Source organism: Rhinolophus sinicus, chromosome 16, assembly GCF_057876585.1.
Source record: "Rhinolophus sinicus isolate RSI-liver-muscle chromosome 16, RSI-T2T, whole genome shotgun sequence".
In the NCBI taxonomy this organism is placed as follows: Eukaryota; Metazoa; Chordata; class Mammalia; order Chiroptera; family Rhinolophidae; genus Rhinolophus; species Rhinolophus sinicus.
The window spans coordinates 182011635-182083723 of record NC_142516.1 but is presented as its reverse complement, the minus strand read 5'-3'; positions in this window follow the sequence as shown (position 1 = coordinate 182083723).

The window sequence follows — 72089 nt, the reverse complement described above, 5'->3', positions numbered from 1 at the left end:
ACAGATAGGAAGCTTGCCAGAGTCTTACTTGATCTGTGTAGTCGACTAAAATTTGAATTTATCTGTATAAACAGAAAAATTCTAGGTCAAGTGAACCAAAATCTCATCTGAATCATAGCATCAGAGCAGAGTATAAGGACAAATAACATTGTTGCTAACGATGCAGTTTGACCAAAGCCAAAAGGATGTATACAAATGCAAAAGGAAAGTACGATGCTGATCAACACATACAATCAGAAACACTAATACACATGAACCAAGGTAAACTGGAAATTGTAAAACAACAAACGGAATGTCTGACCATTACGGTGCTTGCGTTAGTGAACTAAAATGACTGAAATAGGACGGTTCCAGTCAAGCAACTACAAAGTGTTCTACTCTGGATATGACAAACTCAGAAGAAAGAGAGTGGCTTTAATACTGAGGCAGAGTGTAGCTCCGGCAGTTAGGGACTACAACGCAAGTTCTGACCAAATAATATTGATCATAATTTTAGGAAAACTTATTACTATAACCATCATCCAGGTCTATTCTCAGAGAGGCTGAAGAAAACGAAATTAAAAGCTTTTGAGCAAGTATCCAAGAAGAAATTGATCACGCACCAAAACAGACATAATAATAATTATAGGTGACTGGAATACAAAAAGTAGGAAAGACAGCAGAATCAAATATCATTGGAAAATTTGGACTATGGGTCAGAATGATGCAGGAGATTCGCTCATGGATTTCTGTGACGTCAACAACTTGTCTCTGGCAAACACATGCTTCAAAAAAGCAAACAGACGACTGTACACACAGCCATCACCAGATGGCTATCATAGAAATCAAATAGACTGTGTAGTTGGAAGCAAGAGATGGAGAAGCTGTGTTTTCTCTACCAAAACAAGACCAGGAGAAAACTGTGGTACTGACCACAACCATTAATATCAAACATTGTAGTAAAGCTAAAGAAGACTATTAAAAGAATTGTAATGCCAAAATATAACATAGGTAGCATTTCTGATGGAATTAAAGTCCATATAAAAGACAGATTTTGCACTGTTAAACTTAATTGACCGAGAACCAGAAGAACTGTGGGCTAAAATTAGAAATATTATTACGGAAGAACATAACAAAAACAATGTCAAAAGTAGAAATGAAAGAAAAAGCAAGATGGATGACAGAAGAAACATTGAAATTGTTTGATACAGTCGAGAGGCAAAAACAAAGTTGACAAATGCAGGGTTAGAATCCTGAGCATAGGTTTTCAATGAATATTACATAGAGATAAAAAGAACTATTAAAATAGTCAGTGTAAGAAGATAAAAGAGAACAACACACAAAAAGGGAGAGAAAAAAAAAATGAGTTCTCTACCATGAGATTCAAGAAATAAAATGGAATTAAAACCAAGACTAAGAATGTTGAATGACCAGAAAGGAAGCACACATTATGTGACTCAAAGAATATAAAGCGAAGGTGGAAACATACTGAAAACCTACAAAGAAGAGACAAAACGATGACAGCTATCTTTGAATAGGATTCCTATGAAGAAAAACCTGTAATTCTTGAAAGAGACAAAAAAGCTGCTCTGAAAGTATTGGGCAGAAATAAATCACCAGGGGTAGATGGGGCACTGATATAATTATTTCAAGCCACAGAGACTGAATCTGGCAAAATCCTAACAAGAATATGTCAATCAATATGGAAAACAGAACAATGGTCTACAGATTGGCAGTGTTCAATATACATTCCAATATTCAAGAAAGGAGATGCCAAGATGTGCAATAACTATGAGACCATTGCATTTCTCATGCAAATGAAATGATGCTCAAGGTGATACCACCAAGTCATCTACCTTATATGGAGCAAGAAATGCCACATGTTCAAGTTGGATTCAGAAAAGGAAGATGCACTTGTGATCTAATTGTGAGCATTCATTGGATGCTGGAGTGCTGCAAAGAATTTCACAGGAAGGTTAGTCTATGTCTTATAGACTATAATAAAGCTTTTAACTGTCAATCGTGAAAAGCTATGGGTTGCTCTGAAAGAAATGTTTACCCTGATGCATAATCTGTATGGAAGCCATTGTCAGGACAGAACATGGAGAGAAAGACTGATTTCCTATAGACAAAGGTGTTAGACAAGGGTGCATTTTATCTCCCTATTTATTTAATATGCAAAATTGGACTAGATTCAGAGGAAGGAGGAGTGAAAATTGGTGGAAGGAATATCAATAGCAAGATATGCCGATGACACCATCTTACTGGCAGAAAGTAGCAGTGATTTGGAACGACTTCTGATGAGCGTAAAAGAAGAAAGTGACAAAGCAGGACTGCATGTGAACATCAAGAAAACAAAAATCATGACTGCAGAAGAAATGCACAATTTTAACATAGACAATTGAAATTGTTAAAAGTTTTCTTACCTTGGTTTGGTCATCAATTCAAATGGAAACTGCAGCCGAGAAATCAAGAGAAGGCTAAGACTCAAAAGGGCAGCAGTAGAAGAATTAGGAAAGATCTCCAAGAACAAAGATATGTCATTAGAGGCCAAGGCTAAGATCATCCACACCCTCACATTCCCAACATTGAACAGATGTACAATGTTGACAATGAAGAAGGCAGAAAAGAGGGGAAAAAAAGATTCATTTGAATATGGTGTTGGAGGAGAACTCTATGGACACCCTGGGCCCCCAGAAAGAGAAGCAAGTGGGTCTAGGGGATATTTAGTCTGAAACATTTTTGCTGGAGGCAAAAATGACAAAACTGAAGCTGTGCTACTTCAAGCACATCACAAGGCAGGTTCTTTAGAAAACACAGTAAGTCTGGGAAACATAGAGGGCAGCAGGAAAAAAGGAAGTCCGAATGTGAGATGGATTGACACAATAAAAGAAGCCAGATTCAGATATAAAAGTTCTTCACGACCAAAATGACAGTGATGAAAAAGGAGACAGAGAGGACAAATGATAGATGAGAAGTAAAAAAAAAAAAAAGGTATTATTAAAACTGTTTTTTATTTATTATCACCATCTGTATTTTCAAAGACATGGGTCATTTCATATTCTCTGAGTAATTGTGAACATATTTATTCTTCTTCATTGCTGTTACATTATATTTAATACATCTGTTAATGAACTTAACAGGATGTTGGAACACTACAAAACTGGCACTGCTGAAAAAAATCAACGCCGACCCACGTCTAAGAGTCACAGTGATCTCATGCCACTGGGCTGGAATGCCTGTATTTCACTATTAAAGCTAGTGACTTCCACTCTTGTTTTATTTCTTTTAATTTAGGCAAGAACGATTTTTATGCCTATATTTATAGTCATTGTTCTAGTTTCAATTTTTTTCTCCGCCTTAATTAGTAAAGCGACAAAATAACTCTTTCAATTTAGATTGGTCCTATTGCGAATGAGTTATCGAAGACATAAATGTGTCACTGAGAGATCTGACTGGTGTTGACATTAGGAAAAGAGGAGTACCAGGAGGCACTTTAAACATATTAGCTGTGACTGAATCATGGTACTTCCACACTACACAAATAAACCCTTTACACTGCTTGGCTGAGTGGATTATTGCCTTTATGTCTTTTGCCCAAAAGAGAGAGCAAACTTTTTTTCCCTGTATGTTTTATTGCATTTAATTTTAGTTTCTTTGTATTTGGTGGTGGTGGTGGTGGTGGTGGTGGTGATGATGGTGCGTGTGTTTTCCCTTTATGAAAGTTAGTAGAGAGACATGGCATAGGTCCTGATGATATTCATAACCGAATTGTCAAGATAACGATGTTAATGTGGAACGGCTGAAACTGCCATTTGGATGATTTTGTATTCAGTCCAAAGTATTGCTATAGTAATTTTTCAGATAGGCTTAGACTTTCAAAAATGTAACTCCATTTGCTCAAAGCAACCACACTCTTGGTAATAAGACAACAGTGTCAAAACTTAGGCCTCAAATCATTAGCTAGAAATGTCCATGCAAAATTTTCAAACTATACTTAACATTGCATTATGCAATAGTTAATTACTATTGAATTAAATTATTTTTTATTGAGGTAAAGTTGATAGATAGCATTGTATTAGTTTCAGGTGTACAACATAATAATTCAATCTTTGTTTATACTACAAGGTAATCACCACAATAAATCTAGTTATCACCCATCAGCATACAATTGATCCCCTTCTCCCATTTTTCCCAATATTGAGTTAAATTATTAGTGTGTTTTCATTATATTAATAGAATGGAAAAATAATAAACATGTATTGAAATAATATTAATAGAATGGCAAAGTAATAAACATATATTGAAATAATAAACATTGATATGTTAATAACTTTGTATACTCTAATATATCATTTACATGGCTTATAATTACGGACTGAGAATCGCATTTTACAGGTGAATAAACTGATGATCAGAAAGCTTAGGCAGCAGGTTAAAAGTGCAATAAATCTTTCTCTCTAGTGATAAGGGAATTTAAACCAGCTTTCCCACTACACCATAATGCCTTCTGATATTTGAGTATTGTTTACCTCCCAGGTCTGTAGAATGGCAGGAAGCCAATTTGAAATCTCAACTATTACACAACAAAGTTTATGAAATTAGCTTTCTGGTTTGTGCATTTCACAATTGTCACATTCAACCTACTTTATTGTTTTGCAGTCCACTAAGGACTATGTTATGAAGCACAAGTCCCATTGTTCAACTTTCTAGAAAACCTGAGGACTAAATATGACTCTCTTCCTTTAGTAATATTCTAAAATATTAAAAGGGCCAGTCATATGTGAGTCCTTATTATTTTTCATCCATTAGTGTAATAATAAGCATCCCTTTTTAGAAATAAAACATGTGGCAAGGATGAATGACCATTTCTCTCTCTGAACATTTCATTAGAATGCAAAATTAATCCAGGATTAAAACTCCCTTTTAAAACTTAAGATGAGGTTTTTTTTTTTTTTTTTTTTTTTTTTTTTTTTTATGTTCATTGAAGTTTTATTAGTAATAGCAAAAAGGAAAGCTGTCCAAATGTCCATCCATAGGAAAAGGAATAAATAAATTAGTAGTATATTCTCACAATAGTACACTAACTCCTTTGCACTAAAAAGGTGTGAGCTGCTGATACTTGGAACAATAAGGTTTAATCTCAAATACAGGATGCTGAATGAAAGACACCAGACAGGAAAGAGCACATTTATGTGAAGTTCAAGAACAGGAAGAATTAATCTATGAGGAATCAAATTAATAGTTTTTCAACATTTTTCAAGCACATTTTTCTCAACATTTCTTTACAGATATTGTCACACATATAAAGAAGTTGAGAATGTTACAATAAACACTCATAGTTTTGGTTTATAGATTGCTATACGTTGTTTAATATACTTTGGAAAATTCTGTCATTATGGGTATATATGATATTTTCGGGAGGTGATATAGAACTTTCACATAAATTTTAAAGGAATCCATGACCTAAAATAGTTCAAGAACAACTCTTCTATATCCTCTTGCATTTCCATCTATCCCAGCCTAAAAATCTGAGGGATTTCTAATGCATCCCTTTAATATTATTTCTGAAAATCCTTTCTTTTATATTTACTATTATTAGTTTATATATTCCAATATCATTTGATTATTAAATTTTTATTTTATATTGTGTATATTATTAATGTTGAAAAACCTTTCTTTTTTTTTTTCCCCTGTCGGGGTTGTTAAATAGAAGATATACTAAACAGAATTGAACAAGTAGGGAAGACTTTATTCAAGTCTATTACAATAGAGGAGAGAGACTGAATTCAAGTCTCTTGAAATAAAAGCGGGAGAGTTCTTAAGTGCTGGGATGAGCTAGTGGAAAAGTGCTGTATGTAGGCTGTTAGGGGTGGAAGTCTATTCAACATAATTAGGACATTTGCATTTGCTCCTTGTATTTGCCTGAAGTTAACCGCCTATATTCCCACAGAGACTGGAAGATAGAGAGGCCATCTCCTCTGTGATTACATTTCTAAGGATGGCTCCCACATCCTTGAGAAAGATATTCCTGGGTTGTAAAACTGACTGGGAGAACATTTCCATTTCAAAGTGGTAAGAAAGAATTTACAATTGAAAATTTTGTAAAATAGATGCTCTAAGAAAAGAGAGGTTAGGGGCCAGAAAGAAGTCTCTCTAAAATTTACTCAAGCTGAAGAGAATTTAAGGTCTTCTTGGACAAAGTGTCCAAGTTTCCAGAAAACCAAGTTCTTTTAGGCGTCAGAGGCATGGCTATGGTTTCACTCTCCATATTATTAAGTTGGTGCAAAAATAATTGCTGTATTTGCAATTATTTTTAACCTTTTAAACTGCAATTACTTTTGCAACAACCTAATAGTTACAGTCTGGTAGCAACCATCCTACCACTGGCAGAAACCCCAATTTGTGACATGTGGAGGGCACCCTGCTTTTGGCTTCTAGAGTGGTTTCAGGCTTTTGCCTAGTTTTATGTTCCACTGCTGCTTCCAAGGGAGATGTGGCAGCCAAAGGATTAGCCAATCATGCTGTCATTTCATTTGGTAGAATCACAAGAATTTACATGATGGTTGGGAAACACCTAGGATAACCCTCTTATTTTATAAATGGTGAAATTGAAAACTAGCGAACATAGCAGATTGCCTGAGATTACCGAAGTCCATTAGGAAAGGAGCTAGCGTGTTAATTTTGTCTTCTAATACCTTTTATTACAATAGTTTACTTCTATTGCTGCCTTTTTTAATGCTTAATGTTAGCTCTTCAACTGATTTCCTCTCTCATTTTCTTCCCTTCCTGAAGTGTATTGTGATATTTGATTATTTTCTTAAATTGAAATAAAATGCTATGAAAAATCATCCTTATTGAATTTTAGCTCTTTTAAGTACAATACATAATTGAACTACTTGTTTTGCTATGGACATGTGCTCTTTTTCTTTTTTTTTTGGCCTGGGAAAAAATAATTAGGAGAAATTTTAGATGATTTGGAAAATGGGTGGCTTAACAAAGAATGTCGAATTTGTACATATTATAATAATTTTATCATGGTGTTATTAGTAGCAAAATCCTTGTAATTTTCTTTGAAAATGTATTTCAGAGGAGCAGCTTAATAACGTGCCATTTTTTAAAGCAACTACATTATACATGCATATTGTACCACTGCTTTCACAAGATTTAGTGACTCATGCTATTATAATAGATATAACAGTATAAAATTATATGTATACATATATATATATATATATAATGTTATTAGGTATTTTATCAAACATAGTGAGATTTCTAGAACAAGAAAGAATATCATAAAATATTTACTTAGACTTTTAAAAATGCCAGCACTTATCACAAGTTATACATGGAATTACTTTTAAAATAAAAACAACCTATGTCAATAAATACTTCAGAGTATATATTTGTTTAAAAAGGTATGAAGATACTTTCTGATTCTTTACTAGATTATAGAAAAACAAGCAGCTTGGAACTAATTGCAGATTCCTTGTGCTGCTGGGGCTATAAACTTCTTTTATCCCTGCTTCTCTAGCCCTGCCTTCAATTTGTGATGAGCCATGAAATGGCAGATGGGTATTACTGACAGTGAAGTTTTATAAGAGTTGTGATCAATGAACTCATGCGTGTTAACATTATTATTATTTTTGCCCTATTTTTAATAGGGTAAATATTAACTCCATCATTCAAGTGTTAGAGGTCTGAGATTGAAAAAAATAAGATTGAATGGACTATTCATTTTCATCTAAGAAAACACTACCCTGAATTAGTTCTTAGTGTGGAGATGCTCTTAAAGTTTAGAAAGTATGGTGTGAAACGTGGATTTTGTATGTGGTTTCATATCACCAAGAAACTATGGAAGGCATTAGAGTCAAAGGCAATGAGACATATTTTATATGAAAGAAAAATTGAAATCGATTTTCAAACTTTACCCGGATTACAAAAAGCAGCAGAAAGCTTTCTCTGTGGGGAACACCACACCAGCAAAATTAAGTAAATTCAAATAATTTAAATATTCAGGAAAAACAATGTATATGTGTCACATTAATAAAATAGTGTAAATGTTATATAAACTGACATCTTACAAGATGTATATACATATATGCATATGTGTGTATATATACCTTTATGAACATATGCATGCATATTTTCTTTATGTATGTGCATATTTACTTATTCTCTTAAATTTTTACATGTTATAACATGTTCTTAAGGATTTCTGATTATTTTAATACAATCAACTATAATTAAATGTTTTTTGACTACGAAGTCAAAATCAAGAATGAATTGAAAGATAATCTTTACTTATGCCATTGATGACTTAAACCACTATTTTAATCAAATAATTTAAATGACATTAGTCATCTTTTCTTAGAGACTTGTTTTCATCGTACAATTTTAAATAGAAAATAGTGAGCTTACATTATAGATAAAAATTATTAATTAAGATTCTAACAAAGGATGATTAAAACATGAATAAGCTAACTTTGTTTATTAAATATACTGTGTACTGAATATTCAATTTCTGTGATTTTTTTCTCATTTCCCCATTAAACCATGGTTTTATATTTAATTAAACATGTTTTACTTTTTATGCGTATCCCAACACTATTTGAAAACATTTTATTGATAACAAATTCTATAATGAATAAATTGAGAAATATTTCTGGGGAAATCAGAGAGATGCAAACATAAATTTTTATTAAAATAATAAAATGTATTCAATGTATTCTACCCTTTAAACATATGAGTGTCAACATATAGCATATATTCATTTTGCTGTAAAGAATAAAATATTTAAAATTTAAAAATGGTTTTTGATATTAATACATAAAATTCTCTGTTATAAAAATTATTAAATGTTCACCTATGGAAGTGTGTTCATCTTACCAATACTTTAGAAACACTCCCCTTATAATTTCAATCAAATATTTCTGAAATATTTCAAATTGAATTGTGGTTATTGGTAATTCAACAAAGTGTATATCTAGCAAATTATTTTTCATAGTAACTGTTATAGATAATGCATTTTGTCTGCTAAAATACTTTGAATGACTGTATGTAGTAGCGATAATCTTGCAATGAAAAGTGACAGTTTGATGATTTACACAAACTCATTTTAAGAACTAAGCATTAAATTAAAATCTATTGTATATTTATGTTTTTATAAAAAAGATAAGGATTGATAAAATAAATTGCATTGCTTATTTTGGCATCTGTTATGTTTAGAATTTAACACCACTTTATACTTACATTAACTGCCTACTAGCTCATTATTTATTTCTATTAGAAAATTTATCTAATCTAGAAGATTAACACATTAAAGCATAAGCACATATATTCATTTTCTTCATTATTATCTAAGCATCAGTCATCAGATAGCTTAATTTGAAATCATTCATTATGGATTTAGTTTATTTATTACAATGGTATGAAAATGTAATCTTTATTATCCTTCATCATCTTTATGTCTTACTGACATATTTCTTACCAACAAAAGTTTCATTGATTGGACAACATGAAAAAAGGGGCTAATATCCAAAATACATTAAGAACTCATACAACTCAACAACAAAAAAACATACACTACAATTAAAAAATGGGTACAGGACCTGAACAAATACTTCTCCCAAGATGGCATACAAACGGCCAACAGATATGTGAAAAAATGCTCAACTCCACTAGCTATTAGGGAAATGCAAATCAAAGCCACAATGAGATACCACCTCACCCCAGTTAGAATGGCTATCATCAACAACACAAATAATAACAAGTGTTGGAGAGGCTGTGGAAAAAAAGGAATGCTCATACACTATTTATGGGAATTTAAATTGGTACAGACGCTATGGAAAACAATATGAAGGTTCTCAAAAAAATTAAGAATAAAATTAACATATGACCTAGCAATCCCTCTCTTGGGTATCCACCCCAAAAATTTGAAAACATTTATTTGTAAAGATATATGTATCCTAAAATTTACTACAGCATTATTTATGTTGGCTAAGACATAGAAACAACCCAACTGTCCTTCAATAGATGATTGGATAAAGAAGATGTGATATATATGCATATATATATATATATATATATATATATATATATATATATATATATATACACACACAATGGAATAAGAAAAAGATGAAATAGTGCCGTTTATGACAACATGGATGGATCTTGAGATTATTATGCTAAGCAAAATAGGTCAGACCGAAAAAGTCAAGAAACATATGACCTCACTCATATGTGGGATTTAAAATGGAAAGCAAAAAACGAACAAGTCAAACAGAGAAACAAAAACTCATGGATGGACGACAGTTTAGTGGTTACCAGAGGGTAAGTGGGGAGGGGGAAATGGTAGAAGAGGGAAAAGGGGGTCAAATATATGGTGATGGAAGGAGAACTGACTCTGGGCGTTGAACACACAATGCACTATATAGACGATGTATTATAGAAATGAACACTTGAAGCCTATATAATTTCACTAACCAATGTCACTGCAATAAATTTAATTAATAAAGAAGCCATTTCGGTGTCAAAAAAAAAGATTACTATTCTTCATATTCTCATTCTTCCTACAGACATAATTCTATGTTGATATTTTTTATTTTGGATTTCCCTCAAAATCATTATCTCCCAAAATGAAGACTGTCCTTTTCTTTTCCTATTACTGGAACAAAAAATGCACATAGCCATGCTCCAAATAAGATGCTTCAAATCTATTATTGATGTTTTTATTAAATCATTCCTTCATTCTCTCTCTACTTGTCCAAAGTTTATCCTCCTTATTTTAAAAATCTACTCACTTCTTTCTTACAACCAACTTCAGCTTCCAAAACCTTGCTTTGTTCAAAGTTTCCTGCATCATCTTGCAATATTTTTTCTCACATTTTATTTTTTAACATTTTGTTTTGAAGAAAAAAATATAGAATCACAGGAGGTTGCAAAGAAATACACAGGGAAGTCTCATGCACCATGCTCTCATCCTCCCAAAATGTTAATTCTTATACAGTTATAATACAATATGAAAACAAATAAATTTACATTGTTGCAATCTGTGGAGCTTATTTAGATTTCACCAGTTATATATGCACTCGTGTGTGTGTGTGTGTGTGTGTGTGTGCATGTGTGCGTGCATGCATGCATGTGTGTGTAGCTCTATGTAATTTTAGCTTACGTCTAGCCTTGCGTTACCACTACTGCAGTCAAGATCATACTTACAATCAGATCACTTTTTTGTGTCAACCCTTTATAACCACATCCATCACTTTCACCTCCCCACCAAATCCTGGCACCCTTTAACCTATTATGCCATTGGCTTTTTTTTTTTTTTCCACTCAAGAGTCATGCAAGTTGTTGCATGTATCACTAGTTTATTCCTTTTTATTGTTGAACATAGTCCATTGCATGGATGTATAGCAGTTTATTTAACCATTTATCTACTGGAGCTGCTATGAACTAGACTAACTGTGAGAATAGCAGCTAGAGTGATTGTATTAGTTTACATTTCCACCAGCAATGTATGAGTGGTCCATTTTCTCCACGTCACTGCCTGCATTTGGTATTATTTTTTACTTTAGCCGTTGTGATAGTTTGGTGATATCTCATGATGGTTTTAATTTGGATTTCTCTAAGGGTTAATAATGGTGAGAATTTTTTCATGTGTTTATTTGTCATTTGTTTGACTCCTTTGTTGAAATATCTGTGCATGTTTTTTTAAACCGATTTTCTAAATTGATTTGTTGAGTTTTGAGAAGTATTCATATATTCTGTGTATAAGGACTGTCAGCTATATGATTTGTACATGTTTTATGTCAATTTATCATTTGTCTATTCACCCTTTTAAGAGGACTTTTCAGAGCAAAAATATTTCATTTTGATGAAGTCCAATTTATCAGTTCTTAATTTTAAGAATTGGGCTTTTCGTGTCAACTCTTGGCTTAGTCCTAGATCCCAAAGATATTATTTTACATTCTTTTCTAGAAGTTTTATAGTTTAATGTTTTATATTTAAGTCTATGATCCATTTTGAGTTAATTTTTATATAAGGTATGAGGTTAAGAAAGGGTTTATTTATTTGCTGGTGGATCCTCAGTGTTTCAACAGTATTTGTTGAAAATATTTTTCCCCTCTGTTGAATTACATTTGCTCCATTTTCAAAAATGAATTGGACATATTTGTTGGGATTTATTTTTTGGTTCCTGTATTATGTCCCATTCATTTATACACCTATCCCTCTGCCAATAGCACATTGTCTTGGTCCGTATAGCTGTCTACGAGGCCTCAGTCTAAGGAAGAATGATTCTTCTCATTCCATTATTCTTCAAAATTGTTTTGGCTAGGATCTTTCCCTTTACTCTCCCTTTTTAAAATCTTCTCTAAAACATTTCTAACACTCATCGTTTCCCTACATTGTTAGGTCTTTTGACTTCCATATTCATTATACTTTGAATAACAACTGTTGTGGAGTCAATATTATCACTTAAAATTGGGTTTACTTTCCTCACACAAAGTCAAATACTTTTCTCCATTGTCATATAAGTTCTCGTTTTTCAAACAATTTTTATCCTTCTTTCTCACCAATTTACTTTTGCATTCTCATTATGTTGCTAAAGATTTAAACACTTAACATTTACTCAATCCATCATTTCCTATTGCAATTTTCACTTGCCTCCATGCCAAATTTCAACTCATGGTTAGCCACTTCAGGAAACTCACAATCTAGAATGTGTCATCAAACCAGAATTTTATTTTTCTTCTCTAATTCCTGATTTTCAGGAATATCCACTTCCCATTTTATCCTCTTTTATTACAGCTGCTGAGCATCCCAGAAAAGAATCATACATTCCCTGATCCTCTACAATTCTTCTATTCATCATGTATTGATTTCTTAACTTATTCATTTCAGAGTTTTCAAACTGTTTCCTCCATTTTTCTTAAAATCCCCATCGCTACTCTCTAAGTTCCCCCACTTCCTATTTTTTTCTCTGACCAAAGTTGCCAGTATAATTTCCCTCAGTTCCTTTCTCTCTATCTCAAAAATATTTTCTCTGTTTTCACTCCCCTGTTTCTGCTTCCTCCACTTCTATATTTAAAAGAGAAATATTCACTTCATTCCTTCTCAAACTAAACTCTTCTATTGTGGATTTCGCATTTGGATACCAAGAATATCAAATATAAGTAGTGGATTACTTTCTCATTAAAATATGCATACACACATTTTCAATCCTTTAATTAAAAAATGATAAATTCCAGTGTACTCCAAATTAAGAAAAAGTGATTTGCACATTTTTATTTTATGGATTTGTGACTATGTATAATATATATGTATATGATGACCATATTTCTTTTCTTTTTTGTGTGAGTGTGACTGCTACCATAGAAGATTAAGGAACAGCTTTTCATAATATAATTCTAAAAAAGCACTAGCATAATACTGAAAATTACTTGTTACACAAAAATTGGGTAAATCTCATTTGATTGAGAATAGACAATCAAAAGGCATTAAAACTGAGAAAATTTATTTGTGGAATGATCTAATTAGACAAAGTACTGTGTATAATTATTTTATTTGTTTATTTACTATTTATCCTATTTTATTTTTACTTTATTGAATCTTATATTGTGGCCACACATAGTCTGTCCTGGAGAATGTTACTTGTGCACTTCAGAAGGATGTCTGGTTTTCTGTTTGGGGGTGAATTGCTCTTTATATGTTATGTCTAAATGTTTTATAGCATTATTCAAATCTTTTATTTCTTTGTTAATCTTCTACAATGTTTCCCCAAAAATAAGACCTACCCTGAAAATAAGCCCCAGTTAAGATCGTCCACCAGACGGATGCATTTAGTACATTATGACGATGTTCCAGAAGAAGATGATATGACTGTATTTGAGTAAATGTAGATTGTTTTACATGAAAAAATAAGACATCCCCTGAAAATATGCCCCAATGCTTCTTTTGGAGCAAAATTTTATATAAGACTCGGTCTTATTTTCAGGAAAATATGGTATAAGACCCGTCTGATTATCGGGGAAACACGGTATGTAGTCTTTGTATTAGGAATAGAAAGGAATTAAAATCATCAACTATTTTGGTAAGATCATCAAATTTCTGCTTCAATATTGTTAACTTTTGCTGTATATGTTATGGGGTTCAGTTCTTATACTCATATATGTATATATTTATAATTGTGATAACTTCCTGATGGATTGACTCTCTTATCAATGTATAATATTCTTCTTTATCTTTATAACAATTTTGACATTAAATCTATTTTGTCTGATATTTTTGTCACCACCCTCTCTCAGTGTTGGTTATTATTTGCAAGAAATATGCTTTTGTGCTCTTTTATTTTCAACCTATTTTTGTCTATGGATGTAAATCAAACCTTTTATAAGCAGTATAGAGTTTAATGAGCATGTTTTTCTTAAATGTTTCTGCATAACTCATTGAAGTGTTGAAATCATATGATTTTATCTCCTTGAGCTCTCTCTAATTTTATACTGGACTTAATTGTCTTTCTTAAACGTCTCTCTTTGACTTCCATGAATTTCATGTATTTCCATTTTTTTCGACGTGCAACATTTTTTCTCTGTAACTTTTAGTAATTTATTTTCCTCTCCATATTTCCTATAAATATGATTTTTACCCAAAGTTCTGTTCTTAGGTTTACTCTTTTTTCTCAAAAAAAAATGTTTTACTTGTGTGTTTTATTCATTTCCATAACATCATATCATTTTTTTTTTTTTTTTAGATAAAATTAATGCTAAATCTTACTGACCTCTCTCACACCATTCTGCTACACATTTTCATCAGCCTTTTTGAACATCTACCATTTGGATGACTGCCCAGTGTCTAAAATCTACTCTCATAACTCTTGCTCAATTTGTGTCTAGAAATTTTCCATTATGAGCATCTTTAATTCTTGTTGTATATAAGATTAGTAAAATAGCTTCCTTTATCATCCATCTTTTCCAATCTAAATCTCCCTTTTACATATCCTAACTGGTAAATCATATCATATTTCTTCTTATATCACTTACTTACCCCAAAATTCATCAACAATTTCTCATTGTCTAGTAACATAATTTAAAACTTTTCATTTTGTGACTCAAGGTCATTGAGGACTTTTCCCCCTTAGCTATTCCCCTACAAGAACTAAAGAATAGAGGGAAAGAAAAGAAAAAAAAAAAAAGATTAATTTCACTGGTCTCTGGAATCAAATTGTTTAATGTTTCAATATCTGTTCTACCACTTGTTCTAAACAAATTACCTATGATTATACGTCTCAGTTTCTTCATTTGGAAGATGAGGGAAATAACAGTATTTGCCATGTAGAGTTACTGAAAGGTTTAATGGGAAAAGGTCTTAGCCCAGTCTTTGGCACACAGTAGACAATAAGCAATGTAAGCTATTATTTCTGATTTCAAGGCTGCTATAACACTAGAAGGGCTCAAGGGTGTTTATTCTTGCATATGTCCAGATATTGTCAGAATATTATAAAGTGTACACAAAGAAAAGGACTGTTTTACTTAATACATTTTAAAGGAGAATTAGGAACATAAGGTAGGGAATGTGATGTAGTATTACTTGTTATTGCTGCTAATATTTTCTATTCTGAGACACCAAGATTCATGATATTGTGTCCTTCTTTATTTCCTTTTTACTTTTATTACTATAGTATAAATTATTGTAAGGGTACATAATTTGCCACTTTGCCATATTGATTAGTTTGAATTAAAGCTTCTTGAGAAAAAACTGGTGCAAGAAAAACACTGTGACCCTCCTCTCTGTCTCCCTGAAAACAAGAAATACATTTCCCAAAAGAAAGTAACCTTTATGCACCAGGGCGTAAAGACACATCCTGACCACCAAAGATAGAAAATCCAGGGCTGAAAGACCTTGTAAACAAACTGCTTAATTTCTTTACTAATTAGTACCCAAGCCTAAGTTTGTTTGTCTTGTTATTTCTTCACAAATTTATGTTTCTTTGTGTGAAAAGGAAAAAAAAAAAAATCTTCCGACTTTGGTCATTTCTTTAGGTCCCATATCTATGAGACCTAAATTAAACTTAATTTTTTTCTGTTGATAGTATTTATGTCAATTTTATATTTAAACCAACCTAAAGATCCTAAAAGGGTTGAAGGAAATCTTTTTCCTCCATGACAGTATATATAGGTCGATCTTTTATTTTTTTAAGCTATTTTTTTTCGTTTTACATATTAAGAATATATGGCCAGGCACTGATATCAAGTCATTGATTTATGAACCTCTTCTTTAGCTTTTATTTTTTATCCAAAATATCAGTAAAGCTCAACTGTTCTTTCTGTTCATTATCTACCATTAAATTAATATAAACTCAATATCCACATGGTTGATGATTTTGTCATATGCCTTGTAGTATAAAGATCTATTTGATGGCCTTTATTCTAGAATCATATTCTATTTTTCCATATAATTTGCACCAATTAAAATAGTTTCACCACTATTCTCGGATGAATTTAGTCTTTTAAATCAAACATATTCTGAGGGTATTTCCATAGTTTCAAAGACTACCTTGAGGATTTCTTCATTAAACTGAACGAGCAAATATTACTGCATTTTCTAGCTTTGTTCATTTTGACACATATATTCTCTGTCTCTCTCAATCTCTATTACACACATATATGTCTGTGTGTGTAATACATATGTGTGTTATATATGTGTATGATATATTGGTAGAATTGTATATCTATATCTATATCTATATCTATATCTATATCTATATCTATATCTATATATCTATATACACACACAAGGTCAATATCAAATATGATCTACATATGATGAAAGGCTTACAGCCCTTCACCTAGACAGCAACAGCAAATGAATGAGCCACCTGCATAAGGCAAACTCAGACACAGGACTAATTTAAGCCTTTATAAAATATCAGGATCAAAGGTCCCTTATCATATACCTAAGTCCAAGTCCTCAGCCACTCCATTTACAGTTTGTTCCATAAAGTTCACTTTCCATATCTATTTCCTGAGGCACACAGATCAATGCAACAAATATGTGTTTAAAGTGCCCAATTAATACCATCTTGTTTTTCTATATGAGTTATTGTCAAATTGAGAAATTTCATAAGTAATTAAAACGTCTTGGGGCAAAGACATGACTTTTATCATTGATGAACTCGGTATTGAGAATATGTTTTTTTCTGCATAAGAAAGGACTTCATAATACTGAGCTCCAGGATTACATTCCCTGCTCTGTGGTCAGCAAACTCTTACGCAAAAGGAAAAGAATGAAGGACCAGGTTGCAGAAGCCTAAGTTTCTCCTCCCAAAGTCACGACTCAGGCAGTTAGCCCTCCCACCCCAACCTTCATCTCCAGAGAGAGAGCATGTGATGCAGAAGGCAGACGTTTGATTAATAAAGGTCCCTTTATACTACACCCAGTGTGGAAACATCATGGTATGCGACAGCTATCCTTTCCACAGAAATTATAAGATGTTACAGTTCTCAAAAAAAACACAACAAAATCAAAGGGAAAAATGACTGGAAGCTGAACATTTGGAGAGCAGAACAAGACATTTGTCACTTAACACAATCTTATAAACCTCCAGCTTGTTAAACTTTCTAGTTACAATTCTCTCAATGCCAATAAGAAAGAAAACACTAATTTGTGTTTTGAACCAATTCTTATGATGGTTGAACCTAGTCTTATGATGTTGCACATGATAGGTGCTACCATGGACAGGAATACTCACCAAAGATTTTGTAAGCAAATTATTGTTTGGTTTATTGTATCTCTGGGTCTCTGTTACATGAGCCAGTAAAGAGGCTTCTTACCAAAGTGGATTTCATCATTTATTTTTGACATTTTGGCATGCATGAGTAATTTAATTTTGTAATTAAATTTTATACCCAACTAATAATCATTGTCTGGCTTTATCCTAATAAATGCCAAATTCTAACCTATTTAACCAAGCACTCTCTAACATTTTACCTAAACCCTTCTGCCCTTTAGAGGTCAGCTTTAAAACATTAAGGTGGTACTAGGATACTTCTTATATTCCTTATTATATTTACAGGTTTGGTCATACATGAACTAGATAGATAGATAGATAGATAGATAGATAGATAGATAGATAGATCCATATCTATATCTTTTTAGTTAAATGAATTCTAAATTTGTTACTAACTTACCAAGTAAAATCTTATTTCATTTTCCCTAAGGCTACTCTGGAAGTAGAATTTGGGTGAGTTAAATTCTAATCTGTGATCTAACAATAGCTTGATGTATAAATTTGGAAAAATTGCTTAATTTCCCTAAGCCTCATTTTCCACAACTGTAATGATTTCTTATCCCATTCTAATTCCAACCCCATAAGGATATATTACTAATAGGTGAGTCATTTCAGTACTGAGACTTTGGGGTTTAAAGCAGTGGACCTTATCTGAGAGTCACACCCCCAGGACAAGTTCAGTAACACTCTCTCACACCTAGTTTCATTATTTGCAGAATAATATTTTCAGTGATATCATCTGTTTCCAAGAATCAGGGGAAGGACCAAATAAAACAAGATGACTTAAAATAATTTCTGTACCTGCAGAGCATTATTTAATTGTAAAATACTGCTCATTATTTAACTCTAAAATAATTCCAAGAAATACCATCCATATTTCAAGGGTGGTACTCAAAGTACATTATTGTATGATGTGGTGACTAAGATTAAATTTATTTTAGCCATAATTTCTACTTTATTTTACCAGAAGAATTTATAATACTTATTTAGTGCCTGAAATCGTTGTTATATATTTACAAGTTATTATTTCCTCACGTTTGTTTCTGACAGAATAGTCTTTGTCCTATTAAGGCTATTCCTCTGTCCTTCTGATAATCTGGAAGCCATGGTTTTAGAATTTATTAAAGAATGCCATGACTTTCTCTGTGTGAATGAGCAGAACGATGGAGCAAGTAAAGGCACCATTCTGACATGAAACTAAATACTCTTCTGATGAGCCTTCTAATGGTGAAGTGTTTAAGTTTGACAATTTATAGGTCTCCTATTCCTAACAAGAAGTGGGTCACCATCTTAGCTACCCTGTATAATCATATAGTCCAGATGTCCATCTATTCCTAGGCATTTTTCAGAAGTAAATTAGATATGTGGTTTACAGGCATATATTCCATGCCTGATTTGTCCATTGGTGTCAAGATTATGTTTATGTTTTTCTAAATTATTTAATGGCAGAGGGAGGGACAGAGGTTGTCACTTTGTAGTTGACTGAACTTCAAAACAAATTACTTGGTGTCTGCATTCTCAGAAAGCAGTTTATTCTCTGGATGTGTGTGTGTGTGTGTGTGTGTGTGTGTGTGTGTGTGTGTGTGTGTAGTATCTGAAAGAAGAAAAGCCTTCTACCAGAAATTTTGGTTTATCAGCAAAGATCAATCCTACTCTCTCCCATTTGTCCAGACTTTTAATTAAGTTGAACCTTATCTACAGCATTTCTCACATTCTATAGCATTCTCATATAGGGCACTGTTCTTGACTTGTTTCTGTGACATTCTCTGCTCTGTGTTCTCAGAATTAAATGACAGTCTTGTTTGTTAATAGCCTGGAATGCAACCTCTTCATTTTAGCATAAAATTTGGGGCAGGACCATTATTTCGGGGTCGGTGTATTCTTATTTATTTTAAATTCATGTTCAGTTTTCTTTTCTTGAGATGTAGTTTGCTGCATAGATACCTATTTTTTTCCTAATAAATAACTTATTGTTCTTCAACATCACTTTTCAGCATAACCAAATTGAGATATAAGAGAGGGCTATAGGTTCCAGTTCATTCCTAGAATTCTGAATATTCAGAAACCATATTAACTATTGAAATGAATTAAGCATTCGACGAATTAATATCAGAGACATATACATGTACCCTACCTACAGAGGTGTAGAAAATAGATCATACCCATGTTCCCAAAGAATTCATCTCAATTGTTCACATTTATACATCAAACTCTGTTTGCTATGGAACATAATTTATAATATTGGAGACATCAAAAATTTTATCTATTTCTATAATATCAATTTATGATTCTGAAATAAAAGGCAAAAGAATGATAGGGTAAAGTATAATTTCTCAAAGACATTTATTGTTACAAATTAACATTGTGACCTCAATACATACTTAAATGTAATATTTTTATGTAAAAAGCTAATATCAAGTTGAGAGATCAGAATTAACACTTCTTAGAATTAAGAAAATATGGTTGTAATAAAATAAATGTATATTTCTAATTTACTTCAATAATAGATTAAAAATGTATATTCACCCACACACATATGGTCAACTAATTTATGACAAAGGAGCCAAGAATATACAGTGGGGAACGGACAGTCTCTTAAATAAATGGTCTTGGGAAAATTGCACAGCCACATGAAAAAGAATGAAACTAGGTCACTGCATATAACATAAAAGATAACTCAAAATGAGTTAACACTTGAACCTAAGACCTGAAACCATAAAAATCCTAGAAGAAAATATAGGCGGTGAGCTTCTTGACATAGGTGACTTCTTTTATTTGATAGCAAAGGAAACAACAACAAAAATAAATAATTGGACTGAATCAAACTAAAGAGCCTCTGCACAGCAAAGGAAACCATCAACAAAATGAAAAGGCACCCTACTGAGTAGGAGAAATTATTTGCAAATCATATGTTTGATAAGGGGCTAATATCCAAAATATATCAAAAACTCATACAACTCAATAGCAAAAAGTCCCAAACCATCAGATTAAAAACTGAGCAGAAGACCTGAATAGACATTTCCCAAAGAAGACATACACATGGCCAATAGGTAAATGAAAAGATGCTCAGCATCATTAATCATCAGGAAAATGCAAATCAAAACTACAATTGGATATCACCTCACACCTGTTAGAATGGCTATTATCAAAAAGACAAGACATAACAAGTGCTGGGAAGGATGTGGAAGAAGGGAACCCTCATTCACTATTGGTGGGATTGCAAATTGGTGCAGCCACTATGGAAACACGTAGAGATTTCTCAAAAAATTAAAAATAAAACTACTATATTATCCAACAATTCCATGTCTGGGTATTTAACCAAGGAAAACAAAAACACTAATTCAAAACTATATATACAGCCGCATGTTCGTGGCAGCAGTATTTACGATAGCCAATATATGGAAACAACTTAAGGATCAATCAATAGATAAAATGATAAAAAAGTGCATTTATATTTGGGTTCTCATATATAAATGAGAACCCATTGGTCACATATTATATTTCATTGGTCACATAGACACATGTCTCTTTTAATGTCAAAACCATACTGTTTTGATTACTATAGCTGTGTAATATAGTTTGAAATCAGGAAGGGTGATGCCTCCACCTTTACTTTTTGTTCTTTTTTAAGAATTGCTTTGGCTAGTCACGGTCTTTTGTGTTTCTGTACAAATTTTAGGATTGTTCATCTATTTCTGTGAAAAATGCCATTGGGATTTTGATAAGGGTTGAATCTGTAGATTGCTTTGGGTAGCATAAACATTTTAACAATATTAATTCCTTCCATCTATGAGCATGGGATATTTTTCCATGAGGTAAAGTTGTGTGTTGGTAAAGTGCATGGAGCATCTGGGGTCCCCCATGAGCCAGTTGGGGGAATCCACAGGAGAGACATTCCCAGAGGCTTGTGGGTGGGTTTCCCAATGGAGTCCTTAAAGTGGTTAGTAAAATCTACATACCTTTGATGACTTCTGAGAGCCTTGGTTGCTGTTCTCCCAGCCTCTTCCTATACCCCATCATGTAGTCATGTGGCACACATCAATATTCTGGATGGGGTGAGAAAAAGTAGGTCTCTTTGGTAGCATTCCTTACAGCTGGAGAAGCCTGAGGCTCATCTACATATCCCCCCAAACTCCCATTTGGAGAAATCATGGGCTGAGATATCTCTTGGCACTGAGCTGTGCTGGCTAGAAAATTAAGGCTGAAAGTTTCTAATTGGATAAACTAATGCAGCTAATATGTCACACACAGGTCCAGGAGGCATGACCCAGACACAGTGAAGTTGTTCCTCTTACCCTCTTCAGTGTGTCAAATCTCCCCATGCCCCCCTAATTTTTTTCCCCCACCAAGGTTGTGCTTCTCTGTTGAACTCCTGGACTTCCTCAAAGGCACTCTAGTCTGTTGGTGACTGTCAATATCAGTGTTCTTTGGGAGAAAAATAGTTCACCATTTTTTAATATTAATTTTAATTTTTATTTTACCTAGTCTACTCTTGATGATGCCACATCTTCTCTAAGCAAGCCAGTATGCAAAGCATTATTCATCTGAAAAAGACAGAGAGAAATCACAGATGGCTTATGTCTTCCCCATGTCTACAGTTCTGTGTAGTTGGTACAGAAAATACAAAGGGGGAAATAACATTATAAAGTTGAAAGGGTAAATAGAAAAATAGTCAAAGCACTACCGAGTTCAGAGGAATGAGGTTGTTCAAAAGTTGTCTTTATTTGACACAGCAGTGTCATATGCCATATTTCATACATTTTATTCTTTGGTATTGAAAAAACCTACTAAGTCCAAAAGAATATTCTGTAGTGCAGAACAGATCCATGGCATACAAAGGCTCTTGTCCCAAGGGCTTTTCTTTCTTTCTTTTTCTTCTTGAAATTTCTAATCCTGCATTAGCATTGCACTAATCAAAATTTGGGCCCCGGAGGGATTAATGGAACCACACTATCTTTACTAGATACTATTGTTACGATTTAAAGAACTCCCCAATCTCTGCTAGGATTCAGATCATACTGGAAGGTTTTTGTTTGTTTGTTTGTTTATTTGTTTTCCTCCATTGCACTGAATCTGTTTAGCAAAATTAGAGTGGCACTGTCAGTGCAATATAAATATATTAATTGTAGATTCACTCACTTAATTCACATAATAACTCTTCAAGCTATGTCAGTGAGGTATTGTCAATCCATCTCAGGCATTAGAAAATTAAGACTGAGAATTTCTAACTTGATAAACTGATGCATATCATATGATAATATGTCACACACAGGTTTAGGACTACATTTATGTCTAAATGTCCAGCTACTTTTCAAAAAACAAACAAACGAAAATCTTAAACATAAATCTTTGGGTGATTATTTGCTGTATTTTTTTTTTTTTTTTTTAGGTTAGGCATCCACTCCTAAATTCCACTTCACTTAAAAGAAACTAATAAAAAAAAAATACAAAAAAAAATAAAAGTCCGTCTCTGACATCACACAATAGCTGCCTTAATAATTTCCTTCCTAACAACCCCTAACTCCCCACACTGTTGCCAGTTGTTTTTTGTTTGTTTTTGTAATAAAACTATTACTGTCACTTCCCAGATCAAATCTTAACGGGTCTTTATTGTCAAAATAAAAATGCCAAATAAACTTCTTGGTTTGCAAAACAAAGCTCTTTTCAACAAGATTTTCTCCCACTGCCAACCCGTATTCCACCCACATCTGACCACCTTCCCTTCCTCAAAATTGCCATTCCCTTTCTTCTAAGGAATTGTTAAACAATAGCTTCATTCTTCTAAAATGAAAAACTGGGGAAATGTTTGAAAACATTTGAATCAGTCTGGTTTATGTATTCAATATTTTTTATAAATTGAATTAAACTGTGATACAATCTATGAGGGGAGAAAAAAAGAAATTTGGTAATAATTTGCCTGGGGACATTTTTTTATTGAGATCAACTTGTCCTTGCTGATAATTTATTCTTTCTTTGTTCTTTATTATTAAATGAATTATGATATATTGTGTCAAGGAAATAATGTTGGAGCTGCATAGAGCATAACTGGGTGATGGCACTTACAAGAAATCTTATAAATTTTAATAAATGACCTGTCCAAACAGCTGTCAATATCAAAAGCTTTAGGCAATAAATCTAGGAATTCATTATCTATCTATCTATCTATCTATCTATCTATCTATCTATCTATCTATCTATCATCTATCTATCATCTATTTACACACATTTGTATAACTTAATTTACAATTATTTGTTTGTAAATAAAAATATATAACTGTAGCCAAACACTACTGTTTAAGAATAGCTCATTAAGAGCATTGTCTTTTCTAAATTAAAAAAGTAAAAACAGTTTTATAAGCAATATTGTTTTCTCTATATTTATAACATACTTAACAAAAGGTACAGGATATGCATAAATGTATGCATGTATGCAGGGAGAAGAAATGTATTCTAAATAATATGCTTGTCTGAATGCTCACGGCTTGCTTTTCAAACGGTGTGCAATATCGCAAAACAAGGGGATACCCTGTCATTTTAGCTATGGAGTTCAAACATGATAATGGATAATGGGTACATATCACGGCATAAATATGGTTAGAAATGTACTGTGTCAAAGAGATTGATCTCCATGATAGTTAATGAATCTGAAATGAAGAATAGAAGATACAGTGTCATAGATCCAATTTTATTGCATGGAATTATATTTGCCCTTGGCAAAGCAGCTTGTTTATCGGTGCTTATTATAGCTGATACAGTATTGTAAACTACTTTCCCCTGGAAATAAATGTTATCAAAGATCACAAGATAATGAAGGCATGAGGAATGTTCACAACACTTTAACATGCTTTTATTACTGACTATAATACAGCAATACAGTAGTGTAAGTATTAGCATTACAATCATATTACCAAGACCTTACCTGTAGTTTTAGTGACAAAAGAAATTGTATTTAGTCAAGCTTGGATAATGGTACAACCAGAAACAGTATTGAAAAATCAAAACTGAATGCTTGACCAACATTTGAAAACACATAGGACAGATTTATTATATATATTGAATACAAATTTCCAAAGTACCAATGGGAAGAAAACACAAAAGAACATGGCATGCTTAAGACTACTACTGCTTTAATCTCAGTTTACTAGAAATCCTCTTTGCTTAAAGAATAAGGGGCAGGAGGTGGCGGAATGCCCTAACAAACTACCATGCTCTACAAATATTATAGTTTACAACTATTTATTTTTACAGAGATATTTAAAAGGCAATGGCTTCATTACACAATACATTGAAGCCACCGCTAAACAAAGTTTGAATGTTTTAAAATAATCTTCAAAAAATTGTCTGCCCATCAGCCATCTTTAATTGAATGGTCTTTTAAAATTAAGCAACATTTTAAATTTTACTGAGAAATGTAGTGCTCTGTGTTTATCTTAAAAGACCACTTTCTTCTTTGAGCTGAGATTATCAAAATGTATAAATAAGCTATTTGATGTAAAATATGAACATCTGGCAAAAACATGACATGGCATTTTTGGAATGAATATCTGCTTTGTTTTCAAAATCAAACTAATACCATTTTCTAAAGCTGTATAAGCTATTTCATATATGGCATTAGGAGTCTTATTCATTTTACTATCACATACTTACAAAGAAAAAATATTTTGGACTAGCATTCTTGACACAATATTTCCCAGCTTTCTACTAAAAGAACTTTTGAAACAAAGAAAAATATGTACCTAGAAATAATAGTATATCCTAAAAAGGACACTGAACTTATTTAAATAATATTGTGTAAATTCTACTTATTAAATTAGGGACTTAAGTAGAAGAGAAAAATGTAGATATGGCACCAAAAATATTTAACTAAAAGTGGCATTAATGTTTAATAAATCTTTAATGTATTATTCTCTGTTTATATCCACTCCAGAAGCCCAAATAAAATAATTAGACCTCCTGACCAAAGAGCCAACTTACGATATTATCAAAAATCCAAGATTGAATTGTCATCTTGTCCACTGAGTCTGTCTGTCAAAGAATACTTATGGAAACTTTATATCCCACCTATATTATTATTAGTTTAATTCCTGCTATACAGTATTATTTGTGACTGATTGGATGCAATTTGACCACTCCTCATTTAAGAAGTGAGAGTAATGACATTAGCTTAAACAATATAGACTGTTCAGGCAAAAGCCAACTAAAGGGAATTTTCCTCACCTAAGAATCATTAAAGAGATGAAAAATAGACGGCATTGAAGAAAAATATTATAGAAGAAGAAGAAAAAATGTTTTTACCATGCTAATAATGTAGCAGAAGACATATTTGTAAAAATAATATTTTATAATTTGCAAAACAAAGTCTTATAAAAGGGCTTGGTATATGCTTTAAAAAACAAGAAGACATGTATGGTGTCTGTATCAAAGAGTTGAGATAAAGATAGAAGTGATCTCTAAGATATAATACTAAAGAAAAACACACAAAAAATGTATTTCAAAGGCAGAATGTTAGATAAAAAGGTAGCTGGTTGAACTAAATAACAGACTGTAAATTATCCAAAAATCCAGTGACAGAGTTAACACTATAGTGGGGCAGTAGGGAGCAGAAGTGAAAAAGAGGAACTTGAATACTGATGCAAAGAATAAATTAATACAATAGAGGTACCAGAAGAAGAGAAAGAGAGCAATGAGTTGAAAACCTATTTGAAGAAATAATGATGAAAATCTTCCCTAACCTGGTGAATGAAATAGATATACAAGCTCAGAAACCACTATCCCAAACAAGATAAACCCAAAGAGGGCCACCCCAAGACACATCATTGATTAAAATGCTGAAAGTAAAAGACAGAGAGAATCTTAAAAGCAGCAAGAGAAAAGCAGTTAGTTACCTACAAGGGAACTCTTATAAGACTTTTGGCTGATTTCTCAACAGAAACTTTGCAGACCAGAAGGGATTGGCAGGACATATTCAAAGTGATGAAAAGCAAGGAACTACAACCAAGATCACTCTACCCAGAAAAACTATTATTTAGAATGGGAGGACAGATAAAGAGCTTACCAGACAAAGAAAAGCTAAAAGAGTTCATTAAGAGCAAATCAGTATTACAAGAAATGCTAAAGAGACTGCTTTAAGAAGAAGAAGGGGAAAAAAATAAAAAATAAAAATAATACGATGCAATAGCTATATATCTATCAACAATTATTTTGAATGTAAATTGATTAAATGCTCCAATCAAAAGACATAGGGTGACTGAAAGGATTAGAAAGTAAGACCCTTACATATGCTGACTACAAGAGACTCACATCATATCAAAAGGCACACACAGACAGAAAGTAAGGGGATGGAAAAAACTATTTCATGAAAATGGAAATGAAAAAAAAACCAATTATGGTAGCCATACTTATATCAGACACAATAGACTTTACCATAAAGGCTGTAACAAGAGACAAAGAAGGACCCAACAATTTCACTTTTGGGTACTTATCTGAAGAAACCCAAACACTAATTTGAAAAGACATACGAGTACACGTTCATATATTCACTGAAGCATTATTTACAATAACCAAGACATGGAAGTGACCTAAGTATCTATCAATGGATGAATGGATAAAGTAGAAGTGATACATATATACAATGGAATATTACTCAGCTGTAAAAAAGAACGAAGTCTTGTAGGCATTTGTGACAACATGGATGGACCTAGAGGGTATTATGCTAAGTGAAATATTCAGAAAAATACAAATATCATATGTTTTCAGTTATGTGTAGAACGTAAAAAACAAAATAAATGAACAAATAAAACAGAAACAAACTCATAAATACAGAGAAAATCTTGATGATGGCCGGATGGGAGAGAGTTAGGGAAGTGGGTGAAAATGGGAAGGGATTAAGAAGTGCAAAGTAGTCATGGGGATGAAAAGTACAGAATAGGGAATATAGTCAATGATATTATAATAAACATGTATGGTGTCAGGTGGTTATTAGATTTATTGGGGTGATTACTTCATACACTATATAAATGTCTAATCACTATGCTGTACACATGAAACTAATGTACTATTGTATGTCATTGCAATTGAAAAATTAAAAATATTTTTAAAAGAATATCAAAATAGACTGCTATCTGCAGAGAACTTGCACTGAAATGATGAAAACAACTAGAGAAGATATATACGGAAGCAACAGTAAATTAAAACAAGGTTTAAAAAAACCTACATAAGAAACAAATGCCAAAACATAATTCAAAAATACATATTGGATTAAAAACATAGGCCTGGATAACATAGACTCAAACTGCTTACAACGCTGAAGGAAAATAAATAAAAATAGACCCATGTACACATGAAAAGAGTCAAATTTTCAATTTGAGGAATTAAGAATTTAAGTATTTAGGTAAAATGTTACAAATAATGAAAAATCAAGCAGAACCAACAATTTCCTTAACAACACTATATGAAATATAACAACGTAGTTTTATGGAGAAAAATACAGTTGTAAACAAAAATTCCCTATGCATTTAATTTGTTGTTGTTCAGATGGAAGAGCCACTTCCAAACCTTCATGATGAAAACAAAGAGGAAAAATAAAGAGTTTTCTCCTTTTACACAGAACACAATCAGATACATTACTGGGGAAAAAAAGGGGGATAAAAATAGATTTGCAAACCTACAGAAAAATTTAAAGTTCCAAATATAAACATATATATATATATATATATATATATATATATATATATATATATATATATGTTTATTTATATAATAGGAGATATATATATAATAGGAGATATATATATAGTTTATTTATATTTATTTATATAATAGGAGATATATATATATATATAGCTCCTTAAGGAGTCATCAGAGATTTTAATCAGGCATATGCCATGATAAGATTTGCATTGAGAAATACTATTCCAGCAGCAGCAATGTGAAAAATGTATTTGATGACAGTCACAAATATCCTAAGTAGTCCTAATGTGACTTTTGGTATAAACTAGGCAGCCTGGGTGTGTAGGGGTGGGGAATTAATGGTAGTGATGGTAAAGAGAAAAAGTAAAATACTGAAGAGAGGAAATGAACTAGATATGCTGAACAATTTGAAAATGGGGATTTAGAAAGAATGGGAGAGAACTAAAAATGACCTCCACATTTCTTACCTGGAGGAATTGGTAGACTCTGATATTTTTCATTGGCGGATGAAAATGAGCAAGATAGATACATTTTAAGGGTGGAGAAGGAAAGGAAAGGGGGAGATACTGTAGCTTCATTTCACATATTGATTTTGAGGTACTCCTTGGAGTCTGCAGGGAGATGTGGAGTAGGTGATTTAATGTGTACTCTGGAGTCAGGCAGGAGAGACTGATGATTGGTTTCACAGCTACAGACTGCCATTCCAACAGTAAGAATGGATGTAGTCCAGAAGGGACCATGTACACGAGTACACTGATACAGGTTTGTAACTGTATCTTGGGTCCTGGTATTCTGTTGTGCTGGGGAGGGTTTCTAGGTAGTGATGAAATATTTTTACATTATCCCTCACAAAAGCCTGGCAGAGCTCATTGTCTAAAGTTAAGATCTGCTGACCCAGACACTTTTACATCTGCTCCCTGAAATAAAACACTAATATTTAGATGTTGTCACTTTACCAGAGAAATTGAGCTAGAACAATCAAAGAGGTAGTGTCCAAGGAGCTAAGAAATAGAGGTTGGTCAGTTGCATATACTAAAATAGCTAAATAATTTTGGCAATCCCAAGTGATTGTTAACCATGGGTGAAGCTCTCTCACTTATAAACCTAGAATCGGATTAAAGAATTTTGAAAAGGTGAAGAAATATGACAATTAAGTGTCAGTTCTTATTTTGAGCAGTTTGGCTATAAATGAGAGGCATGAGTTACGTTGCAAGTGAGAGACTTAGTGTAAAGAGAGGGAGAAGCAAGAAGATGCTGGTAAGTGGTGAGAGAAGGAGAGACTAAAGAGCAATGGGTTTGCAATATAAAGAAGAACAGCTCATTGGTAGAATACAACTCCCAGAAAGAATGCAGATGGGAGAGTATCCACAGGAGAAAACAAATGGGAGTATAGTTTTACGTTCCGATTAAAGCAGAGCTGGAGAGAATGTCATGTAGCAACTCCTATTTCCGTCATGAACGTACAGGCAGAGCTATCTGCTTAGAATGAGTAAGAAATGTTGACCAAAAGGAATCACAGGCAGAAGAGCAGAGACCTGAAAGAGTGATTTGGAGAAAAATAAAGAGATTGCCTATTATGGACTCATTACCTTGTCAAACAGCTAACTTTGAAATCATGAATTTGTAATGGTGCAAAATATAAGGTGCAAACTAGGAAGGCCACCAGCATTTATATATTTCATATAAAATTAAAGGTTGCTGTGAAAATCTCATGGGGCATTATATTGTACAAGTACTTCCCCCTACTTCAGATTTAATTTATTTTTAATGCATTTTTAATCTTTAATAAAGATAAGAAATTTTATCCGATATATTTTAAAATCTATTGAAATATCATGATATTTTCCTTTAATTTAGATTTATTCACCTTATTAATGTTTCCTAAATCTAAGCCATCTATGCTTTCAGAGACTATGCTTCACTCACACCAAAATTAGAAAGAGGAGCAGGAGGAGAAAAAAAAAAAAGAAAAACATAATGCTAAATATTGTGTGTGTCTCGTCTCATTTGATTTTCATTATTTTCATATTTAATTTCAGCCCTGTTGGCCGTCAAATGATATAAATGAGGCTCATTTAGAGCTTTTGAGTGTGTGTGTGTGTTATTTAATCCCTCTCTTCCATATTATGCAATTACACCATATATCGCATATTGATTATTTATTTATTTATTTATTTATTTATTTATTTATTTATTTTTGCATAGAGTGAAAAAATTCAAACTCTCTCACAGTTCTGGCCAAAAAGTCACCATTGCCAGTTAAGTCATATCACTCAGAGCTTGTCGTTGGACCACGAGGAGAATGTGGCAATTCTTCAGTGAGGTTGATTTAGGTTGGCAGACTCTTTGATAATACAGATCAAAAATCTAACTTGTTTCTCATTAAAACAGCCTTTGGGGCCACATTTGTCTGAGTAAGTGGCCCATTTTTTTCACTTTAGTTTGCCAGGGTGGCCTATAGAATGATATAGTTTCTCACATACCCTGGTATTAATCTCAACAATAGGGAACTGTTTGGGAAATTATTTAAATCTGGCGTACACTGCTATGCTGAAGCATGAAGTATTTCCTCTCATTTGAAATATTTATATAAGCTACAATATCAAAATGCTATTTTACCACATTTTATATTTTTATTTCATATATATATATATATATATATATATATATATATATATATATATGCTGTTTTCTTTATAATATATGTTCTGGAGGCAATCATCTATAGTTCAAAATGTGCAAAAAAATAATTTGAAGTTTTCTGAATTGGGATAGATTAGGAGGAATCTGATAGGACAACAAAATATTCAGATTTTTAACAAACCCTATGGTTTATTTCAGATAGTGATATTCAAATATAGATTACTCAGGAAAGATGTCGACTTTAAAATTTGAATTTCATTTTCTTTCCTCGTACTGTGCCAATACTTTTCAGCCTAACACTTAATTTGGAAAACAGAAAAGAAAAATTAACTTCTTTCTTTCTCAAAAGTGTTGTAGGTAAAGAGAAAGAGGGGGCCCAAGACATGTTTTTGTTTTAACAGAAATCTTGGACTTGCAAAAAATTAAAAAAAAAAAAAAATCAGTTTGAAATGTATATTTTGTTTTGTTTTGTTTTAACTATCTGACGCTTTTTCACTTCTCAAAAGTATATACACACTGAGTGTACCTCATACATAGCTGCTACTTTGAAAAAAAGTCTATGCTTATGCTTTCATTATTTTCCTAAGATTAGTCCAGCACCTTTGAAATGGATTGATGGAAAGTACTCTCTTCTTGTTCCAATATCTACAGCTTTATTTAGGCATTTTTGTTTGGAAATCAATACCAAATGACCTGGCTTATTCCTCTTGAAATGGAGTGTAGCTTTTATGGACGTAAACTGTCAGAATTCAACTACTGAGTGAATCTGACTGGCTGTAGCTCATAGCAATAGAAGATTCAAATTATTGTGCATATATTAACAAAATTTTTTCTTCTTTAATCTTCTCAAACACTTCCTATGTTGACCTTTAATAAATGTTAGAAAATGATAACAGAATCAACTAATTTATTCACCATATTTCAAATAACATAATATATAATAATGATATAAAAACTAATTAAAATGGCAATTTAGGCATTTTGTAGTCTTTTTATTTGCAGGCACATGGATATTTTTGCTACCAACTCATTTCATTACTTGCCGTGATGGCAGAAATAGGTGTGTGACACCTTCTCTTCAAATTTTACTCCAATGTATTCATAGGCGTCTCAGAGGCCTCGAGCTTCTTCACAGGTTGAGCCAAAGCTGCTGCCTTGCTACCTTTGCCAAAGCTCTGGCACAGCATCTATGTCTCCTAAGACTCTCACCGTACTGCAAAATAACTATTTTCTATGACCAAAGTAACCTTTGTACAGCTGTGAAACTTACAGTGCCAAATGCCTTAACTCCTCACATGACCAAGGTCATCAGATGACTCCAGGGCAATTTTGTGGTTAGTGATTCTCCCTGAAGGAGCTGCCATATGTTACCGGGGGCATATCTCCACTTGACTGGCAATGTAGGTTGCCACATTTTGGAGTTTTCTCTAATTAAAAAAAAAAAATTATCCAACACTAAGTAAGATACAAACGACAAGCTCTAATTTCTTTTATTTTTGGCATTCTCCTTAGGGGCTCCTATAGAGATGACACTAGGTGTGTCCATAAATTCAGATATGTGTCTTTCTAGTCATGGGCATTAATGGCAGAGAAGCTTCATATTGCTGTGAAAAAACAGGTTATTCAGAAAGCTGATGCTTTAAAAACTATGTAGTGACAGGAGACAGTGGTGATAGTAAAACCTGCTTTTGATGAGCTTTTTACATAATAAGAAAGGTTGGGGTACGGGGAATTGGTGAGGGTTTCTACAGTTAGATCTGAAAAAGAAATAAGACTAAATAATACACAGGAAGTCATGAAGACACAGTCTTCTGTGGAAATTTCACTCGATAGGCACTCCATTTGTTGTACAATTTAAAACAAATATTTATTTGAATATTAAGATAGTATTGATTTATGTGTAAAGTATTGAGGTCTATAAAATATGATAGCATTGTTTACCTATGAGAAATAAATGAAAAAGCAATTAGTATTAATTTGTTTTAAAGAAGAGCAAATCACAGGCTATATATGACTGCGTGCATATGTATCTTTGTGCAACTACAGAGTTTGTATATGTAATATATACATATAATCAACTATTTGTGAATGTATATAACTTTTATCAATATTTCTTTTCTCATACTTGAAAAGTTAGGAAATTTTTAGCAAGAAATTTTATCTTCTGCAAGGAACACAACTATGAATCCTAATGAAAAGTGAAGATAAAACTGAAATTTAAAATCCCTCACAATTTTTTTCAGTTACTGGCATATAAGCTTCCAAAATACGTAACAAGTGTGGATTTCTTGCTCACGTTGTACTCCATTGTAAATCATAGTAGTTAAAGATGGCACCGAGTTTCTTAAGTTGTATATCTGGATACATAATGGTTTCAATAAAAGGATAGGTAATGGAAAATAAAATGGAGAGGTAAGGTGTTCCAATTTTGATATGTTGAGTTTGGGTAACTTTGGAATAACCAGTGATGTCTATTAGTATCTAGCACATAGCTGGAAAAAACGACATCAGGAGGAAGTCAGGGTTATCCATCTGTTGTGAATGATTAACCACTGTGCTAAATTATTCTACTTGTCTTTAAAATCCATGGGGTTAATTATTGTCAGTATATCCACAGACTGGTTTCCATTAAGTGTATGTATGGCTCTTTCCATAAAATTTGCAAACTAGTACTGAGAGAAAATGAGCAAGAGAAAGGTATAGATAATTTGTGGAAATAATCAAAGGAGTAACAACAGAGATACACAGAATGAAAAACACACATCCAGAGTTAAAGGAGAGAAATACAAGGAAGACTCTTGAGGAAGACATCAATACCATAGGTTAGAAATATTATGCTGAAGAATGTAATACAAGAAATATCAAGTTTAATCACTCTTTTGGAGTTATAAGTGATAAAGTTGTTTCATCACAATAATGGTTAAATTAAATCATGCAGTGTTGAATTTGGCCTTTTTTCCATAACGTCTCTACCCCATTGTTGTAGTTAATATCATTAGGGTTGTATTTATACACACAAAATTATTTTGACCCACCTCTATCCACATAACAATATAAAGATTGCAATCTGGCTATCTGAAGACAAAACCAGGGCAACAAATAGCTTTCGCTATGGGCCACACCATCTCATAAAAAAACTATATAATGTTAGTTTGATATCAAACTATATGATATTGAAACACACACACATACACAAACACACATACACACATTCAGTCACCATGATGGGATATTCAGACTAAATATTTGACTAACAGACTTGAACTGCTTTAATATTTTGATTACAATTTTGTCAATGTAAGTGCACAGTTCATGTTATCTGTTTGGAGAAGAGCATATAATTTTCTAAATAATAACTAATTAATGGAAACTAATTTGTTGTAAATTCTAAACAGATAAAGCAGACATCTTTTTCAGTAATAATGGAGTACTGTTCTGATGGAATTAAGATTTTTGATGACTGACAGAATTCAGACACTCCCCTGCCATTATTAATGTTCTTTTCATTTTCTGAAGCCCACTATGCATTATTCATATGGGAAATTAAAGGGAATAGCACAAATGGACATTTTAATAGCAGCCAAAAGTGACTTACGATGTGATAGCTGTCCTGAGTCCATCATCCATTTACCCTCAAGAGCCAAAGAACAGCCTCTGTATATAAACCATTTTGTTTGTACTTTTACAAATATTTAAGAAGATACTAATTTTTCCATTTAAAATCACATAAAAGGACATCAATAATTAATGATTGTAGTTCAGCTTGGGGAGGTTGGTAAGTATTATTAGAACGGAATGGATTAAAGAATTTAAGCAGATCTTTTTTATGCTCACATGAAGGATGGTATTTTATGCTCCCTTCATGCTCTACTTTGGTTTACAACTGAGTACATTTAACCACCTAAGGTCTTTTATGAAATAAAGTATTAGTAAAAACATAAAAATAAACAAACTATTCATTATTATAGAAATAAACTTTGTTGTTTCTTTTGGGGGAAGTATAAGATTATGGATTATGAAACATAAACCAATTATTACTTCAGCAGAGGGTTCCAATTATTATATCTGTTTTGGTTTTCAAGTATACTGTCAATAGATTTCTTTTTTTTGTTGTTTCTTTATTGTGGCTGTCTAGGAACAAAAACACTAAAAGTGCCAGCTCAAAGTATATAAATAAAATAAACAAACACAAAAGAAATAAACATAATAGGGAAAGATAACCTTTAAAGGAAGCTGGCAATGGCAATGGTGAACACAAATGTATCAGTAATTAAAGAGGTTATGAGTAGACAACATTGAATTGATTATACTGAATTTAAAGCTTCTTTCTCCCTGTCTTCTAATTTGGTTTCAAAATGTTTATTTCACCCACTTAAGATTATGAATTTCCCAATAAATCTCCGCGTTGTCAGTAAGTTGAGTTTCAGTTTTTAAAGCATTCCACTAGGCATTGTGGAAACACTAAAATTTTCACACTAACATTTTAAAACTATTACAATATCATCTACAAGAACTCTATACTTTTTAAAGTCAAAGATAGCTTAACCAGAGATGGCCTAAATACCAGGTATGTGCAATCTTTTTCAAGCAAAGTTATAGTACCACCGGGTTCTTGAAATTCCTAAAAGCATATACTGACTTACATGAATTGGGACGATCAAATATGTTTCAGACCTCCACTGAATTTTTCCTCTACATTTGTAAATAAGTCAGTAAATTGTATCATGTGAATATAAAATTACTGAATAACAGATATTGGATTATGGGCTAAGGATCTAGCATATAGGATCTCATTACTGCAAGAAAAATAAAGCACTAGGATAATGTCTTAAATAATTTGGTTTTTAACCCTAGACCCTGAATTATCTTGGTGGTACTGTTGGTTCCTCAGTTAATTTATCAGCACCACTCTACAATCATACATGATGAGGATATCCGGGAATGGTGAATGATACATATCATTGTTAATATGATTCATAAATCATGCCTGACATCATTTAATATTTAGTTACTCTTTATCTATGTGTCCTCACCACACGGAGAGTTTAGTTCACCTCTGTTCTAGGAAAGGATTGTCATGGTCATTTCATGCGGTGCTCACTCAGGAGGCAGTTGATCTCATACCCACTGTGTGGTCGTTCACGTGGGTGTCTGTGCATGTGAGAATACAGAGTCCCTTTTCATCAGCATCCTTTCCCCCTTCAGGTAACCATCTAGGTCTCAGAAAAGAATAGTATGTGCTCCTTTTATGGGCAAATTTGTGAGCCTAAAATACTTCATTTTTTATAGTCAATTCATTGGGGTCAAATAGGCTATCAAAGAGTCACTAACATTCACTTGAAAGTAAAAATCAGTTTGCAGCACTTAAGATGTGATTTATATATACCTAAAAATAAACACTCCCATGCTCTTTTTCTTTATCTAGTTTATCCCTGTGTAACTAACCTAGCTCACTAAAGACATTCATCTCTCTGTCCTTCATGCATGGGTCTCTTGACGGATTTTGGCAATAACATGCAAGTCTGATTTGTGTTCTTTTCTCATACACAGCATCAATCTATTCGCTGCCCCGAATTATACAAAAAAAATTGAAACTTGGCAAGGCCAATAGGATGCTCATTCTGGTTCTCGATCTGTTGAACTACCAGCACTTTCTAGGTCTAACTATCTAAATATTTATTTTAGGCAACAACAATCTAAATATTTACTTACATGGAAAGCAATGTCTATTTTGAAAATATCCGTGCTGATTATAATAGCAGAGCAATCATTAATTGTGCATTAAAGATAAATGTATATATTTTAAGTTAAATAATTATTTTACACAGGATAAAATAAATCATTCTGATCATGTTTATTTTATTCCATGCTTGCCATGCGGAAGACTCAGTGCTAAATGTAGCACAATAAGTATAATATTGTAGAGCTATTTCAATATTTTGTAGTATGTTATTATTTAATATCTCTACATATAAATATGTAGGTAGAAACCATTTAGACAGAGAAGAGGTTGTATGGAAAACTACGATACTCAAAATTTATGAAATACTTACTGGTCATTACATTTGACTCTATTTTAAACCTTATTTTTTTATTACAGGGTATAGTAGTTAAGTAAAGGTTTTTAAGACTTTATAAAATTCCTGTCATATGTTTAAAAAAGCAAGTGAAACTATAGAAAAAAATAAAACAGATATAGTTTAATTTATCTTTGAAATTCTGCTTTGAAAATACCTGAGAGCTGTCAGTAAACTATCTTGAACTTTGACCTGTATTCTTGACTCAGGAGAATTGAGTTTGATATGGTGAGATTTTCCTGTAAAGGTGACAAATAGGTTACTAGAGTAAGCATATGAGAGATTTGGACAGCATGTTCATATTCGCATACAATGAAGTATGACGGCATTGTAGTTATCACAAAGTAACTCTCACATCTGGGTAGACAATGAAGAGTAGTAACTCAAACAAGTTTGAGAAGGGGCATCACAACACTGGACAAAAGTCAGGAATATATATTGTCATCATTCATTCCAAAGAGGAACATGTTTCTAGTAGGATGGAGGAGTCGTTTCTGTTTCAGTGTTGCTGAAAGATCAAGTAACAAGCATCTAGAATCATTGAGAAGTGGAAACCGAAAGAAACTAAGTGCTTAAAGAATGAATGAGTAGTCAGGAATAAAGGAAAAGGCATTTGATAAGACACTGATAAATAGGAGCAAAAAAAAAAAGAAGGGCTGTATTTAAGGAATGATGTGGGGATAAGGCGTGTGTGTGCGTGCACACGCGTGCTTTATATTTTGCTTTGTTTGAGAGATGACAGACACAGAGACATGTTTGAGAGTTGTGGGCAATGATACAATAGGAATAGAGTCTGATGATTCTGTACAATGATGGATGAACTGAAGAGGAAAATCTTTGCAAAAATCAGAAGGGGATAGCATCCAGGATACCTGTATGGGGACTAATTTTTGATGGATAGAGGACAAATCTCCTCACTGAAATGGGAGAACAGAATAAACACAGATTAGTAGCCTACTAGAAATATAAAGGGAGAAGAGAATATAGATGGCTTCTATGTGTTCAACATAGTATGGAGAAAAATCATGAGCTGTAAGTGAAAGGGTGAGATGGGAATTAAAAATTTGAGAGAAACACACCTGAAGTATTTCCTTGGGGAATATGAGAGTGAGTTTATGGATTACGCAAGAAGTAGAGTGAACTGCTGAGCTAGCTTTGTCTGGCTTTGTAGATCAGACAAGATTTGTCTGACTTTGTAGATCATGAATTAAAATATGAATCCAATCTGCCCAGTAGGTCATTTTTTTCAGCGAAGCTTAGTCCCTACCTTCAACTTCACCACAGGAAATGGGAAAATAAATGAAAAAGAAATCTGAGAGGGTCTCTTTTTCCTTTTCTTCTTTTTCCAAAAGAGAGATAATGATAGACCATAGATATTTAATTTCTTGGAGTTGCCATGACAAATTACTAAAATTTGGGTAGGTTACAACAAGATAAATGTTTGTTCACAGATTTGGAAGACAGACATATAAAATCAGGGCATCAGCAGGGCCACATTGCCTCCGAGGGCTCTAGGGAAGAATCTTTCCAGGTTCCGGTGGCCTCAGAAGTTCCTTGGTTTGTGGCAGCGTAAATGCAACATCTGTCTCCTTCTTCACATGGCATTCTTCTCTGTGTGTATGTCTCTCTCTACCTCTCCTTTCTCTTACTAAGAAAATGATAAGATAATATTATTAAGATAATAATAAGAGAAAGGAGAGGGAGATAGAGTTATTAAGCTATTAAGTTATTAAAATATGAATCATTCCACTTAAGTCTAGGATGGTTTCATCTTGAGATTTCTTAAATAACTATGTGCCCTATGTGCTCATATGAATAAAGTTATATGAGATTCCAGGTGGACATGAATTTGGGGAAATACTATTCAATTCACCACAGTGGACTCAGCACACACAAGAAAATCAGGAACCTGAGTGTGTCTGAGAATTTGACTGGGGTGATAATGCTATGCATAAATATTTAACTTATCCTCCCTATCTTCCACCTTATCAGTTTTCCTCCTGCTCCTTCTACTGTCTGCTAAATTTGAGCCCAATGTTTTATCACATTACTTTCCATAGTCCGTATGAGTTGCATCGTTTCACACATTTTAATACATTGACCTCATATTATTCACGTTCAGTCTTCCAAGTTCCATAAATTTATTAAAATCACTCTTTTTTTTTAGTCTCACCTTATCCTTCTTCCAGTATCCTTTCATTGTCTGAGTTTATTTCTTTCTGAATTTGTATACTTTAATTGTACTGTGGTTAACGGTGAAGCATGTATACCTAATCTTTCATTTAGGAGTAAAAAAAAAAAAATCCTGTTTTAAATAATGACTTTTGTTTCTTGCATTGCTATAGGAATTGCTTTTTCACAGTTGTATGAATGTTCCCTTGTGGTATTTTTCTAAGGACCATATTCTAATTTTCATTCCCTTGACACATTTTTTAACTTAATAGCTTAATGTTATTCATTTCCCATTATGAAAGATGAGAAATTGATTTACTTATACTTTCTTTTATCTCCCTTCAAACCCCCTTTTCCCAATATTTACTAATTATTGTTACTATTTCTAGTGTTTTTCATGGTTCTTTTCATGAAAAGGTCCATGAAAGTTCCCTTTCATGGTATTATTATAAGGCCATTTCTTGTTTATTAACTTTAGATAATTTCATGTCCCAAAACCTTAGGAAGAAAAACATGGAAACATATAAACTTATATGTTATCTTCATTTTCTTCTGATTTGTGTTTGTTATATTATACTATGTATTATTATGCAATGTCACAATATTTAGCATTTGTTACCATAGTCTGATCGACCTTGGTTCTATTTAAGTTTAATGACCACAGCAGACATTTCACTATGACTTACAGAGAATTGCTTTCAAAATTAATTGAACTTGAAAAATGTTAAATGCAAGTATATAGAGGTCATTACAGAGAAGAAATAAGAGGAAGATAAAACTTGAAATACTGGCCTTCAGTAAGAAAAGAGATGGATCTTCCAATGTATCAGGAATCAAATAGGAAAGAAGTGAGAAGATGCAGGCAATTTCGGAGGCTGATAGTGAAAGGCTGAGGGACAGCCCAGGTGAGGCCATGAAAACACACACGCAGGGACAGTGATACCATTATATGCTGAGGAGATAGTTGTGGGGTCAGAATTTGAGAATTTAAGAGAATATGCAAAATTGAGAATGAGCATTAGGAAATGCTGTGGGAAGTTGAAGAGCAAACTGACAAGAAAAACAGTATCATGGGGGCAGGATTTATGAAATCAGTGGCCTTGCGCAGAAACATGATTCTCTAATGCCTCCTAAAGCCAACATCTGTAATGTGTGGGCTTTTATTGCACCAGATGCTTTACACATATTATTATTAGGTCTCACAATGATTCCATCAGCTTGGTAAAATTATCCCCATTTTACACATGAAGAAATTAAGACAATGTTGAAATATCATTGAATTTCACAATTTGAAAGTCAACACACCATATTTTGTTATGCATCAAGAAACAGTAATTCAAATATGTGCTTTTAAAAACTCTATTATTTGGAAAAATGGGTAGGACTGGCTTCATTACAAATAAAGGGTTTCTTTTTTTCTTTTTTTTTTTTTTTTTAACTTATTAAGAAATAGAAACTAGCTTGGGTAAAAGTCCCCAGAACTAATATTCTCAGATTGATTTTCTTACCACCATAAGACAATACACTTCATACAGAATTTTTTTGTCCATACACTAAATTACTATCACCACTAGACCTACTTCTACCACTTGAATTTGTGCTACTAAATTTTGTTTAATATGCTGATTTAATTGAGTCTTTTATTTTAATTACCTGCAAAGGGAAGGTGAGCCAGAACAATTTTATGCTTCATATGGTGTTCATAATTTGGCATACTCCAATCATGAAAAGACCAAAAGCATGGAGTTTAAACAGATGTCTTACTTGTATAGGTCCATAATACATCGGTGGTTATTCATCATAAATTCTGAGACATTCTGCTTTTTTAGTTAGGTGGAAGAAAAGACAGGGCTGATAAATGTCTAGAAGAAAAAAATGAATCAGTGCAGCTGTGACCCAGGTCAGGATTATTCTTAATATTCACAATTAATTTTTGGAGAGCAGCTTGTATACAACATTACCAGCTGCCCCTTTAACAAATATGCACACACTTTGGCAACTACGGATTTAGTAATTTGCTCTACTCACATAAAAACCAAAAGGTGTTATATCTTGTATGTTTTCCGTTTTTTCTTTTTCTGCTTTCCTTTATAGTGATAATGCTTTTTTTTATCTCATGAAGTACAAGTAATTGTAAATTATGAATGATGCAAGTGGCACCTGAGGTATGAATGAGCAGTGTTCAATTTAGGACGCATATATTAATTAAAATTTGGGTGAATGGTAAAGATAAACCTCTCAATACTTTTTTTTTTTTTTTTCAGTTTTGAATTGCTGTAGAGATACTTTCTATTTCATTTTGGCTAAGCTGCTTATGTACTTTGTTTAAAGTATAGATACCGGGTAAAATTATATTTTTTTCAGATTCAGTCTGAGATGACTTAAATCTAGAGTGAAAAGACACCAATTTGTATGCATTTTTAAGAAATGAATAGTTGGAAGCAGTGCATGTTATCTTCTATGCAAGGTGATACTAACTACTCCCTCATACTGAATCTCTTTAGAATTGTTTTTTATAAATTCCTGTCCAGAGACTAAAGAAGGAACTAGATGACCTTTGTCATCAATTCCATCTACACGTGGACTTCTAACCTTGAACATATACCAATTAAGAAAAGTCAGTTGTACCATTTCACTATGTTAAATGCATTCAGAAAGTGGGCAGCATCACAATTCAATAAGAACAGAAGAGCTTTGGAATAATGCAGACTTTTTTTTTATTTACAACTTACCAGTTATAAGCAATAAAGTGATGTTTTTATAAAATAACTAATATTTTAGTTTAATTAAATTAAAGTTTAATTTGTACATGAGGGTATATGCATCTAGGAATACTAACATAGGTTCAAATACCTAGCATCAAATCTGTTATGAATTTTGTGCTAAAAAAATAGATTACGTTCTTTTTTTTTTCTTTTTTTTAAAGAGATTTAAGGCAGCTTTAGAGTTAAGTATTAAGTGAAGTAGGTGACAATGGGTGAGCACTCATAAGGGTTATACCAAGAACCCCAGTATAAGCAGTCATAGTTGAATAATAACCAATTTTTAGTCTTGAGGAAAGACCAACTCAAATTCAAAATTTATTTATTTAAAAATAATTATTTCTACTACTAATGAAAAAACAAAGATTTGTCAAAATTTTTGTCCTTTTTGACTTTTGGGGAGAGCATGTATTTTTGACAACTTCTAAAATTTTAAAATATATATTTATAGTATAGAGCTTCTGATTTTGGGAGATGATTATGGGTAGATAGGATCTGATTTTCACTAAAATTCAAATGTGTTCAAGTCTATATTAGCTTCTAGGATTGATATAACAAAGTGCCACAGACCGAACGGCTTGAACAGAAATTTTTCTCACAATTTGGAGGCTAGAAGTCATGACTAAGGTGAAAGCAGGCTTGATTTCTTTAAAGCTTTCTCCTTGTTTTGTAGTTGGCCATCTTTTCCCTGCGTCTTCACATGTTCTCCCCTCTGAATATTTTTGTATTCTGATCTCCTCTTCTTATAAGGACAACAGTCAGATTGGACGAGGGCTTACACATGTGACCTCATGTAACTTTCATTATTTCTTTAAAGACCTTATCTCGAAATAGCCACATTCTGAGGTACTGGACAATTGGACTTCAACATACGAATTTCGAGGGAACACAATTCATCCCAGAACAAGTGCCTTACCATGATGGTGAGTGTGTTGAATTTTTACATACAAAAGGTATATCTTTTCAATGCTTGCCAATGCTTTATATGGGGCATTTTAGGATATACTTGATGGCTTGCACATTGTATATTAATTATTATAGAATATTGTTTTGTATCTTTTCTTGTTGTCTTGGTTTCAGGTGAGGTTCACAGGAATGCTACTAATAAGATCTTAGTTTTATATTTATTTGCCTGGTACTTTATTCATTGCATGATATTCAATGGTGCTATATCATTATTTTTAAACTTCTTAACAATAGAATATTAAAGAATTTTTTAAACTCACTTTGAAATTTATTTGCTCTTTTTTTTGTTTTGTTTTGTTTTGTTTTTTTTAAGTTTTACTTCATTGTTTAAAACCTTTCAATGGCTTTGCATTGCACTTAGATTTAAATCCAAATCCCTTACCATGCCCTACCTGGCCCCACCTGAGAGAGCTGCTCCCTCATTTCTCCATACTCTCCCTCATTCACCATGCTCATTTGTCAAGGACCTCCTTATTCACAATTTGTCCAAGTTCTATGCCTAGAATTTATGCACAGTGTGACCTCTTGCCAGAATGAGCTTCCACAGGCTTGTGACTTTGTTGGCCTGGTTTAATGATTAAGGTTTCAGGTCATGTATTTTCCTAGTGGCAACAAGCACATATATAAAATATTTGTGAAAGTAAAGAAATTAATAGATGAATAAATGATAGGAACATGTAATCTATTTGTATTTATTGTGGTTATTAATACATTGGGTTTGAATCCTGCCTTCTTATCTCGGATTAATTATGATCATCTTTCTTCTTTCTCCTCTCCTGACTTTAGTCAAATTGATCAAATCTTCCCTTTGTTTTCTCTTATATATTTGGATAGTCTAATAATAACTCTGAATGTGCATTAACTTCTTATTAGTAAATACTATACATACCTCTGAGTTCTTTATGTATATTAGCTCATTTGATATTTACAATAACCCTGTAAAGTGGGTTTCATCATTGCCCCCATTATGCAGATATGGAAGCTGAGGCACAAGGTGTTGAAGTAACATGTCCTAGTGATTCAGCTAATAAATGAGAGAAGGGGGGCTCCAGACCCACACTCTTCATCATCATGATAGATTGCCTCTCAATTTGAAACCTTCTTTGTCATGATAGAGGCTACACTTAAATTAACAGAGGTAAAAAAAACAAAAACAAAACATGTTCCTAATTATATTTACTATCATATTGAAACATAAATATTAAGAATGAAGACTTTGAAAAAAACAAAAACAGATATTTATGGCACTTTCTCACAGTTTCTGTCGTTTACACTCATCCTCACCCTGGTCTGACAGCTGTGCTAAAATAATTTGGATTTCGAGAGGATGGAGAAAGAAACACAGAGAAAGAAAAAAAGAAAATTGCCTCTTTGCTATAATCCTTGGCCTCTGGCAGACATGACCCTGAGGGAAATCCAGAAGAACAATGTAAGCTACATGCTACCAGGAGTTCCCTTTCTCTGTCATCCAGGTCAGTTACCTCAAATACTAGGATGGAGGGTAAACTGTGCTTTTCCCCCACCATATTTTCCTTCACTCATCTATACTAGCTAATGGGGGAACAACTGAAGGAAATTTGATATACAATTATAATTTATTAATATCACTGATCTATCCTAGAGTCAATAGAAGAAACAACTGTTTTATAGAACCCCTCAAAATTTCAAAAACACTCATGTTTAGAAGTACATATTTATACAAAATTTAAATCTAACTTTTGGTTCCATTTGCATTTTTAACATGTCTTTCTGGGAAAATCTTTTGTCAAAAAATTCCCTACAGTCATTCCCAAGTTAGTCTTGTTCCTCCACCATTTATTTATATGTTAGTAGGGGCATTATAACTTGAATTTGGAGCTCGCATGGCCCATCCTTAAAACCTGTAACTTTTTTTTCTTTGTAATGACTTTAAAACTAGGTGATTTTCTTCTACATTGTAGAAAATGTATTTCTGTGACCAGAATTACACAAAGAACTCGAAGTTTACTTTCTGCTATGTCTTTAGATACCAGTTGGTGTTAATTGAATCTTCACTATTTTTATTTTGGATTTCTTTTATTATGCAAGCCTGTTTTACCTCAGAGGTAGTTTATTTCTAAAACATTGTTTGAATTAAATACTAACATATTTTATCAGTTTTACTCTTCATCCTTTACTTCTAAAATACATATTAGGTTGGTGCAAAAGTGATTGCAGTTTTTTTCAATTGTTTTTAACCTTTTAAACTGCAATTACTTTTGCATCAATCTAATAGATACAAAAATAGAGATACAGAAATATAAATTCAAATCCAAATGAACTCAAGTTTGTTGGCAAAAATAATACTCTAAAACTCATAGACAATGTAGGTGAATAATTTTTGAATGTGATGTAAGAAAGGACTTCATAAGTAAGATACAAAATAAAAATTTCATAAATTGAGCATATTAAAATTAAAAAACACCTAAAGACAGTAAATATATATATATATTTAAAATGAAAAAAACAACAAAGAATGTATATCAAATCATATAAATGATTTCCACAAATCAATAAGGGAGGAAAATGGATGAGCGATAGAAACACATAGTGGGAAGACTAGGAAACACTATGGCCAATTCACATAGAAAAAGACACCCAACCTGCAATCGCAAAATCCAGTTGCCACTTTTAGTTATGATTTTACTTTAATTTTCTGCAGCACTAAACACATTGTCACATTCTGTTATGAGTTTCTTTACTGGCATGAAGTACATTCTCAGTCACCCTCCTTTGTATGTTAGACCCCTTTCTTCATGTTACCACCTCCTGCCTATTTTTAGTGCAACAGTTTCATGTAACAAAACTGCCTTGCCCACCTTTTGCATCCAAGGTTCTATGTGACTGGTGGATGATGGGGAATGAAAAAGGCACGGTCCTTGCTCTTTTTGTCCTCTGAGTGCTTATGATCTAGTGAAAGAAGACAAGGACACAAAAGATAATTTTTAGCATTCACTTTCTCATGCAGTGATCCTATTGCACTAATGTGATATATGTCCTCTGTGAAACCTTCTGAGAGCTTGTTTGTCAGCTGTCATGGACAATCTAGGTGTCCTGGGAACTGCTAATACTTTGTACGTATTCATGAGGGGAAAGCTGAAATTTTCATATGGTCTAGAAAGAGGGGAAACAACTGAACATATCATCAGAATCATGTGCTACATTTTACAATGAATGTAATGAAATATATGTACTATTTAAATGCAAATACAATCACTAAGAGACTTCAAAAAGAAAATGGCAGTGAAACTAGGTGATGAGCAAAATGGGCATATTGGTAAGGGATGATTGTTAGAAATGACAGAAATATGATAAAATGTTTATCTTGACAAGTATAGAAAAATTAAGACTACAAAATAGGTGGTGGGCCTTCAGGATTTATAAACCTTTTTTCAAGTCAACTAGAAATAATGAGAAAAGAAGTGGCTGTAATTTAAAAATATGAGCAATTTTAGGGGATATGATGTTAAAGTAGGAGGCTGTTATACATGTTAATCCCATTTTTTTGCCTTCCAGAAATTTTAAATATTGTGAGGAAAAAAGACGGACGGATACTTATGTAATTTCAAAAGTACACTGAATAGAGACAGGTGAGTGAGAAACCAAACAGAAGTCCAGCACATATGCATTTTTCTTAATGAGGAAACTACTACTTAGATTTATAGATCCCTCATAGTGTGCCAAGTGACCCAGGGATTGTATTGTAATTATATCCATGACCACAAAATTAAACTTGACAGCATGGACAAAATGCATTTCTAAATGCCAGTAACTTCGCACTTTCTTTTGTAAGTTTAATACAAAATATTATTTGCAAGTTCATTTTGATGCCAATTGGAAACTTTATTCTTTGCACTGAGGTGAAAATTTTTATTTATAAAGATTCAAATATGGAGGACTTGAAAAAAAAAAAAAAAACTATTAGAAAGAGGTGAGTACATAAAGTTTTCTTTTTTTAAGACACCCAGTCTCATTAAAGTAAGTCGATCCACCATTATTTTTTTATGTCTTAATCAGGTGCTCTTTGCATTTTTCAATTTGAACATGCCTATATCTTTTAAACTAATGAACTATGTAGTTACAACTAGTCTACAACGCTAAAAAGACAGATTTTCCAAGTCATCAGGACTATTTGTGTAACATAAGTCAATTTAATTTGTGTAAAGTAGATCTCACTCTCAGGGTTTTGTGCTGCGGGTCTTTTAATTTCCCTATAGGTTTTGAACGCCATGATGATTTTTTTGTAATTAAGAGTTAAGTATCTAATGATATGAGGCTTAGCAGGCAAAGTGCCACTGCCCACACTGCTAACAGCAAACTAAGAGCTCTTCTGAAAGGGGGGCTGCATTTTTCAGAGCTGAAGGCAGAGGAGTCTCAGCTTTTCTTTACAGTAAATATGCCTTGCTCTCAGAACTAAGCGTATAATTCACCTCACCCAAGAGCAAAGGTTTGCACTCAATAGACTCAGTAAAAAAGCTTATAGTGCTGAAAGGTTTCAGATAAGGTAGAAGATTGTGGAACATTTAAAACAATAGTTACATTCAAGGCACTTTTCCTTTGCTACTGGTGCAGGAAATGCCTTTCTTTCATAAGCAAAAAAGTCAAAGTAAAACAAAACAAAAGAATAAAACAATGCTCCAAAGACATCAGACCACACTTCTGCAGTTTGTTCCCACTATTTCCCTTTGTCTTGTAAAAGAGATGTTTGATTATTATTATTGCAGATTAGAGGAAGAGTCATGTACCGTAATGGCAGATCTCTTAAAGGAGCAACTTTCTAGGGAAGGGATGATGCTCACTTTCATTTATCTGTTTGTGAGTTGTAGCTAAAAATTATGATAGTTATGCTTAACATTTTGTGTCATTTTTCTTCAGAAACACCTGAAGTATAATGTGTTTCATAGTGTGCTAGTCGGGACTGAGTGTATTAACACACTTATTTTAATCTCTCTTTATCTTCATTGTAGAGCACTTACTGTTATACGGAAGGAAGGAAGGAAGGAAGGAAGGAAGGAAGGAAGGAAGGAAGGAAGGAAGGAAGGAAGGAAGGAAGAAAGAGAGAGAGACAAACCACAAATTATCATGTCAGGAATGAGAGAAATAACTTCTTTACAGATCCTACATGTACCAAAAGTGTAGTAATGAAATACAATGAAAAACTTATGTCAATACATTCAACAAATGAGATAAAATGATGAGTTCCTTAAAATACACAAACTAGCAAAACTTAAGTGAATGCCCTCTATTATTGCAGTTAATGCCCCCAGGTATAAATAGCTTAATTTGTTAAATTCTGCAAAAGTTTGGGAAGAAATCATACCAGTCCTATACAAAACCTTTCAAAATATCGAAGAGAACAATACCCATTTTAACCTATGAGGCTAGCTAGGATCACTCTGCTGGGCTGCAATGAAACGTACCAACCAAACAACAAAAAAGAGCAAACATCCCAGTGGATGCAGAAAGAGGATTGAAAAATATTCACCCATTTTAATTAAAGAAACAAACAAACAAACAAAAAAACTATCTAAAACAGATAAAAAATCCTCAACCATATAGAAGGCATCTTAAAAAAACTTAGAATTATAATCATTCTTAAGAGGGAAAGACTAAATGCTTTCTCCCAAAGACTGGGCAAAGGGCAAAGATAACTAGACACAATGCTTGTAATCTTAGCCAGTGAAATTAGTTGATAAATAAATAAGTAAATGGAAATTCAGCAGAATTAAAAACCATTTTATCTTTAAAAGATGATGTTTGAGCACAAAAGGCCAACCATATACTAGGAGAATATATGTAAAAACACACATGTGATAAAGGGTTGTTTTCAGAATATATAAAGAACTATTAAGAATCAATAATAAGAAGAGAAACAACTCAATAAACAAAAATGAGTGAAAGTTTTGACCAGAATTCCACTAAGTAAGATATATAGAAGGCATCATCACTAAAAAGCTGCTCAACATCATCAGTCATTAGAAAAATAAAAATTAAAATCACAATGAAATACCATTACACATTCACTGGAATGGCTAAAATTAAAAACACTAACAATACGAAGTTTTGTTAAAGTTGTGAAGCATCTTGTACATTGCTGGTCTAAGTGCAAAATAGAACAACCACACTGTAAAAATGTTTTGGCATTTTAGTATAAAGTATACACTTACCATGTGATCTAGTAATTTTACTCCAGAATATTTACCCAAGAGACATAAAATCATATTCCTATGCAAACACTTGTACTCAAGTGTTCATAGCATTATTCAAAATTGGGAAGAACCCAAATGTCTATTAACTGGTGAACCTATAACCAATTTGTTGACTGCCCATATCATGGAATACTCTTTGGAAATTTAAGGGCATAAACTGCTGATTCATACAAAAACATGGGTAAATCTCAAAGCACTATACCAAGTTAAAAACTAAAAACTGTTAAAAAAGACTATGCTGTAGAATACCTTTTGTTAGACATTCAAAGAAAGGCAAAATTATAATGATGGATAATAGATCAGTGTTATCACAGGCAGGGGATGTGGCTAGAAGACTGAATTCAAAGGAGCAAAAAGGAACTTTTTTGAGTGTTGAAATAATCTATCTCATGATATTGGTTACAGGAAGGTACATATTTGTTAAAACTCATCTATTTTGTAGTTACATATGATAAATAAATAAAATTGATCAAGAGAACAAGAAACAAAGTTACAGATTAATTCAATTATTGTGGAGGCATACAATGAAATCACTAAAGATGAGAAAGAATAAGTTATTTCTGCATGCAAAGGCATAGAAATATGTTTTATATATTGTTACATCAAAAAACAAGACATGTATGGCATATAATTTAAGTTGTGTTTTAAAATAGGAATGCTCGGTGTGAATATGCAAATATATAATCATACATATGTAGATAACATATCTAAAAATTTCTCCAAAATCTATTTTATGATGATAGGAAGATAAGGCATTACACTGTTTATTTCACACAATTCATTGCTGTGTGATTTTAGTTCACATAACGGAATTATTTAAAATTAATTTTGGTAACTTTTTTAAAAAGATAAATCTGTAGTATTAAAATTTACAACATCATATTATTATTTTCAACTAATGCTAACTGTGAGACACTGGTTTATGGGAAGACTAAGGATAAATTTGTGGATGTCCATAGATGGATTTCTGCCTTGGAAATTTCACTAAAATTCCAAATCCATAAATTCTTTCTTGAGAAAAAGTATTATGGTATACTATATACATATAACTATCATTTTTTAAAACATAAAATGATAAATTACACATTAAAATTCTCACTGCAAAATGTTTACTTCTTACTTCTCTTCCTCTTACTTTCATCTTTTCTTTGTCAGATCATTCTGAGTGGAAATAAAAGAGGGTGTGTGTGTGTGTGTGTGTGTGTGTGTGTGTGTGTGTTAGAAATGGAATCATTGAAAAACATGAGAAATGTTTTAACTTCAGCTCAGAGATATGTTTCCTGTCAGAAGTTTTCAAGAGATGTCAAGTTTAATTGTAATGGTTTTTATAAAGATTTTTACCCTGCATCCTTCTTAGCTTTTCTCAAAGTACACTAATCAGACTACATTAATTGTTGAAAATGAAAAAAATTGTGTTATCTTAGTGTTTGATGAAGATTTTAATTTATTTTTAGTTCTCAGCAACAACTTAAACACAAAGTATTTTGCTTTCTACAAATCACCAAATGACCTTGTCTGAATTAGGATAATCCCTAGTCACCTGTTAGATAGAAGCACTTAGCTTTTCTGAAGCAAACTGAATACCTCTGGAAAAACCTGTAAAAAGTCGTTTTGCATTTCTTTTACACTCCATTTTTCTCCTCCCTAAAAAAAAAAAAAATATATTGGGCACTGAAACTCCGATGCTTCACCATTCTTATTTTCATTACTTTTAAAATTTCCATTATGAACAATTGATTTTTTATGTTTTTCATTTATATTAGTCATTCTCTTATATTACTGTTGCCCATAAAACCTTTACATAATTTCAAGAAATTTGTGTCTGTGGAATTCTGTCACGTTGAAGTCAGTTATTTTCATAATTCTAAAATACTACTTGATATTACATTATTATAGTAACAGAATAAGTTACATGTCTTTACTAGCTCCTATATTTTTCTTATATTTAACAATTATTTCTTCATGTCCTGATATTTTTATTGCCATCTTTTATTTGTCCAAGCATCCATTACTTTTTACCTTTATTCTAACAAATATTCTACACCAGTATTTTATAAAAAATAGAATTATGTTAGAACAATAGAAATTTACTTTTTCAGACTACCTCAGCTTAGCACTGAACAAGAAAGACAAACATGAACAAATATGTATAGATGTTTTTTTTCCTCTACAAAAGAAAGTTTTTATAAAACTACAAATACTAAAAGTAGTTATTCACTGATGTTTACACATTCCGGTTTTTCTCGGTGCTCATAACCAGACTTCATCTGACTTTCCAAAAGTTCAAGGTTTTCTTTTAAATGTACATCTCAATTATTTTGCCTTTTAGTTCAGAACCATGCCTTTTTTTTTCTTATCATTACCTTCCTCACTCTTTCAAATGAGATACCCAAGTTTTGCCTCAGTGACCTATTGTAATATCTCAATTTAATATGGCAAAACTCTAGTTTGTACTGAGTCAGAATCCAGTCAGAATTTCTGCTTGAGTGATAGGAACACAAAGGATGGAAGCAGTTAATTTTAGAAATAATTCTTAATTCAAATGAAATCTAAATGATGAAGCTTAATTTGCATATCTAGGATATAACTTTTACACTTAAGTAAAGGCACTGTTAATTTTATTCTCTCCTTTTCATTTACTTATGGTTAAATTCTTCAGGATTTCATTAAGAACATGGTAACTGTTTTAGTATCCTTTTAATTAAATTTTGGTTTCAATTGATAGCTACTGTTATTGACAAATATTTTGTTTTACTTTTATGTCCAGATATTTTACTGTGCCTCTCCTCCAGAAAAAGTCAAATATTTAATATAGTTACAGAATCATACTATCAGTCAGTTCCTTGAATTGTGTGATTTAAACACTTCCGATTATGAAAATGATCTAAGATGAGTACACTATGGCACAAACACTATATAACTATTTCACTGGGACTTTCAACTCACATAATAACTTTTAAGGGTATTCAATAAGAAATAATACTATGGGTTGTATAGATGCGCACACATACACATATGTAGGTGTGAAAGCAATTTTAATAAGAATGCATGAAGATTTTACATTTTTTATTTGAATCATCAATACTTGCAAAATCGAAATTAAGTATAGATTTTCAGCATATCCAGGCTTTCTGATTTTTGCTTAAAATCTCATGATTTATGATACAAATATACTTTCAGGCTCAATGAATTATTTTATTGCAATATGGTTAAAATTTGCTGTACATGTGCTCACACAACATTAACAAATGAATTATAGAAGAGAATGCTTGTTGATTTAAGGCATCCATCTTTGTTTCTTAAGACTAAAGCCCTGGATATTATGCTTGGAGTTTTTAGGGCATAAGCAGATGTGCACATATATTTGTTTTATGTATGTATGTTTTACCTGAAATGTTTGAAGTCTAACTTTCTTAATGTGAATTTCTTCCACATTTATTATTATTGATGTTTTTCAATTGAAATTTTAGCGTGTATTTGCATTTCTTTTATTTTCCAGGTTTTCCTAGCTAGCAATTATCCTCAGGAATATCAGTGATAGTCATCTATATACTGTTTTTCACAGATTTGAAACACTTTATTTTCTGTCAGACTTTAAAAGCCAACTTGTTTTCAGCTTCTTCTTTATAGTTACACGTTGTAGGCATAACTAACAGCCCAAGTGCCTTTGGAGAGGCTTCAAAGTAGACAATCTTTATTGTCTACGTTAAACTATAATGAAGTGGACATTGCTTCGAGCTAGTTACTTTTCCAGAAGGATATCAGAGTATTTCAAGCATTATGACCGCTCTATGAATAAGTCTATGCTTCTTGAGCTTTTAAAAATATCTGAAACTTTAACAATTAAATATATATCCCAACATTTTTCTTATAAATTTCCCAAACCATAAATGCTAGAGATTGTAGATAATCGTTCCTTCTCTGAACATTTACTGAATGCCTACTCTGTGCCAAGCACTATTTTAAATGCTTGGTGACGGTGTGAGGACATTCTCTCTAGTCAGTAAAAATATCTCTCTAAAGAAAAAATATCATTTAAATAAAGATGAGTGATATAGATAAATAGAACAAAGTAATATAAGAACAATGCTGGGGGTGAAACTTGTATAGGCAACTCAGAGATGGTCTTTCTGAAGAGTAATATTTGAACTGGGATCTGAAGGAGAGAAAGTATATGGGGACATCTTGGAGAGGGGCATTTCAGGAAGACATTATATCAAACTCAAAGCCTTGATGAGGCAATAAGAGACTGAATGAAATGGCAATGTTCAGGGCATGTGAGAGACAACAGTCGTATGGGATGCCGCGAAAAGGGCCGATGTGATGCAAACTCTTTCTTGTGGGATATGGCCGGGATTTAGATTTTATGCAGATAGTAATGGAACCTTACAGGCAATATCTTAGTCATTATTTGAGAAAAGTATATCATGCAAGTTGCCACTCACTTAACCGAAACACTCAAACTATTAGATTAAGTACCAAACTACAGTGGGAGTCAGTTGACATTGTATTAAAATTGCTCACTGCATACAAATATTTATGAAAATAATTATGTTCCTATATTGCTCACCGTTAGCTAATATTTGTCAGTTTTTGTATAATTTCTCTTCATTTACACAGAAGTATTTTATTTATGGTACCAGTCCACTTTCTTTTATTGTACTTAGCATATCCTTTACTAAATTATATAATTGTGAAGATAAAGCTAAGGTTTTGCTAATATTAAGTGCCATGATCTTATAGATGATGCTCATATCCTAGCTTGATGGTCAATGGACCAAAACAAGATTCTGAGATGAGTGGAAATTAATGACAGTCTTGAAATATTCTTGTAAAGTCATCATTTCATTATTCAGCATTTGCTATGAACTAATGATTTAGATCATTTAGTTAAATTGTTTATTTATTTGCTATTTGGCTTATTCATTGCTTAAAAGCATTTTTATTCTTTGTGGGGAAAGGAAGAGAAATAGTAATAAAATAATTAGTCAGTCTAACTAGTATATCCTGAACATAAAAGCCCAGTTGTTGGGGAATTTAAAAGACCTTGTGTATTGGGTTGTCTTAAGATGCTGAGAGAGAGCTGTCTGCTGCCCTGTGTATGAAGACAATCTAAATTTTCTGTATAATTTTCAATAATTTACATTTAATACAATTATTAGTATGGTTACATTTAAAACTTTCAGCTTGATTTTTTTTCTATTTGTTCATCTCCTTTGTTTCCCCTTTCTTTTGTTCTTGCTTCCGCTTTAACTCCTTTTAATAATTTCATTTGATTTCCTTTTTTGACTTATTAGCTAAAACTCCTCGCTTTTCTATCTTAGTGGCTGCTTTAAGGCTTGCAGTGTAGATCTCTATCACACTCTACCTTCAAGGGTTGTTATACCACTTCACACTGTAGAAGACCCTTGAAACAGTACACTTTTATTTGTCTGATCCTGACCTTTGTGGGGTTCTAGGAGACGGGTATTTGGAAAGAGATGTCTGTATTGTGATGAAAATTCCACTTGTAAGGCACCAGTAATTACAGTATGAATGGGGAATATTCTGGAAAAGCAAATGTTTTCTCCCAGTTCTTCTGGCTTATAATGTATAATTCACCTGGGCTACCATTAGGCAGATGTAGGTCATTGTGTATTATTTGCTTCAGATCTTCAATGACTGCATCACAAATTCAATTCCTTTTACAAATCACTTTTGAGAGAGAGTTTTTCTCTGAGCTATGCCAGAAAGTTAACTTTGTTAGTCACTTAAGTTTGTGCATTATCATAGTTTTGGGGGAGGAAAAATCAGCAGATATGATAAATTTATACACTGGATTATTTTCCTGTTTGTTTCCTATTGTTACTTATTATTTGTTCATTAATATTTATGGTTGTTACAATACTCACAAAAGATATGACAGAATTTTCAGGGAGAATAAATAACAATAAACAAAATAAGTAATTTAATGGAAAAAGGACAATATCAAAATTTAATGATCTTTCTCTTGCTATGTTGAAAAGAACTCTTATCTTTAAATTTGAGCCAGTCACAGATTCAAGTAAAGAATCCAAGATTTGTTGACAGAAGAAAGCTCTCCCCAGTTTGCATGGAGAATAAGTTTGGGTGTTTGCATGTAGGATGTTGGCTTACATAAAGCATTTACCTACAATAGATTTCTTGTCCTACCCCGGCCCTGAAATTCAACTCTAAAGCAAATTTTGTTATGCAGGACTTGCATACAAAACTGCTTACATATCTGTCATTGTCCTCCACAAGGCAAGCTTTAAAACTGTACTATATTTATTATGCAAATTTTTTTGAAATCTATGGTGCAGGTGCCTCATGCCTTTCAAAATTAGTTTGCATATTAAATGTAGCGTAGAAAATGGCCCACAAACTTTAGCTGCTTTGGTTTTAATGAGAGGCTGTGGAATAAAATGTATTGGATATTCAGGGTAATTCACACACAATGGAAACAATGGGAAATACTCTAGTACACCCTTTGTTTCATACTATACGAGTTGAAGAGAGCAGCTGTTACCCAAACATGTTTTCCTCAATTGTTTCATTTTATTTGAAAAATATCGGAACTAGAAAAAAATGAGCAATCATTGCTAGAAGCACGTTTGTCTGACTGACTTGTTTTTTCTCTTTCAAATATGCTTTTTTGTAAGTGACATCATTTGACTCAGGATGTGAAATATACCTTTATTATGACTGTATAATGAGAATGGACAAATGTTTTATTAAAAAAAAACTTATCAGGAAAACAAATCACTGGAACATTATTTTATAAATAGAGTGAATTTAAATAAATAAGATGTAAATCAGCAAATAAGTTGATGCATAATTTCAAGTCCTACAGAAAGGGAATAATTACTCTAGTGCTTGTTTCTATGATGGAGCCTGGCTTACGTGACCATAAGTATAAAAATTTAATTTTTAAAATATTTGCAGAGGGGGGAGAGTGTCAGGGGGAGGGATGAGTAGCCACAGTACAGAGGATTTTTAGGGCAGTAAAAATATCATGTATGGTATTATTTTGATGGATATATGTCATTACACATTTGCCAAAACCCGTAGAACGTACAACACCAAGAATGATCCCTAATGTAAACCATGGATTTTGGTGATTATTGTGTGTCAATGTAAGTTTATCAATTGTAGCAAATATATAACTCTGGTGGGGGTGTGTTAATAATGGGGTTGGCTGTGTATGAGGGGAGGCAGGGCATATATGGAAAGTTTGTGTACCTTCCTCTCACTTATGTTATAAACCTAAAACTGCTCTACAAAATTAAGTTTAAAAGAAGTACTTCCAGGTAGTATTTAAATATTACTTAAAAAGGTAACTCAGAACTTCCAGTGTCAACTCCAATGGGTAAAGAGCTTAGAAGTCATCGCTCCATTCTTTCAAAAAGAAAAAGTTGAGTAAAATAAAAATCAATGGCTTTTGTTGGACCCTTGAAAGAACTGCAGTTTCAGGTAAAACTGTCACTCCAAAATGTGGCAAGAGAGGGAAATTCAGAGATGCAATTACCTGAAGCAGGAGCTGCTGAAGCCATGAATTGGTAGGAACACTTAGATGATGTTGTTCACAAATTGCTGGGGGTTGATAGTGAACTAGCAAAAGAAGGAGAAACTACTGGGGAAGGGGAGGGGACACACTTAGGGGAACATCACACTTTTATGGGTTGAACCTTGAGGAACTCCACCAGGTCCTAGAGTGAACATCAGAGGAAGATTCCCCCATGGCTATGACAAGGGAATGGAAGATGCAATTATAATGAAACACACCTAGAGTGATTTTCAAACCAAAAACCTGCTGTCCAGGGTAACAGACTTAACCAGGCCCTTATCCAACTTGGAGGAAAGACATTTCTTTGTCTCCAACTCCCTTTAGGTTTCACGTCTCATCTAAAGGGATTGGGGAGGGAAAGGAACTTCAAAAAAAAAAAAAAAAAAGTGAAAGTCACAGACAAAGGACATAGGTCCACTCAAAGACTAATATTAAATCACAAGCCTATTAAAGCCCCCACTTCCCTGATACCTTCACACCACACCCGTAGGGCTCCAGTATAAAACTGTGGATTACAGCTGAAATAGCTACAAGAAACAGGTTCAATAGAAGTCAAATTTCTTAGGAAAACCGAAGACATCAGTGGAGGGAGAAACAAGAATCCCTCATGTTGAATATACTGCCTTTGGCTCCTAGAACTATAACAGACATTAATCACAGCAGAAATTCCAGCCAGCATAATCTATAATCTTACATTAAAGGACCATTTACATCATTTTCCATTATCCAATGCATCGTATCTGGCTTTCAACAAAACATCTCGAGGCATGAAAAAAGGCTAAAGGAATGCAGAGTGAAGAGACGAGGCCAACATCACAACCAGACTCAAATAGGACACAGATTTTGCACTTATCAAGCAGGGAATTTAAAATAACTATGATTAAAATGTTAAAAACTCTAATGGGAAAGTAGACAACATGCAAGCACAAATATCATTTGGTGCAGAAAAAACAATTTGACAAAATCCAATCCCCATTTATGATACTCTCAAAAACTAGGAATGAAGAACGGAGAGCCAAGATGGCAGAGCAGATAAACACTGTGCCAGCTTCCTTTCATGAACATATTAACATCACAAGTAAATTACAGAACAATCCACCTAGAGAACCATCGGAAACCTAGCTGAACAGAAGTTTTATAACTGAGGATATAAAGAAGAAACCACATGAGACTGGTAGGAGGGGTGGAGATGTGAAAGCAATTTGCCTCAAACCTCTGTGTGGCGGTTGGGAATCAGGAGGGCTATCATGGCCATGGGGGTTCCCCCAGAGGAGTGAAGGACCCCAGCCCCACACCAGGCTCCCCATCCCAGAGTAGAGGTGTCAAGAAGAGGAGCCCCCACAATATCTGGCTGTGAAAAACAGTGGGGGTTCCAAACATCTGGGTAGGACAGAAGGCGGAGGCAAACCCAGCCATCCTTTGAAAGGGCCCTCACACACACTCACTCACAGACACTCACCCTGGGGTCCAGCACAGAGTTGGTGAGTGGGGGATGTCAGAGGCATATGAGAGGCAGACTGAAGTGTGTGGCTTCGGCACAAGGGGCGGAACACAGTCACCATTTTCCCTGTGTAGAATCTTCCTTCCCTGCAGTCAGCAGTCCAGCACCATCTTTCCTGTGTTGAGTCCTCCCCCAACATGGCCAAATCAGAGTCTGATTGGCCTGGTGAGCTCTGCTGGGACTACACCCTGCCCACCCCCCCAACACCTGGAGGCACTTTCTTGTTAGCAGCCAGCCCCACACAAATTTCACTCTTTTTTGGAAAACTATCAGAATCCTCAGGCCCCAGGTGGGTGGTGACTGAACTCAGTGTGCTCTGAGACTTTTGCTGAGTAGCTCCCAGCTCAGCACTGGCACCAAACCAGAGTCTGCAGAAACCTGCCAGAGCCCTTAGCAAAATAGTCATAATTGTTTTAAATTCCCAGTCTGATCATTCCAACATCTGTGCCATGTCTGTTTCTAATACTGGCTCTGTCACTTTAATTTTGTTTTCGCCTTTTGGTGTGTGTTGTAGTCATTTCTTCGTATCCTGATATGATATTTCAGGAAACAAGAACTTCCCTTAGTGATGTGATGAGGAGGAGAGAGGGGAGAGGGAGTGTGCTATAGTCCTATGACTAGATCTAAGTCTGTTAGTGAGCCTATACCTCTGAATTGTAATCTTCACTAGAGTTTCTCAGTTCTTTCTTCCTCCCTCAGGTGAAACAAGATGGCTACAGTGGGCAGGAATTGGGCATTTTCCTTCCCTCAGGTCAGTTGGTCTCTGATAATACCCCAGCAGGTTAGGCCCTGCTTAACTAGTTTTCTTTGAGAGAAGGCCATGTTAAGAAGAATAGAATCCTTTGACATATTTCAGGAGGGTTTATTTTCTCATCCCCCTGCCAGAAGCACAGGGGAATCCCCCCCGCCCCCCGCCATGGAAACTGTTCAAGGTTCTAGTGATACATCTCACAATGGAGTGGGAGACTCCCCTCTATGACTGGGTCCCCCTGAAGCTTTTAACTCTCAATATTGTCAGGACTGAGCCTGCAGTGATTTTTAGTTATGGGACAGGTTTTCCTTCTTTGGCTCTGGGTTCTGTTTCCCACCATGAGTCTGTGCTCGCTAAGCCAGGACTTCTGTATCTGCCTGTCTCTCCAGCCTTGCAGGCAGCTGTTTGCCCTCTATCCTCTCTTGTCTTATGAATCTAAGAAGAGCTGTTGATCTTTCAGTCTCTTCAGCTTTTCACTTGTTAAGCAGAATGCAACTTCTATCTACCATACCTGTGGAATTGGAAACCTCCCCAGTAGTTTTTAACTCCCAAGATAGTCCACACTCCGCCTTCAGGAATTCATCAAAGTTTTTATTTAAATGTTCCTACTTGCTTCACTGGCTTTCACTTCAGTTAAGCTAATCTTTTATCTGAAATTCTCCTTACTCACCTGTCTCTCCAGGTTTTCGGGTGGTGGTTTGCCCTACTACCTCAATTCTCTGGTAGATCTGAGAAACCATCTATGAAATAAAACAAAATAAGAGCCTGGATATCTATGTGAATAACTGCCTAAGCTATAGTTCTTTAAGTTGGTTGTACATTAGAGTCACCTGAGGAGCTCTTCAAAATCTAAACACCTAAGATGCATGACAGACCAATTAATCCAATGTCTCTGAGGGTGAGACCAACCATCTGTATCACAGGTTCACTAGTAATAGCTGTTTCACAGCCAAGATTGAGCTGCAGGCCCAAGAATGGAGCAGGGTGTTTAGACCAAGAAGCCCTGGTTTGAATCCTGGCTCCTCCTGGACTTTGTACTGTGAAGCTGGACAAGCTAGTGAATTGCTGTCACAGTTCCCTCATCTGGAGGAGGAGGATAATTATATGTGTCTCACGGTTGTGTTCTTGGCACGTACTAAGTACTATGTATATATGACTTTTTTTTTTTTTTGTAATCGTTATTACCACAGACTTAAACAATTAATTGAACACTAGGGGTGCCCCTGGAATTCTCTGTGTGTTCTACTCTAATGACACACTGTTCTTTCCATCCCTGGAAGTGGTTATTAACTTGAATATTTGGTTTACTATGGCCTCGTATTTTTTCTATTTTATAATTTTCCTGCTTTTCTTTATTGTCATATTACATTTGTACACCTAAACAATAAATTGATTTGTTTTCATGTTTAACATTTTTATAACAATAGACTCGTACTGTAGGGAATGTAATGTGCCATACTTCTTTAATCTACATTGTATTTTTGATATTTACTTATGTTGTCATAGTTGCCTGTAGCTTTCCTTTAGAGGGTTCCACAGTGATCCATTGTATGAATATACCGCAATTAGTGTATTAATTCTACTGTTAATGGATATTTGTTTTATTTCCTGTTGTTTTGTTATTGTAGTCATGGAAAAAAGTGGTGATAAAAACACTCTAGCATGTGAATCATGGTGCATGTTCACAAGAATTTTATAGAAGATATGCCTACAAATGAAATTCTTAGATCATAATTTATGTATATAGTTGATTTTATTGGGCGATACCAAATTGTTTAATACATTGGTCTTACTAATTTGCATTTCAGTAGATGAATGTAAACATTGCTTTACATTCCCGCTATTCCTTGACATTAGACAATTTTAAAATTTCTGTCATATTGAGGGGTATGGATCTTTTATTTTCTTATTTTTTAAGTGCTCATTGAAGTCTTTTGTCCATTTTTCAGTTGAGGCCCTCCTTTTTCTTTACCATAAGAGATTTAAACAAAAAAAAGTTGAATATCAATTATGTGTCAGTTATATCTGTAGTGAATGATTTCTCCAAGTTTGTGGACTGCTGTTTCACTCATCTATATGGTCAATATATAAATAATAATAATAATAATAATAATAATTCTTACGTTTTAAATTAATAATATTTTTCAAATTTTGCATATATACGTATTATTTTTACATCTTATTCAAAACTAAGACTTAGGTTTTAGATGAGGTCTAAAGTTATTCTTTAATACTAAGTTTAAAGTTATTTCTCTGTAATGTTTTCTAAATGTTTGATAGTTTATTTTTCTCATTTTGATCTTTAATTTACCATATCATGTTTTGTATATGGTATGAAATAGAAGTCTTATTCTATTTATTTTTCATATTCCTAAATATTCCATTATTTTTCAAACCCAATCAATTTCCTTACTAATCTGCAAACTCACTCTGAGATAAATCAAGTTTCCTCCTATGTATTTTCCCCACTGAACATTCTATTCTGTTTCATTAATCTATTCCTGCACCACTCACCAATACCAACTGCTTAAATACTAAAATTTTATAAGTCTTGATATCTGGTTAGAAAATACTTTTCATTTTTTGCTTGTTCTTTATTTTCTTTAAAATACACTTTCAGAAATTTAGTGTGTCTTATTAGAGAGGGTTTCACGTTAGTGAAGTCCTTTACAAGTTTTTCATTTAGAAAGGAGAAGCAGACTTCTGGAACTTTTTATGATAATCCCCAAAATAATAGAAAAATAGTTCCACATTTATTCCTGCTATAAAATGTGCCTCTGAGCTTTACCTCCTCAGGGTAAATTCAAATTATTTTCTTAACTTGCTCACTCTTGTCTAATATTTAGTTTGTCAATATAACTTACTTCTACTTTCACATGCTTACTGTTTTGGAAATAATTTATATATAGATAATTTATATATATATTATCTATATATATATATATATATATCCTCAGGGTTCTTCCTGTCATTTATATAAAAGATTAAATCAACTGAATAATATACATTTAGTTACAATTCTTCAAGATATTTAGATGGCTGCAGCTTTTTCTACACATTAATAGGTATATTTTGAATTCCTCACATGCATACAAACATATACAAATATACATGCCTAAATGTATAAAATATTGTTATATATTTTTTTATGTTATGCATTATTAGAAAACATCCCTTAAAAAATAGAGAGCTCTGGAGAGGTTTGAAAGCCTCAACTTGAAAGATAAAGTTAAAATACTGATAAAGTATTTACTGATCTGATAACTGTGGTGGATATAAAGATAAACTTATGCTTATCTTGTTTACCAGAACTATTGAAATTATCACTTTATTAATAACTCATATTAGAATATAAAATAATGTGTCAAATATCATAAGAACAATAGGGAGTTCTATCAAATCCGGGAGGAAGTAGTTGCTTATGAAGGGCAATAAGAGAAATTTACATTGGAAAAATTGCTTGGAAAGGCAGCTAGGAATTTGTCACAGGTTGGCTGCTCAGGTGAGTAGACCATGAAATAGGGATTCGTATGTGGGGGATTATTTGGGAATGATATTGGGATTATTAGTATGGATGGGAATGGGAAGAAGCAAGACTGCATATAGGGAGAAGTAGGTGGAAACATCTGAAGGACCACAATACCAAAGCCAAGGAGACTTTGGAGCTGGGATAATCCTTCATTGTTATCCTGAGATGGGATATGAGACTGGACATTTGCACTTCTTTGTTGGTCAGTCACTGGATGTGGACTATCCCAGAAGCAGTTATGATCTTGGGCAAGGCAACTCAGACAGCCATAAGCAAGGGCTTTGGGTTAAAGGCTCTGCAACCTTACTTTCAGGAGTTGGAGGAATAAATACTTCAGTCCTAAGGGAAAGTCTGAGAGGCACATTCACCACATCCATTATAGACTCCCGCAATCAGAAACAGTAGGCAATATAATTTTAGCATATGCAACAGCATTAATATACAAAAGCACACACAGAGGGACGTGCAGACAATTTTCTGGTTTGGCTGGAACTTAAAAAGAAGCAAAGAGAATAAATGGTTAGAAATATGAATTTTTTTCTCGACATCACTGAGACAATTGAACATTATTATTTTCTTTGACGTTTACTTTGAAGACACCTTTAGCATGGCATTTACCTGATTATTAACAGAGATGTCAATAAGTGAGAACTAGAATGAACCTAGAAATGGACACAAAACAAATCAAGTATTGCAGTATTCCAGGTGAGAGGTAATGGGGATTCCTTGTGTATTATCAGCACACATGAGAAGAATGTAGTTGATTACAGAGCAAATACGTAACGTAAATCGTAACAGCAAGCATGTCATAGGAGGTTACTGGATACTAAGCATAAGTCATTTCATCTGATTCATAATAATACCAAGAGTAAATATTATTGTTACCATTCACATTTTACAGAAGAGGATTCTGAAAAACAGTGTTCAAGTAGCATGCCTAAAATAATGTCATGTAGCTAGTAAGTAGCTGAGCCTGAATGCAAATGCAGACTTAGAGAGAGAGAGAGAGAGAGAGAGAGAGAGAGAGAGAGAGAGAGAGAGAGGCGAGTTCATACATTCTCAGGCTGAGTAGGTAGAAGGCTGGATGACTGCTATAACGATAATCAGGGGGAAGTTACAAGTGTTATCTCAGGTGGCAAATAGTGATAGAACAAAATATTGATTTATAAGAGTAAGAACAAAGTTTGGGGACAAAAGCATGAGTTGGGCTTTTAATTGTATATATTTTTTTGGTCTGACAATTCATCTAGGTAAAATTAGAAATAGAATACAAAAGAAAAGTTTAAGTTAGAGTACAAATTTAGTAGTTTTGTTTAGCAGAGATAATTTTGTAGGCTTTAATACACTACATAACACAAATAGCTTTAAATGCAATCCTGGAGAGCTACCCAAAGTGATGGCATTCCAAATTAAATAAATATTAGTTTCTTTTAGATACTAAAATTCCAATTACTATTACTTCATGTGCTTTGATGACTGTTGTTTATTGCCTTCCATTTTATGTTTAGTGTTCTCTTGTCTGTAATATTTGATTTATGATATATGTAATTTGACAACTGATAATCTACTGTGGTTTTACTGACTTTTACTTCTTAGAGTATATCACTCACTTGCCGCTTTCAGAAGTTCAGAAATCAACATAATTACGTTTTCCCCTACATGCTTATATGGTCTATTAATAAGGATATTTAACACCATGGACATCATGTAGCAACAAAGGGATAATACTTTTGATTTTTACCCATCCTCACCACCAAATGTTCCTAGTTACCCACACATTTTTCTCCCATTAAATAGATAGCATTTACTGCTTCTGGAGTTGGAAAGATATAGCCTAGTAGAAGTCAGTACTTGGGTGTTAATTTTTAAGCAGAGGATTTTTTTTTGTTTTTTTGTTTTTGTTTTGTTTTGTTTTTTTATATTCCTTGGAGATAGTGATTCAAAAGTAAACACATTTAATTGGCAGAAGTATGACTCTATTAAGAGAAAAACATTTTCTCTGAACACTCAAAGTTGGACAGTAATAGTATAAGTCTGAACTAGTGTAGAATACAGAGTGTACAATAAACATCTAGTTGATATGAATTATGACATGGATTCTATTCAGACAGGATGAGAAAGAAAACTGTTGTTTGAGTGTTAAGAGTTTAGTAAGCTACTCCATGGTATTGCTACCGAGGCATCCATTTTTAGGTGGCCTTAAACTGGCACTCGTCCCCTCATACAAGTGAATGTCCCAGATAGCAATGCACAGAGTCACAAGCACATGTGAGTTCCTGATATGACTTCCCAACTCTCCTTGTGATTAACCGTCTCCCCTGACTCCCAACACTGTATGCCTATGCACCTCTTAGACAAGGCCCCAGCGGGGTTTACACAAACACTACTCTTTTGGTTTGACAGGACCAACCTGGCCTTATTTGGGAACTTCAAATATTCCACCCTTGGACCTTAAAAAGGGCATGCGCCCCAGGTCCTGTCTTTGGTCTTCAGTCTGCCTTGACCTCTCTGTATGGCCCCCCATGGCTTGCTGGGAACTTCCTCCAGAATCTATAATACACATCTCTATGTTAGTTCCTCTTGTGGTCTATTGTTGAACTGAGGATCACCATCAGTAACTTTGGGCTCCACGTAATAAGTGTTACTTTGACAAATTCATAAGGTTGAGTCTCAGGGGTGAGCCAATAAGAGAAGAGGAATGCAGATTAGAACTGACTCTCCGTTGCTGCTTTGTTCATATTAAAAGCCCAGGGAGATGAAGGTAGAGACACCCATCTTGGCTTGGAGGAATCTGACCACATTGTGTCTGGTGCTCGATTCCCCCAACAAACCCTACGGATGCTACCAATCTCTGCTAATCAATGCACTGGTCAGGGGGCAGCATAACATGGTAGCAGTAGAGTAGTAAGAGCAGGTGTCTGAGCGTATTGAATGAGGTGGTGAGTGTTAAGAATTTAGAGGGTTTCTTGTAAAACTTAAGAATTTTATTAAAATGGAACAAGAAGCCCTTGAAGCCCATATACACAACAGCCTTTTGATCTGTTGTGCTTTTTATACAAACTGCTCGAGCTGCTATTAAAATACACTGTGGAGTTGAGAATGGAGCCTAACAGTGGTAAATGAGAGACGAGTTACTAGTCCATAGTAATTGTTCACTTTAAAATGAGTGTGGCTTTGACTATGGTTGAATAATGAAATTGTGACAGGTAACCAGGTATATGGATTATATTAGTCATAGCATTGGAATGACATAATAATGAAATTGTTATGGGCTGTACAGGGACATAGAAGTATGATGGATCATGTCACAGTTTTAAGTAAGAACATGAGAGTGGGGGTGTTAAAATTTGTTGAGATGAGCTCATAATGTTAGACTTTATGTTACTAAGTATCTGTAACCAGTAACTACATCACTTTGCCTTATTTTCATGCCCTTTCAGTGACCTCCTAGTAAATTTCTTCCCCCCTATAGGTCATCTATAAGGAAAACAAGTTAGTGGTTAGGCAAACAGAAAAGTCTGACCTACCTCCTATAATACCTCTCATTGTAAATGAATTGATTGCTTCTCTGGATACATACTTTGCGTTTTGTGAATTTTAATCAGTGGAAATCATCCTTTACAATTGCAGTCAACAGTGATAACTGACAAATCTTATATTCTGGTCCCCTTAGATAATATAACAAATTCAAAAAAGTAAAAGATACTAGCAGAACTAATCACTTAGAGTAAACGCCCTAGACCACAGTTCTAGTTCCATTCAAATTTCCATATCCAGCCAACTGCTGTATACTCAAGAAAAATAAAATAGTTTTTTGTGGTCAACAAGAACCATCAGCATTCTTCTGGGGAAATTAATTCCTCTCTTTCTCCCTCTTGTCCTTCTCCACTGTGTCTTGTTCCTGGAACGATTCTGGAATAAGTCACTTTGCCAGCGAGGGCTCTCCTTAATCCCTGAAGGCCCTGGAGTTCTTCCAGAGATGATTGTCGGTACAACCATATAAAAAGATTTGCTCTTCAGGAGATTCCCATTATTTATTATTTTCAGAAACTACTAAAGCTCCATTGCTCCATTAAAGCAGAAAACATTTGTCAACCATCCATGGCAATGCCTTATCTGCAGTTTCCTGTCTATAGTTAAAAAAAAAAAAAAAAAAAAAAGGTTCAAACCTAACCCAGTGAAACTGCTCTGTAAGCAATCTCACTGAGCCTAGCTCAATTTTCTACTAAAAACTTGGTGTAAGGAGAGGAAGATATATTTTCATTTTAAGATATACCTTTCTTAAGAAAAATCATTAAAGATTGAAAATAATACTATACCTGTTGCTATGGAGTGTGATATACATATTTTTTTTTTTGCCTTAGATTTAATACACTGATTTGCACTAAGGTTACATTTTAAGGTATTCTAATTAATAACATATACTCCAGGGATGGTTTATGTGAACACTTGAGAGACTAAGCAGGAGTGTATTGTCCCAAACATTACAATTGCTACAAATAATTCACCATCGATGATAATAGGAGACAGAGAGAGAGAGAGACTAGAATGTTGTACAGTTTTATGAATATTATATAAGGATGTGACACCCCAGCAGTTTAACACACTGAAGTGACGCCTGAGTCCCAGGACCCCATTCAGACCTGAATCTCACCACTATGTTAGTGGAGTTGTGGATTTAATCCACAGAGATGCAGGTACTTAATCAACTAGAGATGTAGCTAATTGTATAACAGAAATAGTGCCGTTTTTCTCTGATCGCTGAAAAAGGTCTGTATGGATGGCAACATGTGGTCTTAGTTTTGCATTCATTGTAGCCAATCAGGTCGTATCATTATGGAGGGAGGGGTCACGAGTCTTTTTCTTCCTCTAAATCTGTAAGTTCCAGAGATCAAGTAGGGACACGATAAGGGGAAGAAGCAAAGTAATATTTATTTAATATAAACTAAGTTTTAAACTTTATATTAGAATTGCTTTGTACTTGTTATGGTGGATATATGTCACCTGGGGCTCATGCTAAAATGCAGAGTCTCATTCAGTAAGTCTGGGGTCTGGCATGAGCTCTTAGCTGGAGGATTGCTCTTACTCTGCACCCAATAGGAGGGTAATGTGTTAGTATACTTATGTCTATACATAATTTAAAAATAAAACAAATGTCTGTACATGGGGAATACTTGTTTAAAGTTGTAATATTGTTAAAGATTATCAATAAAATATAGGAAAATTATTAAGAGAAATATTCTTTTCCAGTACACTAAATCTAAAGGAATGGGAGATTAGAGATATCCTGTATAATTCTGTGGTAGATGTGTGTCTTTAAACTTTCTAATGATAATTTTGAGTTGATTACTAAGCACTTTCTGTCTTGATTTAATTCTGCTGCCTCCAGACACCAGACAAGCCAAATAGCATGTGCTCTTATATATCTTAATAAAGAAATAACAAGGGTGATATAAAGTACTTACGGAGTTAAGTTTTAGGAATATTATACCCATGGCAGAACCACACGAAAAACAATGGGTTTCTTAACGGGTAAAGGAGAATATGTTTTCCTTTTATACTTTATTTTTCTGCCCCCTCCTCTCCTTTCTCCCACCTCCTCTCTCACTGTCGCTTCTCTCTCCTCTCTCTAACTGGCTACCAAAATTGTATCTAAGTTCTGAAAATTTTTAAATGTCATCAATGTTATGACTAGTTATTATTTATCAAAATCTCCATTGAGAGTAATGCATTTTAGGGAAGATGGAACAAAAGATATGGAATTAATTTCCTTTCCTTTGCTTTATCATGCTTGGTCCTACATCAAGTCAGTTCAGGAGACAACTGGATATTTACATCACAACTTATTGACCACCAACAATTCTTGCAGAAAATGCAAGTTGCTTGCTTTGTGAGTCCAGTTAAGTGGATATTCAGTATTTTATTTACAGAAAATGCCAGGGAAAACTCCAATCATATTTTATGAAAAATAATACATTTCTCCTGAGAAACTTCTTGTTTGTTGTGGTTGTCACTGTTGCTTTAATCTCACTTCATTTACAATTATTTGATAAGTTTCCCCTTTTTGATTTGTACTTCAAAGGATAAATCTGTGAACCCAAACTTAGCATACATGAAATCATTGTTCAATAATTTTAGCTTTATTCATGCCTTTATTTTTTCCTACTGTTATTTTTATTGTCTCATTCTCCCCATCTTCAACTAATTTTATAATGAGTCAATAACAACCAACTTTCTGAAAGATATATATTTACCTAAAAACAGCTTAATGGTAATGGCATTTATTCTTTTAGATTCCCTATATTTAAAGCAAAAACATTTTTCTTTCAGGACATTTCATTTCTGTTTAAAATTCATGTTGGTGTTTAAAGCACAACACTACTCTTTAATGTTTCTCTAAAAGTATTTATAAAAACAAATCCCATATATTGCATTATCATGTTCTTGAAAATTGAAATTATATTTATTTGATATCTATCATTTACCTTTTAAGCAAAATAAGAAGAAACTTGTTTCTAATACGAATGATCTAGTGAATTCTAATAGCGATATCATTAATGTGTCACAGAAAATAATGAAGGGACTTGTCTCCTTATTTACTTTATTTCAGTAGTCTTCGCAATAGTATCTGCATGGTCTCCAAAAGAGGTATCTCCCACTGCTTTCCGAATAGACCTAACAGTGGGCTGAAAACGTTAACCATTTTTGTCTTCTTGATTTTTGAACTGGTTCTTCATTCCCTGCCCCCACATTATACTTAGGGCTTTGTGTTTTTCCAGAGTCATGCAATCGTGCATCAACTGGGTAAAATTCTACTCACACTTCAAGGTCCACCTCAAAAGCACAGTTTTGAAGTCTTGAAAAATTTCTTTCCACTTTCTAATGCCACCCATAGAAAATCACTCCTAGTTTATATATTAGAGTATATGTTTAATATTGAGCTCAATTTTTTTATTTGATCAAAATATTTGTGTACCTCTGAATGCATAGCTCTCATTATATTTGTTGTTTATTTGATTGAATGCCCTATCATCTGTGTGCACTGTGTCACTACTTGAAGACATATTTAAATGTTAAAGTTATCAACAGTCGCCAGCATGATACCTGGTACAGGTAAATGTTTAATGCTATATTGAATTGAATTAAATCCCCAAATTGTAAACAAACAAACAAAATAAACAAACAAAAAACCTAAAGCATGGTGGGCAATAATCTGGTATTAACAAACAATATATTTAGGCTTAGCTTGTAAAATTAATAATTTTATTCTATAAATTAGAGAATTTCCACCATGTTAGCCTAAGCAATGATGCAGAGAAATCTCTTTTCATAAACCTCTGCCCACATGTATACAAAAAGCCTTGAATCTGCTACTATAGAAGTTAATAAATGAAGTCTTAAAAATCTCAGATCAAACTACAAAGTAACCGATGACTTTATATGTAAGAGCTATTGTCAATTTATAGAAACAGGAAAGACACCGGGCATGTTGTTTTCTACTTTTCCCCTTTCTGTCTACCATGTTCAACTCCTCATGTCTTCCTTGCTTTTCCTAGAACATGACACAAAAGACATCCTCCTGCCTCATGAACATCACATTGGTTTTTCCATCTACTTGGATCCCTTCCTCCCCAAATATTACAAAATGTTCACAGGACCACCTCCTTTAAATATCTGCATGAATGTCCAAACCTCAGAGAGTATTTTTCTGATTGCTCTGCCCATTACTCTCTTTACATGGTTTATACTTGTTACACTACTACGTTTTCCCATTGTTCTCAAATACGATATAATATTATAAACATGTTTATAATATTTATAATATAATATTTATAATATTATTTCTTTTCTTCCCACTAGAATAATATAATATTTATAATGTTATTTCTTTTCTTCCCACTAGAAAATAAGCTCCTTGAGGGCAGGGGTTTATGCTCTTGTTAGTTTTTCATCATTGTATCATAGTACCTAGAAGATTATCTGGCACATTGTAGGCAATCAATATATTTTTGTTGAAGACATAAACAAAAATATATAGTAAGTTAAGCAAATAATGCTGACTTCATTACAATATATCATAATTGCAGTGATAATACATATAGTGTAGGATAGGGAAAAATTAAAAAGTAGAAATGCCCATTTTTTATAAGAACTTAGAATGTATCAATATGTAGAATTTTGCTGCCTATTAATCATATCCCTTTTGCAAACTTCTTTTTCACAAACATCTGTACTTCATTATTTTCTGTGTCAAGAATATCTATCACCTCTGAGCTGTTAATCATACCTCAAATATATGAAAAAATCATAGCTGTTTTATTTCCTCTTAAAATCCCTGAGTCTTGCGTATTTGCCTCCTAAAATATTATTATGAAAAAGTAACCCATTCATACGCTGAAAAAATTAAATATGACATGCTACAATAAAAGGTAAACATCCCTCCCACTGCAGAACTCTGTTTCTACTCCTTCCATTAACCACACTGATGATTTCATTCATATTCTGAAAGAAAATTTTTATTCCACTTGTAATTATTTGTCTCACATATTATTAATTTATCTTTTGAAGACAAATAGAGAAGATATATTTGTTTTGTTTATTTGGTGTTATCCCTTACAGAACATTTTGTTTTTGACAATAAACATTAATCATATTTTCAGTGGATAAATTAAATTTTATTGTATGAAAATACTATGATTTTTAAGGAAACTCATATTGATGGACATAATCAAAATTTTTATTTTTTTATTTTTATGACAGTATAACTTATTCTGAAATAAATATACAGTTAACTAATAATTAAATACATGCATTGCTATAGCAGTAGCACAAATTTTTAGAAATGGAATTACTGAAGTTGTTTTGAGAAATAGTGACAAATTTTCCTGAAAAAGAGCTTTGACCAATTTACATTCCTATGAAGTCATATGAGAATTACCTCACTAGCCTTCTGCATTAAAACTTTGTAATCTCTGCCATTCAACAGGTAGACAGGATAAATCATTGCTATTTAACTTTGTGTTAATTGATGAATGAGGTAATGATTTTACAGGCCATCATAAGATAGTCATATATTTCCTATGAATATCCTATTGCTTCCATGTGCATAATTTCTACTGGAGTGTTGATTGCTTTACTTATTTTTAAGCATTTGTTAATCATTAAATGAATTTTCAACTTATCTTTCCAATGTGTGCTGTTAACTATGATTTTTTATTATTCTATATTTAAAATTTGTATTCCTAATTTCAATGCATTGTGATGAGAATATGGAAACTTTCCAAATTTCTACTATATGAAATACTTTATAGAGTATCTTTTTTGAATTTCTACTATATTAAATATTTTATAAATATCTTTTTTGAATTGTTTAAATATTTTCTGTGTATTTGTTCATGGCATATTGATGGTGTTTCATGGGAGTTTTTGCAACACAAC